This window comes from Camelus ferus, chromosome 9, assembly GCF_009834535.1.
Source record: "Camelus ferus isolate YT-003-E chromosome 9, BCGSAC_Cfer_1.0, whole genome shotgun sequence".
In the NCBI taxonomy this organism is placed as follows: domain Eukaryota; kingdom Metazoa; phylum Chordata; class Mammalia; order Artiodactyla; family Camelidae; genus Camelus; species Camelus ferus.
In genome coordinates this window covers 8,246,438-8,318,526 of record NC_045704.1, presented here as the reverse complement: position 1 = coordinate 8,318,526, position 72,089 = coordinate 8,246,438, and the positions used below count along the sequence as shown (strand labels likewise).

General features: G+C 50.0%; 1 protein-coding gene and 1 long non-coding RNA gene across 2 annotated transcripts; both read right to left on the bottom strand.

The window, feature by feature from the left end:
• Nucleotides 1–30,145: 30,145 nt before the first annotated feature.
• PEG3 (paternally expressed 3) lies at nt 30,146–44,247 on the bottom strand. The gene is given in 8 exon segments (XM_032487484.1): nt 30,146–36,861; nt 36,863–38,139; nt 38,273–38,365; nt 39,131–39,233; nt 40,640–40,749; nt 40,832–40,990; nt 41,721–41,807; nt 42,173–44,247. Coding segments are annotated over 8 exon segments (5,415 nt in total). The 5' UTR covers nt 42,567–44,247; the 3' UTR covers nt 30,146–33,669.
• A 6,465-nt stretch (nt 44,248–50,712) lies between these two features.
• Nucleotides 50,713–56,625, bottom strand: LOC106729691. The gene is made up of 3 exons (XR_004322834.1): nt 56,430–56,625; nt 53,579–53,648; nt 50,713–52,150 (listed from the first exon to the last, which is right to left on the bottom strand). It is a non-coding gene; the product is annotated as an uncharacterized LOC106729691 (long non-coding RNA).
• Between the last annotated feature and the right edge of the window lie 15,464 nt (nt 56,626–72,089).

Genomic DNA, 72,089 nt, shown 5'->3' with positions numbered 1-72,089 from the left:
GCACCAGTAGGAAAGATGATCTTGCAAGCATTCTGAGCCTGTGCCCCCTTGACCTCTCTTGCCGGGTCCCCCTGGTTGCCATCACAGCTTCTTCAGGCTCTGGTCCTGCCTGGTCAGAATCCCAGAGATGGAGCAGAAGCCTTCTCATTGGCCAACGTTGAGTCACGTGCCCAGTCTGGAACCAATCACGGGGACCCTGGGCATTGCCTGCTCTGATTGGTCAGCAGTGTGCCCAGAGCTGGTTTGAGGATGAGCTCAGATCCATCCGAAGTGGAGGGAAGACAGGTGGTCCCCCAAGAAAAATCAAGTATGTTAGCAGAAAAGGGGAAATGCGAGCAGGTGGACACAACCACAGCTGCCTGCCTCAGCGGGACCATCCCTAATTCCTTCCCCATCTATTCAGCCCACGTGTACACAGCGCCTACCGCGCCTTGCATCTGTTCTACACAGTGGGGATGTGCTGTTGAACAAGACACAGAGGGTTCCTGCCCTGAGAGAACTAGTCTAGTAGGGAAGACAGATGATGAACAAATAGATACAAAGTATGCGCTCAGGTAGCAATAATGAAGCTGAAGAAACTCAGCAAGGCAAAGTGGTTAAAATGATATGGCGAGGAAGTGTCCGGGGGAGCTTCCTGGAGGAGGTGACATTGGAGTAGAGGCAAGAACTAGGAAAGAGAAGGAGGCCGGAAAGTGGGCAGCATCTCCTAGGAAAACATTCCCCAGGAGTTGGGACCACATCCTGCGGGAGGGGGAATAAGGGGCACCCAGGAACCCAAGGGTCTCTGATGAGCAGAGAGGGTGGTGCATGTGCTGGCCTCTCAGAACCAGGGTCCTCTGTCAGAGGGAGGACACAAGCAGGCTTACCAGGGGGCAGATCGGCAGGCGTCTCGCTGACATTCTTCTTTTCTTTCTAGAGCGCTTCTTTGGCGGATCATCAGGGTCCTCAGAAGGCAGGGCTGAGGGAGGAGGAAAGAGTCACAAAACCATCTTGCCCTGAGATTTGAGAAATTCGATAATAATAAAACCTTCATCGTGAAGCCATTGACAAGAGCTAACACGTGTGGAGTCCTTGCTCTGTGCCAGGCACTCTTTTAGGTATTTTACACATAGTAGCTTATTTCGTTGTTCATACGGACCCTATGAAATGGCTAGTATCTTCATCTAACGTTACAGATGAGGAAACCGAGGCACAGAGAGGTTAGGACACTCGCTGGATGTTGCACAGCACTGCCCACAGATTTGTATTCAATTGCCTGTGGAAGACCCACAGGGCACAGACAGGGAACGGCAGTGAGTGGAGGGGCTGGAGAGAGACAGCAGGGCTCTGGAGTCCGTGCACACGGGGCGCCCCCGCCCAGGAGGAAGGGACACTGACACGCAGCTGCCTGGGGGGACGCCTACCCAGAACTGTCCCGTTTCCCCAAAGAAGACAGACATCTCCATTTGGAGAGAAATCTCCTGATATTTCAAAGCTGCCTACAAATCCAGATAGTGTCTTGCAAACTCCTGCACCGCTGCTGGCGCTGAGAGTCAGCGTGTCCACGCAGGGCCGTCCGGTCAGACTCTCCACAGCACCGGGCACTCGCCCCGGGACGCAGCCGCGCCTCCTGCTGTAACAGCGTCCTGGATACACCGCCCGGTGCAGTGCGACCCGCTGTAATCCTACTTCTAGTTGCGTTTATTGCCATCCTCAAAGACGGGGATTAGCCCAAACGCCCACCTGCAGTATCGTGCTTAATAAGTTACAGACAGACAGACAGACAGACAGACCACGGAACACCAGGCAGCCAGAATGCACACGGCCTCTAGCGGGAGGTCGCCCTGCAGGACAGGGCTCACCGTGCTCAGGGTCAAAGACCCCGCAGCCAGACTGCCGGGGTCCGCCTCCCAGTGTGAGCTGCTGATTCCCGCTGGTCGCCCCTCAGAGTTCCCACCTGCGGAATGGGGTAATCATTGTCCCTGCTCACAGGGCTGCTGTGAGGCGTGAGTGGCTGGACGGTTGGAAGCCCTACTAAGTGCCAGATCAGAAGTAAAGGAATGAAGACAAAAGGGGGTCTCGAAGGAGCACACGCAGTCTACGTGGTACATCAGTCATAGACACACAGTAACAGACACACGCGCACGGTGCTCGGCACGAGTGAGCACAGAACATTCTGGAAGGCGGGACGAGGAGCTGGGAGTTAGCCAACACTGGTAAAGGAGTCGGTGGCTGAGGAAGAGAGAAGTCTTGATCTTGTTTTGTATCCTGGGTACAGGTAGGTAAAGATGGGATAAAATACACTGAGAACTACACGCGCTTTGTGTCTAGGCCCACGGGACAGCTTGGACGCTGTTCTGTCATCACGTATGAGACAGAACTAGTGGGGAAATGGTATGACGCGCCCATGGAACTTCTCTGCACTATTACGGCAACTTCCTGTGAGTACAAAGTTGTCACCAAGTTAAAAATTTCAAAAAGGAAGCATCATAACTAGCCCAGCAGCCCCCCCTCCTGGGCCAAGCCAGCAGCAGGACCCACAGGCTGGCCTGGAATCACCCCCTCCTGCCGGACCCCTCTGCCCCCTCCTTGGGTCAGGCCTCCCTCATCTCCCACTTGAATGGCCCCAGGTCTCCCTGACCTGGCAACTGGATGGAGGCCCAGTTCAGGTGGGGTGTCCCAGATACAAAGCTGAGCTCAGATTGCTTCCAGCTCCCAAGAGACACCCCTGCAGGATGTGAGCAGGGGACCGATGGACCCACTGACATGATGTGAATGTGGGGGAGGGTCCATCCTGGCTGCCCCTCAGGGCCCTCCCTCCCCAGGGGGAGCCAGTGGCGATGTCAGGGCTGGGACCTGTATTCAGCACCAACCCTTCCCCCTCAGCCATGCCCTAGAGACCCTCCCCACTCCCACCTGCCCGGTGTCCTCCCGTTGCATGTCTCACCTCCTCTCTCGGGTGGCGAGGTCTTCACATCTCCCATATCGTGGATCTTGAAGGTGCTGAGAGGCAGCATCGTGACATTACTGGTCCTCCCTACGGGCAGGAGACAGGAGCAGTTAGCGCCTGGGCTGTGGACCCACGGGGCCCGGGTGTGAAGCCCAGCACGGCTCTCAGGAGCTGGGCAGAATGGGGCAGCTGGGTCCCCTCCCCACGTCTTCAGGTCCCTGACAGCCAAGGGGAAGTGCTGGAAATGCCTCCCTCCATGAGTTGCTTCCAGGGCCCACAATATGATTAGGGGAGAGCATTAGGCACGGTGCCCGGCAAGGACGACAGTGGGGATCATGGGTCTGGGGCTCATGTCCCTTTACAAAACAGAAGAAAAGTTATGATGCAGAATGCTGGGAGCCTGAAGGTGCAGTCACTCAATTAAGTATCAGATCATCCTCTGGTGTCTGGCACACAGCAGGTGCTCATTAAGTGCAGCCCATGACCAGCATTCTCATTGCCGTACCTCAGTGCTGTCCTTCGGCTACAAGGCAGCTGACCAGGTGGCCCAGTCCTGGACCTCACCTCCCTGACCGCGGGGCCCCATGCTGGAGCAGGATGCCCAGTGGCTGCTCCTCAGGGCTGCAGTGAAGACGAGGGGGCCGGTCCGTGGACCCCTCTCCACAGCCCCTGGGAGGGGCCAGCCCTGAATTCATGGTGCTTAGTAGCAGGTTCAACTGTGGGGTCCTGGGACCCCGAGTCCACCCCAGCCTCATCCTGGGCAGGACTTTGGCCAGTGTGTCTGGGGGTGTGGGCTGGGGGATTCCAGCCTGCTGGTCACTAGCTGAGGGACGGCCAGGATCAGGTCCACCAGATTTAAATTAAGAACATTACAGTAAATACACAGTAAACTGAAAATCGAGTTTGAAATACACAAATCATTTTTTAATATAAGTAGGTCCTAAACATTTCTTGGGACATGTCTACCTAAAAAAAATCATTTTTGCTCATTTACTCTATTATGTTGAGGTGTAGGCAAGTCCCATGAAATACCTGGGACGCACTCATGCTAAAACGTAATTATTTCCCTGAAATTCAAATCTAAGTACAAATCCTTCATATTATCTGTCAACCCCTGGTTCAGGGGTTATTTAACCTCTTCTGCTGTCAGCTTCCCCCTGCATGAAAATGAGGACAATGAATGATTAAACAGGAGGATGAAATACGATTAAATACACATCAAGTGATGAAAACAGGGTCTGAGACAGTTTCTGTGTTGGTTCTGATTTTATTGATATTGGTGGGGAGGGCCCTCTTCCTTCCCCTCCTCTCCCAGCTCCATCTTCCCTGCACCACCGTCTCTGCTGGGACCTTCCAACTTGGCCTCTCACCTCGCACCTGTTCCCCCACTGTCCCTAACCCCCGGTCCAGGCCCCTGTCAGGGCCAGGTCTTCCCGGGAAGAGAGATCCTTAGAGAAGACCCCCAGGTCACAGAGCTGCATGCTTCAGAGCAGCTGGGGCACCAGGGCCTGGCTGCCTGTTCAAGGGGGGCTGGAAAATCGGGGCTGGCACCGACACCCAGTGACCCCCCTTGCCTGGAACTTGGGGAGCCCCTCAGAGACTCATACACACACTGCAACTGTCCAAGACACACTTGCAAAATTGAGACACCCTTTCAGCCCTTGAAAAAAACTGAGACAGACAGACAGACAGACACACACACACACACACACACCCCTGCAGATGTACAACCTGAAAACACAAGTCACCCTCTCCAACAGCTTCCCTCTGGCTGACACCCAGGGCCACCCTAGTGTCACCAGGATCCATCCCCTAGAGTCTGTCCGTCTAAGATGTGCAGCCCCGGCGGGTTCCCCGCCCCCCTACACAGGCAGACAGGGCCCCACAGAATCACTGGAGGTGCAGAGCCTTTCCCAACCCCCTCACTCCACAGGGACTCTTCACAGGAGTCGTCAGCGGGCCCCCAGATACAGTGTAAGGGGCTCCTGGCCACCTCTGCCCCCCAGGCCACCCTCTGGATTTCCCCCAAGTCATCTTACTATGTTTTCGTTCACCAGCTCAGTAACTGTCCACCTGATCCAACTGGTCTCGCCAGTGTTCCCCAGCACTCCCATATCCTGCCTCCTCCATCAAACTACAAAGTCCCCACGTCTATCCCTCCTACCACCTAAAGCCTGGGGACCAGGACCCAGACCCCTCCCCCCCCATCCTGGAGGGAGCCCCCGCAACCCCTTCTCAGGACAGCCCCGGGTCCCTGTGTCCCCTCCAGTCTCTCCTCCTCCGAGTGGCCAGAGAAATCCTCGGACCTGGATTCGCCCCATGGCTGAGAGGGTCTGAGGACGCCGGCCGCCCTGAGCGGGACGCGGGTTCCCCAAGGGGCCCCGCTGCGCGCTCCATTGGTCCGTTGCCCCGGACGCACCCGCACATCCCGGCTGGGCCCGCCGCCCTCCCTCTTCAGGCCCTGAGCTGCGCTCCTGCCCGGATGCTGCAGACCCTTCAGAGCTGAGGCCAGGAGACTGACCTCCAGACCCGGGTTCTGTCGGGGTCCCCGGGGAGGACCCCGCGGGGTTGCTAAGTGCCTGTCCTTGGCGCCCGCGCAGGGCTGGCTCCGTAGTTGCCTGAGGACGCTGTGGACAAAGTCGCGTGAATAAACGGGACTGAGTTGCTCAGCGACATGTACAACTCCCCCAACCCACAGCCCCCAGCACACGTCAGGTGCTTAGAACAGCCTCTGAGTCCAGCACAGGCGTCGGAGTGTTGATGCAATTGTGTCATGGGGGGGGGGGGAACCTCTCCCTCTAAGAAAGCCCCCCCCCGCTTCCCCTCACCACTGTGTCTGTCACTAATGTGTCCCTGCTGGACCTCAGATTCCGTCCTGTCCCCCTGTGCCCCTCCCCCACTGTCCAGTCCAGGGCTTCCAGGGAAAGACACAGAGGCTCACACTTCAGAAGCACAGGGAGGGCTGTGGGATGGGGCAGGTCCTGCAGGGTCATCAGACACAGGACACCCAGGTGGAAGGTGACCCCGTGCCCAGGATCACTTTTGCGCACAGTGGGATACTTTCAGAAACTCCGAGACCACCCCCTTGGCCTCAGAGTCCTTATGTACAAATTAAGACCCACTTGTGGATCCTCAAACACACACAAATGGGCAGTAACATTCACAGGGTCAGCAACACCCAGGCAGGTGCACACACACACACCCCTGATGTGCAGATATGCAGAGCTTCAAATACTACGCACACCCAGGCGCGCACACACTCAGGACACAACTGCAGGCTGAAAGCGTGAAGGGCCCCCTATGGGACACTCAGACCACCTCTACCTGCCACCCCAGGGCCTATCTTGTCTCACCTGGGGACCTAGCCACCCAGGGGCTTCCCCTACTCAGAAACCGAGTATGACTCCCTTCTTGGACTCCCCCCTCCCCAGCTCCTAGTCACCACGGCTGACTTTAAACCTCAGAATCAGTTCTGCAGCCTTGTAGGTCTGCTTGAAAACATTGAGACCTACTAGCAGATCAGACAGAAAAACGTGCAGAAATTTATCTGCAAGCTCAGCACCACCCAGGCACGCAGACACCCAGACACACACAGACACACAGACACACATGCACACACACGCACACACAGACACACAGACATGCACACACACACGCACACACTGCAGTCACAGACATTCCTGGAAAATCAGAGACACCCCTCTCAGTTTGGAGGCCTTCCAGAAACAATAAGACCCACTCACAAATACACACACACAAACACAGATTCAGATTCACAGAGCTTGAAGCAGCAGACAACCCAGGCAGACACACAGAAACACACACACATACACACTAACTTGTAGAAACACACATATTTTCAGATAAACACTTGGGACACTGGGCATAAAGACACAAACACATCTGCAGACGTAGCTTTAAAAACTCAAAATCACCCTCCAGACACATGATCGCGTCTGGCTGACACCCAGGCCCACCCTCAGTCTCATCCAGGCCCATCCCCCAGAGGCTGCCCCTCCAAGACGTGCGCACCTGGCAGGCTCCCAGCCCCCACCCACAACCAGGCACAGGCGCGCAATCACTGGAGGCTCGAAAACCCGTTTCCAAGTGCCCTTCGCGGAAGCTTCCTCCAGTGCCCCCAAATCCTCCGGAGGGACACTCCCTGTCCCACCAACTGCCCTCTGAACTCCCCTGAAAATCGTTTTCCTATGTTGTATTTGGCGAGTTCCGTACTGGTCCCCGATCCCCCACTGACCTCTCCAGTGTCCCGCAGCACCCACCCCACACCGCCTGCCTCCCCCATCAAGGAACAAAATCCCCAGGTCTGTCCCTCCTACCTCCTAAAATCTCGGGGCCAGGACCCTGTTCTTCTTCCACTTGACCTGGAAGGAGACCCAGCCATGCCCTAATCCGGAGAGCCCGAGCCTCCTCCTCTGTCCCCTCCAGTCTTCTCGCCTTACAGTGGTCCGAGAGATCCTCGGACCCGGACTCGTCCCGCGGCTCGGAAGGGTCTGAGGACTCTGGCCGCCCTCAGGGGAGACGCGGGCTTCTCAAGGGGCCCTACGGCGCGCGCACCATCGGGTGTCAGGGGCTCTCAGGCAGCAGCTCCTGCGCCCCATTGCCCCGAGCGCACCCGCACATCCCGGCTGGGCGCCTCCTCCCGCCCCGCGCCGACCCCGCAGCGCCATCCCGCCGCCCCCCGCCCCGCACTGCGCACCCGCCCTGATGGCGCAGACCCTTCAGCGCCGCGGCCGCGGGGCCGGCCGCCCCACCCGGGCGCCGACTCGGCGCCGTCGTCCCTGCCTGGGGGGGGGGGGGGAAGGGCGGGGCGGCCGGGCTCAGCGCCCGTCCCTGGCGTCCTGCAGGGGGTCCTGGAAACGTGTCGGGGGGCCGCGCACGACCAAGGCGCGACAGGAGTCGCTCATGGCCACTGCCTCTCCCTTGTCCACACAGACACCCAGGGCCACGGAGTGAAACAGTGCCCGAAACGAAGTACGCAAAGTTGCCGTGCTGGCTGCACGTCAGTGCTATGAGGGGCTGAGGACTGCAGGTCCTGGTCCTCCAGCTTCTCTCGGACCCCGGCTTCCCAGCACCGGTGTCTCTGCAGCAGGGCCTTCCAACTGGGCCTCAGATAGCGATCCTCGCTGCCCCCCACCCCCGCCTCCCCAACGAGCCTAGCCTCTGGGCCTGGACCAGCTCTTCCAGGAGCAGGGAAGAGCCGCAAGTCCTGCTCCTGAGCCGGGAGCCACAAGGGCCCCGGGGCAGGGAGGGGTGGGGTGGGGGGCGGGGTGGGGACGGGCTGGGGGCTGGGCGCCGCAGAACCATCAGGCACACAGTGACCCCCGGGAACCCGGTGACTCCTCTCCCAGACTCCCACAGACTTACTGATACAACGACGTGCTTTCCCAAACCCCAGGAGATCCCCTCAGCCTCCCAAGTCCACTGGTAGCAGTTGAGCCCCACCTGCAGATGCGCGCACACGTGCAGAAACACACCCCCACCTCGGCTCTCTGTTAACGAGGGTCCTTGCCCCTACGACTCAGGGGTGGACCTTAAGCAAATGGGCTCTGCAAGAGTTGAGAAGGGCTGTCTTTAGTTTAGGCAGCAGGATCCCAGCAAGATCTCAGGGTTCTATTGTCCTGGGAGAGGTGGAAATGGATATAGAGAAGTTCTGGTTTCTACAAGAGTGGTGAAAACTCCAGCAGGATAAACATCATACAGAAAAGGGTAGGTCTCCTTCATTCCAGATCTCCTGCCGCCACGTTCCCTACTTAGAGCATCGCCACTGGTGTTAACCAGTACCTTGTCTATGCTTTCAGATATAAATGTTTATTCATTTATTTATAAGCTTCATTTTCTTTTCAATTTATATGTTTAACTATATACATATATGCATGAGTGTATATAAATAAATATACTTTATCTGCCACTCTACACCCATTTTTTTTACATAAATGGTACCTTACTATACACATTCTTTTGTCTTCTTTTTTTTAGCTAAGAAATGAATCTATTTTGGAAATCTTGCCATATGAGTATATCCAGAACTGCCACGTTCTTTTTAACAGCAGTAGACTATTCCTCTGCATGACTTTACCATAATTTGTTTAACTGGTCTCTTAAGGGTGGATATTTAGGTGACTTGTGGTTTTTTCTTTCTACAAACACTACTGGAATGACCTTCCTTGAAAATGTGTGATTGCACACAAGTGGAAGCTTATCAGCACAGTTTTTAGAACTGAAAGGATTGCATCAAAGTATATGTGCATTTCCAGTTTGGGACAGATATTGACCAACTGCCCTGTACAAAGAGTACCAAGAGGGATTCCAACAATGCACTTGGAGAGGCCAAGTTAGTACATGAGCTGCGTGAGAACGTGGTTAGAAACAGTTTTATTTCTTTCCTATATTTATCTCTTCAATTACTGTGGCAGTTTTTGATTGGGTCCTGGGGTCTTTTCCTTATCTATTTGTAGGAGCTCTTTACATATTAAGGATATTGATCTTTTCTCTGTAATGTGTGTTGAAAATACTTTTGATCAGTTTGTTCATACTTTGATTGTGCTTCTGGTGTCAGTAAAAGATTCTGGAATACATGAACGAATAACTTAATTGACCATCAAGTCCCAAACTTGACCTGCAGATCAGAACACACTAGGCAGTGCCACAATCCTGGGCATGGGGGAATGCATGACGATTAAGGCAATTTGGGGAAAAAAAGGCAGACACAAAGGTCAATTAAGCATTTGTAGACTTAATGTACATTCTCAGCTCTTCCCAAATCTACTTGGATATAACCCAACTTAACACATCCAAACTAAATGAACCCTTATCATCCCATTTCTGTCCCTCCCAGGGAAGCAGGGATGAGAGGTGAGCCACGGAGTCCCATTGCATCAGCTTCTCAATTCCAATCTCTAAATTTCAAGAGAACATCATGCAAGGAACCTCCCAGGTGCAGGAGTCAATAAATTCATTTTGCTGCTGTTGGGTTCCCATTACTGCAACCAAACGAAATCTCTTGGAATATGTAGAGACACATTCTTCCTTAAACTAGAGGGAGCCCCTCCACCTGCCCACTCCTCCCCATGCACAGATGTCTCACAGACAAAAACAAGAAGATCTGGCCACATGTGTTGCTCCCCAAACCTCCCGGCCCTACTCCTGAGATAATTTCTAGGAGGATTCAGACACAGAGTGCGAAGATGGCTCCATTTTAAAGCTGCACCAGGTCCTTGGAGATCCTCACCCTGTGCTCGCTACCCTGGCCCCTGGCCTATCTGGGGACGCGCCAGGCCTCCCAGGGATGCGGGAACTACTCTGGAGAGCATGAAAGCCAGCCAGAGGGCCTGGGTCTGTCTGCACTAGAAGCTGCCCCTGCAACAAGTGCAAAGCTCAGGCTCAGCACGGTGGTGACTTCACCTCCTGTCTTCTGGTAAATTCTCCAAGGGAGGTGCCACCCACAGCCCAGCTGGGGGCCTCTGACTCCCAGCCTCTCAGAAAGGAGCCCATCTGCTATGGTGCCTGGCCACCCAGGGAGGGCGGGACAAGGTGGGGATGCACCCCAAGATGATTTGCGAAACCAATTTAAAAGATCATGACCAGCACGTTTTAGCAAAGGAGAATCAGTGTGTGTGTTAAAAGCGTACGCATTGTTTCTTAAACTTTTCCTTAGGTGATGCAGAAACACACACCACACACCTACAAGCACATGTAGGTAGCGTGTGCTCTGGACCCAAACACAGCACATCTTTTACACTGTGAGTCAGTCACATAGTCCAAGGGTTTCCCTTCTTTTGCTAACCGTTCTCACACTTTCACTCATATTTATTTCAGTTTGGCATCTGTTCAAATCGGGCTCAGTCACTTTTTTTGGTCAAGGGTCTCATGGCAAATATCTTAGCCTTTCTAGGCGACCTGGTCTGTGTCGCAGCTACTGGACTTCGCATGAAAGCAGCTCAGACTTTGCCTAAATAGTGGGTGCGGCTGTGCCAACAAACCCTTCTTTACAGCAGCAGCTGTGGGCTGCACCGGCCGCAGTGCGCCCACCCCTGACCTGGAGAGTTTTCTCCTACAGCTCCTGCAGCAGATAAAGCCAAGCCACTTCTGGAAAAAGGGAGGTTTGGACAGAAATGTAAACAGCTATACTTTATTTTTTAAAGATACACTATATGAAAATTTGAATCCCATGATGTTGAAACAATGTAATAGGAAAATAGCAATAGAGTCTTGATTTATATGCAAAAATGAAATAATAATTTTTTTAAAAAAGGTCTCATGAGCCTCCATTTTCTCATCTATAAAATGGGGCTGACATTCATTTCTACTTCATAGGACTTGGTGAAGATAAATGAGATCATCTCTGTAAGGTGCTCAGCACCATGCTGACAGGTGGAAAGTGCCCAGGAAATGTTAGCATTTATCTAACTTTATTAGTGACCAATTGGCTGTGCTGCCCCAGCAGAAGGGATGTGTCCTGTGGGTGGGGCACTGGCCAACCCTGAGACTCCAAGTGCCCAGGGGACCGTGCACGGAGCCCAGAGAGTCTCCAAGAGCCAGTTATCAGGTGGCCCATTTGACGGTGCTCACCCAGACTCTCACAGCCACACCCCCCATTCTAACTTCCCCTGGGCTGTGCTGTGAGAAAATTCTGATAACCTCAGAGATCTAAACCAGTCCTGAGACAGAACCTTCGTGACCATGGGAATGTTCTGTATCTGCGCTGTCCAGTGTGCCAGCCACCGGCCACATTTGGGCACTAAAATGTGGTTGGCAAGGCTGAGAAACTGTTTTGAACTTTATTTACATTTGATTCATTTACATTGAAACGTATTTTTGACAAATACAGATTTCTGATCACTTTTAAATCATACCACTGGACTGAGTAAGAAATTAAAGAATTCTAGTGGAAAATCTGATGGCTTCATAAACTGTTAACAGAAGATGAAGTTCAACAAGGGTTAGTTACACAGGAGTCAGTGAACAGATAAATGTGGTTTTAATTTTTATGACTTTTTGTCTGAAATATTACTGTCTTTTAATCTTTGTTTTTCAAATATAAGGAGACCTTTCCCCTGCAGCTAATTGTGACTTACAGCAACTTGGTAAATTATATTTTTTTGGTAAGCAGCATTGAAACATTTATATTTTCTCTCTACAGAATTTGGAAACTTTTAATGAGTATTCTTATTTTATGGAAGTATAGTTATTTGAATAAGTTCCGTAAGAACCTACTGTCCTTATAACAGGACATAATCTGAAATTTTTGTGATACTACACTGCTTTGGCTGGCAGGTCATATTTGAGCATAGACACAGAATCAGGTATGACCAGAAAGCTCTGAGGGACTGAAGTGAACTTTATGGAGACTTAAATCTCCTTGGGAAAATAACCTGTACCTTGCTTCAGAGTTCCCAGCAACTTTACCAGGTAAATAAGGAATTACACCTCCTGGCATGTGCAGAAATCTCAAGACGTGTTGGAGACGTTGAGGAGGAGGAAACCACCCAAATCTGTGGATATTGCAGGTGTTCGGAATCTGACGGCGAGTCCTTGGCGTGGCTTTTCTGGCCTTGAGAGGCCTTTTTATATTTCAGTTTGATAACATATACACACTACTATATATAGAATAAACAACAAGGGCCTACTGTAGAGCACAGGGAACTAGATTCAGTATCTTGTAATAGCTTCTGATGGAAAAGAATCTGAAAAACAATATATATATACATATATATACACACACATATATATGTGTATTGTGTGTATATATATATATGAATCACTTTACTATAATACAACATTGTAAATTAACTATACTTCAATTTAAAAAGGTTAAAAAAAGAAAAGAATTAAACATTACAAAAAGTTCAGTCTGAATAGCTTCATGAAGAGTTCCAGCAAAGCCAATTCTAAAGATCAAACACGATTGATTACACTTGTGTAAGAATCGGCCAAGCTTATTGGAGGCAGAGTTGTTTTCCAAACACGTTAGTGTTAATTGGGCTATATTTGTTAGAAACAAGGGTAACTTTGGAGAAAAATTACATTTCAGTGGATACTAAGTTCCAGTGTTATTATTGGACTTCGAGGTTTTGTGTTTACTGCCTAAGAGTCACCTCCTGGATGGCTTTGTTACATTGTTGTAAAGTTTAATTGAATTATTAAAGAGACTGTCTCAGTTTGATTCTGAAGCTGCTCACTGTAATCTGTCTTTGGATGCAGATCAGATGCACCGTGACCTGCCCAGGAGATTACGCAAGCTGGAAAAGGCATCGTTTGGACTGTCTCCAGCCTAGATGGAAGGACCCTTATCCGGTACTTGTAACCAGCTCATACGCAGTGCCACTGGAGGGAACTGATTCTTGGACTGATGTTTACCCCTTAGAAAGGGCCCCTGCACCTGACTGGCCTATGGAGAGGACTGCTGACCTCAAACTCACCTCAAAACAATGCTCAAACCAAGGAAAAACCACACTCAGACCCAAAAAGATGATGATGTTAAGTCCACAGTGATCCCAACATGCCAGACCTGACCCGTGTGATCATTCATACTGTTTTCTTGACTGTGAGGACTTTGGCACGTAAATGAAATGGTTTTCTGTCATAAGCATGATCCTAGGCAGAGGTTAAAAACAATTCCAGTCGTTGGGTTTATGATGTTCAGTGCAGCTGCTTTACCAGGGTGGACCTCCCTCCAAAGCTCTCATTGGCTGAGGCTTAAGAAATTTATTCTAGAGAAAGCAGTTACACTTCTCACACTTGTATTGGGGCCACTTTTTTTTTTTTTAGTGAAGTGTAATTGATTTACAACATTATATTAGTTTCAGGTGAACATTATTCTCCAGTGAAATTTGTTACAAAGTAACGGCTCTGTCTCCCTGCACTGTACAGTACGTCCTTGTTGCTTGTTCAGTAACCCGTACTAGTTTGTATCTACTAATCTCCTACCCCTCTCTTGCTCCCCACCCGCCGCTGCAAAACCACGAGTTTATTCTCCATGAGTCTGTTTCTGTTTTGTTCTATTCATTTGTTTGTTTTAAAGTTTAGATCCTACATATAAGCAGTAGTGTGCAGTAATTGTGTCTCTCTGTCTGACTTATTTCACTAAGCTTAACACCCTCCAGATCCATCTATACTGTTGCGAATGGCAGAATTTCCTTCTTTTTATGGCTGAGTAGAATTCCAGTGTGTGTGTGCGTGTGCGCGTGTTTGTATCACATCTTCTTTATCCATTCATCTGGGATAGACACTTAGGTTGCTTCCATATCTTGGCTATTGTAAATAATGCTGCAATGAACATTGGGGTATTTGAATCTTTTCTTAACAGTGTTTCTGTTTTCAACGAATGAATACCCAGGAGTGGGATTGCTGGATCCTATGGCAGTTCTATTTTTAGCTTTTGAGGAATCTTCCTACTGTTTTCCATAGTGGCTGCATCAATTCATATTCCACCAACAGTGTACAGGTGGTCCCTTTTCTCCACATTCTCTCCAACATTTGTTCCTAGTGGTCTTTCTGATGATAGCCATTGTGACAGGCGTGGGGTGACATCTCACTGTGGCTTCATTTCCATTTCTCTGCTGTTGAGTGACGTTGGGCACTTTCACACATGCCTGTTGGCCATGAACATTGGAAGAGACTCCTTCACTCATGGATGTAGGACCATCCGAGAATCTCCCAGTGTCCACATGATGGGCAAGGACACAGACTCTGGAGCCAGACTGCCTGTGTCTGAGTCTCGGCTTGGCTACTTCTGAACTGTGTGACCTGAAGCAAGTGACATGCCCTCTCTGTGCCTCTGCTCTCTTATCTCAGAAACAGAGAAAATAACGGAACCCATCACATGGTTGTGAGGGTGACATGAATCAAAAAGTGTAAAGAAATAAGCTAGGTGCCTACCGCATGGTCAGTGCCCAAGAAATGTTTGTTATTCTAATAATTTGTTTAAAAATGGAGGGGCTCCTAGTCAGTGGGTGGGAGATGCAGTGTTGAAGAGTAAACACATTCACTCATGTACCCATCACAGCCTGGCGCTGGGGGTAAAGTTCCGTAATGGACCAGGTCGGTGGTGGAGAGAACATCCACCCTCCTTCGGGATAATGATGGAAGTTTGGGTGAGCACATGGTTGTTCAGCCAGGACTACACCTCCCGGCATCTCTTGGCGCTAGATGTGGTCATGTGACTCTGATCTGACCAATGAGGTTCGAGGAAAAGTGATATAGCCGTCCTGTAGGAGTTGCCCTTTGAAGGACCAAAGTGTGTCTCCCCTTCCCTCATCCCCCTTCTCATAAGCAAGAATGTGGACTGAATGTGGGGGTGAGCCCACGTCACCATGTGCACAGAGCACCAGGATCGGAGAACCCCAGCTCCCAACGCCACCTCTGCCCTGCAAGGTTTACAAACAGACCATCACCAGGAGAGAGAGATCAATTCTGGCTTATTTAAGCAGCTGTATTTTGGAATTTTGCATCACAGCAGGCCAGCATGCATGATTGGGGGCCTGCAGTGTGGAGCAGGAAGCAGAGGGTCAGGAATTAGGAAAGGCAGAGAACGCTGAGGCAGCACAGGGGACACTCCCAGGTCTGGATCTCCTCATACTCAGCACCCGGCTTGGAAGGGGAGGTGCAATCAGAATCAGGTTTCAGAGGTTCAGGAAGAGACTGAGAATCAGAGTCAGAGTCATCCGTTTCCAAGTAATAGGCGAAGCAAACAGTTGGCTTAAAGGAGAGAGAACAGAGAAGAAAGAGGAGGACATTAGTGCCCTGGGGACAGTCCACTCCCCTCAGTGTGGGCGCTGAGCACGTGGGCTCATGGGCCAGCCCACCTGGCCACGTACAGCTGGGGATCCTTGGGCAAGAGACCTGACCTTCCCCTGCCTCAGTCTACACTTCTGTATAATGGAATATTAATAACTGCCCCCTCAGGATCAGTTCTCTTTGGCCAAAGCTGAGGCCCATGACCAGTCTGGAACCAATCCCAGGGACTCCGGCATTGCCTGCTCTGACTGGTCAACAGTGTACCCAGAGCTGGTTTGAGGATGAGCTCAGATCCATCCGAAGTGCAGGGAAGACAGGTGGTCCCCCAGGAAAAATCAAGTATGTTAGCAGAAAAGGGGGAATGGGAACAGGTGGACACACCACAGCTGCCTGCCTCAGCAGGACCATCCCTAATTCCTTCCCCCATCTATTCAGCTCGTGTGTATACAGTGTCTACCGTGCCTTACACAGGGCGGATGTGTTGTTGAACAAGACACAGAGGGTTCCTGCCCTGAGAGAACTAGTCTAGTAGGGAAGACAGATGATGAACGAATAGTTACGAAGTATGCGCGCAGGTAGCAATAATTACTCTGAAGAAAATTCAGCAAGGGAAAGGGTTAGAAAGGGATGGATATGAAGTGTTCAGGGGAAGCTTCCTGGAGGAGGTGACACAAGAGCAGAGGCAGGAATTCGGAAAGAGGAGGCAGGAGGACCAGGAAGCATCCCCAAGGAAAACCATCCCCCAGGAGATGGGACCATAGCCTCAACAGTACAAGGAGCACTCAGCCAACAAAGGGTCTCCGCTGGGCAGAGAGGGTGGTGCATGTGCTGGCCTCTGGGAGCCCAGGGTCCTCTGCCAAAGGGAGAAAACACGCAGGCTTACCAGGGGGCAGATCGGCAGGAGTTTGGCTGACATCTTTCCCTCCTTGTTGGAGGTATTGTTTGCAGGCTCATCAGAGTTGTCAAGAGGCAGGGCTGAGGGAGGAGCAAAGAGACATGAGGCCATCTTGCTGTCTGAGGCTTGAGAAACTCAATAATAATAAAATCTTCACCATGAAACCATTGACAAGAGGTAACATGTGTTGAGTCCTTGCTCTGTGCCAGGCGCTTTTTTAAGTATTTTATACAAAGTAGCTTATTTGGTTGTTCATAATGACTCTCGGAGATGGTTACTACCTTCATCCAACTTTAAAGATGAAAAAAAACAAGGCTCAGAGAGGTTAGGACACTTGCTGGAGGTTGCACAGCACTGCCCACAGACATGTGTTAATTATGTCCCGTACACCCACAGTGAACATTCAAGGAATGTCAGTCAGTGAGAGAAGGAGCTGGATTAAGACAACAAGGGTGTCAAGGCCACAGAAAGGATCCCAGATTGCTTCCAGCTCCCAGGAGACACTCCTGCAGGGTGTGAGAAGGGGAGTGACAGGACTCACTGACATGACATGAAATGTGGGGGATGTTCTACTCTAGGTGCCCCTCAGGGCCCTCCCTCCCCAGGGGGAGCCAGTGGGAGATATACAGGGCTGGGATCAGCTGTGCCTTGGAGTCCCTCCCAACTCCCACCGACACAGTTTTTCACCCCATGTGTGTCTCACCTCCTTTCTCCGGTGGTGTGGTCTTCACCTGATCAGTGTCCTCGCCCTGGATGGTGCTCAGAGGCAGCATCGTGACAGCACTGGTCCTCCCTATGGGCAGGAGACAGGAAAAGTTAGCACCTGTCTGTGGACCCACGGGGCCCGGGTGTGAATCCCACTACCGTTCTCAGGAGCTGGGCGGAATGGGTCAGCTGGGTCCCCTCCCCACGTCTTCAGGTCCCCGACAGCCAAGGGGAAGTGCTGGAAATGCCTCCCTCCATGAGTTGCTTCCAGGGCCCACAGTGTGATTAGGGGAGAGTGTTAGGCATGGCGCCCGGCAAGGACGACAGTGGGGATCATGGGTCTGGGGCTCATGTCCCTTTAAGAAAAGAATAGAAAAATTATGACACAAAGTGCTGGGAGCCTGAAGGTGCAGTCACTCAATTAAGTATCAGATCATCCTCTGGTGTCTGGCACACAGCAGGTGCTCATTAAGTGCAGCCCATGACCAGCATTCTCATTGCCGTACCTCAGTGCTGTCCTTCGGCTACAAGGCAGCCTGACCAGGTGGCCCAGTCCTGGACCTCACCTCCCTGACCGCAGGGCCCCATGCTGGAGCAGGATGCCCAGTGGCTGCTTCTCAGGGCTGCTGTGAAGACGAGGGGGCCGGTCCGTGGACCCCTCTCCACAGCCCCTGGGAGGGGCCAGCTCTGAATTCATGGTGCTTAGTAGCAGGTTCAACTGTGGGGTCCTGGGACCCCGAGTCCACCCCAGCCTCATCCTGGGCAGGACTTTGGCCAGTGTGTCTGGGGGTGTGGGCTGGGGGATTCCAGCCTGCTGGTCACTAGCTGAGGGACGGCCAGGATCAGGTCCACCAGATTTAAATTAAGAACATTACAGTAAATACACAGTAAACTGAAAATCGAGTTTGAAATACACAAATCATTTTTTAATATAAGTAGGTCCTAAACATTTCTTGGGACATGTCTACCTAAAAAAAATCATTTTTGCTCATTTACTCTATTATGTTGAGGTGTAGGCAAGTCCCATGAAATACCTGGGACGCACTCATGCTAAAATGTAATTATTTCCCTGAAATTCAAATCTAAGTACAAATCCTTCATATTATCTGTCAACCCCTGGTTCAGGGGTTATTTAACCTCTTCTGCTGTCAGCTTCCCCCTGCATGAAAATGAGGACAATGAATGATTAAACAGGAGGATGAAATACGATTAAATACACATCAAGTGATGAAAACAGGGTCTGAGACAGTTTCTGTGTTGGTTCTGATTTTATTGATATTGGTGGGGAGGGCCCTCTTCCTTCCCCTCCTCTCCCAGCTCCATCTTCCCTGCACCACCGTCTCTGCTGGGACCTTCCAACTTGGCCTCTCACCTCGCACCTGTTCCCCCACTGTCCCTAACCCCCGGTCCAGGCCCCTGTCAGGGCCAGGTCTTCCCGGGAAGAGAGATCCTTAGAGAAGACCCCCAGGTCACAGAGCTGCATGCTTCAGAGCAGCTGGGGCACCAGGGCCTGGCTGCCTGTTCAAGGGGGGCTGGAAAATCGGGGCTGGCACCGACACCCAGTGACCCCCCTTGCCTGGAACTTGGTGAGCCCCTCAGAGACTCACACACACACTGCAACTGTCCAAGACACACTTCTAAAATTGAGACACCCTTTCAGCCCTTGAAAAAAACTGAGACAGACAGACAGACAGACACAGACACACACACACACACACACACCCCTGCAGATGTACAACCTGAAAACACAAGTCACCCTCTCCAACAGCTTCCCTCTGGCTGACACCCAGGGCCATCCTGGTGTCACCAGGATCCATCCCCCAGAGTCTGTCCGTCTAAGATGTGCAGCCCCGGCGGGTTCCCCGCCCCCCCACAACCACGCACAGGTGCGCACCAACCCGGCAGGCTCCATAGCCCTCTGCCAAGTCTCCTCTTAAGCAAATCTTAAGCTTCCTTTGAGCCTGCAAAAGCCTGGGAGAGACTCCCCACCCTCCAAACGTCGTGGCTGGCCCCCGGGTCCCCAGAGGAGCCCTCCAGTGTCCCGCAGCTCCCCTCCCTTCACCTCCTGCTTTATCCATCAAACTACAAGGTCCCCAGGTCTGCCCCTCCTACCTCCTAAAACCTGGGGACCAGACTCAGAGCCGTGGAGGGAGTCCCCGCAGTCCCTTCTCAGGACAGCCCCAGCCCCCTGCGTCCCCTCCAGTCTCCGCTCCTCCCACCGGCCCGAGAAATCCTCGGACCCGGACCCGGCCCCTCGGACGCCGGCCGCCCTCGGGGGGGGGGGGGGGGGGGGGACGCGGCTTCCCCGAGGGGCCCCGCCGCGCGCCCCGTCGGCCCCAGGGCTCCCGCGCCCCGCCGCCCCGGACGCGCCCGCACAGCCCGGCGGGCCCCGCCGCCCCGCGCCCGCCCCGGGCCCCCGGGCAGGCGCCGCCTTACTCGGTGCTCGGCCGCGGCGCCGCGCAGGACCGGCTCCCGACACGCCCGGGGACGCTGTGCACACACTCGCGGGGCCCGACGCGGCGGGGCCGCTCCGAGCCGCGCGCCCCCGCCCCCGCCCCCGCCTCCGAACGCGAGTCAGGTGGCGGAGACGGCCTGTGCCACCACCGGCGCGCGTCACGGCGCTGATGCAGCTGTGTTATTAGGGAGGGGGAGCCAGGGGGGTTTCTTCCTGCAGGAAAGCCCCCGGCCTCCGCTTACCACTGTCCCTGCCACTGATGTGCGCCTACCTGGTCTCAGACTCCGTCCCGTCCCCCATGACACCTCCCCACTGTCCAGTCCAGCGCTTCCAGGGAAAGGCACAGAGGCTCACGCTTCAGAAGCACAGGGGCCTGGGGACCCGTCAGGGGTGGCTGGGGGGTGGGGCGTGTCAGACACAATGACTCTCTCCCACGAAGTGACCCCCTACTCCCACGCACAATGGGATACTCTCAGAAACTCAGAGCCACCCCCTTGGCCTCAGAATCCTTATGTACAAATTAAGACCCACTTGTTGACCCTCAAACACACACAAACGGGCAGTAACACATTCACAGGGTCAGCAAAGCATACACACACACACACACACACACACACAAATGTGCAGATACGCAGAGCTTCAAATACTACACACACCCAGGTGCACACACACTCAGGACACAAACACCTGCAGACTTAAAGCGCAAATGGCCCGCTATGGGACACTCAGACCACCTCCACCTGACACCCCAGGGCCCATCCTGTCTCACCTGGGGACCCATCCCTGCTGAGGCTTCCCCCACCCAGGTGTGAACTGTGACTCCCCTCTTGGACTCCCCCCAAATTTCTACTCATGATGGCTTACTTTCAATCTCAGAATCAGTCCTTCGGCCCTGTGGGCCTCCCTGAAAACATTGAGACCTACCAGCAGATCAGACACATTAACATGTGGAAATCTGTCTACAAGCTCAGCATCACACACACACACAGACACACACACAGACACACTCACACACACACACATTGACACACACATTGACACACACACAGACACACATAGACACACCCAGACACACACCCAGACATGCACACCGACACACACACACACCCAGACACACACACACACACACACACACACACACACACACACACACACACACACCTGGAAAGTCAGAGACACCCCCTCAGCCTTGCAGGCCTTTCTGAAACAATAAAACCCTCTTGCCCCCGCACACGTGCAAATGTGCAGATTCAGATTCACACAACTTCAAACTACAGGTAACCTACACAGACACACACACACACTCACAGACACACACACACCCACAACCTTGTAGAAAGATAGATATTTTCAGATAAACACTTGGGACACTGGGCAGAAAGACACAAACACATCTGCAGATGTAGCTTTAAAAACTCAAAATCACCCCCCAGACACATGATCGCATCTGGTTGACACCAAGGCCCACCCTCAGTCTCACCCAGGGACCGTCCCCCAGAGGTTGCCCCCTTTCCGGTGTGGGCACCAGTCAGGCTCCCAGTCCCCACCCACAGCTGAGCACTTGCCCCTAGAATCACTGGAGGCTCAAAAACCATTTTCCAAATACCTTCTCATTTGGGAAACTTCATATGTGTCCCCTGTGAACACTCAAATGCCTTCCAAGGAGCTCCCCCAGCTCCAAAGCGCCTCAAATTGCTTCAGATGTTCCTTCCAAATCATTCATCCATGCCCCAGCCCGCCAAGTGCATAACTGGCCCTCCTAACTCCCAGGTGGCCTCTCCAGTGTCCGGGGGTCCCCCTCATTCCACCTGCCACCCCATCAGATTAGCATGCCCCTCTCATAGTTAAGACGTGAGCTGCCCAGATTCAGACACACAAGCGGACTCTGCAGCAATCACACACCCACAGACACACACACCTAGGGACCCGCGAACTCCACCTGTCAGACCTGCCACACTCAGGCCGTCTGACAGAAGTCTGGATGTGCGGGATCCCGCAGAATCTCCCGCCCTGGGACGTACAAGGCCACGCACTTCCACTGCCACACTCCCTCCTGCCGAGCCCATCACCCACTCACACCCACCCCCAGACCCCTGACCCTCGCAGACACAAGACAGGCGGGGGGCTGGGGGCGAGGACCTGCGGCTGTCATCGCCTTTAGCGCACAGCCGGGCCGCCCCCGCTCCCTCCGCGCCTCTCCCCACTCGCGACGGGCAGGTGCAGACCCCCTCCCCCCCAACCCCCACTCTTCCCCGCGCCCCGCGGCCCCCAGCCGGCCGCCCGTCCCCTCCCGCGGCAAACTCACCGCGGGGCGCGCTGCCTGCCTTCCCGAGGAGCCGAATGAGGGTGGGCGGGATTCAAACCCGGACCAAAGCGCTCCGAGCGCCGCCCACCGAACTACCAGTCCCCGAAGGCCTCGCGCCGGCCGCCCCGTGTCCGCTAAGGAGCTGCAGCCCCGGGGGCGCGCGAGCGCCGCTGGGAAATGTAGTCCCGAGACCGAAGGGGCGGTCCAGGGACACCGGAGCGGCAGAGGTGAGGGGAGTAGGTGGTAAGCCCCGCTCCTTTCTCCCCAGCACTGGGGCTCCTGCAGAGGGAGGGACCGTTAGACCAGGGGCGGACTTCAAATTCTGCACCTCATCCCCTTGCCAGGGGGCAGAGTCGCAGAGGAGTCCCCTAGTGACCACCGCCCCAAAACTTCCAGCATTCCTCCACAGCCTTTGGCAACCAAGAGCAAGCAGCACCCAATGAAAAGCGAAAAAGAGAAAAACGCATCCAACACGATCACAAGTTTATGCTGCTTCTATTATTTCGGGGGGGAGGGGGCAGGGGGGAGGTAATTGGGTTTATTTATTTATTTTTAGAGGAGGTACTGGGGATTGAACCCAGGACTTCATGCATGCTAAGCATGCGCTCTGCCACTTGAGTTATACCCTTAGGTATAACTTAGGATGGCTATTATCGAAAAGACAAAAGATAACTAGTGTTGGTGGGGATGTGGAGAAAAGGGTTCAAATTCTTATACTGTTGGTGGGAATGCAAATTAATACAGCTATTATGGAAAACAACGCGGGGATAATACTACGTGATCTCACTTATCCGTGGAATCTAAGGAAGTCAAACTCTTAGAAACAGAGAGTAGAATGATGGTTGCCAGTGGCTGGTAGGTGTGGGAAGTGAGAGGATGTTGGCCAAAGTGTAAAAAGTTCTGTGCAATGAGGTATCACCTCACACTAGTCAGCATGGCCATCATTAAAAAGTCTATAAATGATAAATGCTGGAGAGAGTGTGGAGAAAAAGGAACCCTCCTACACTGTGTTAGTGGAAATGTAATTTGGTGCAGCCATTGCGGATAACAGTATGGAGACTCCTCAAAAAACTAAAAATAGACTTACTATATGATCCAGCAACCCCACTCCTGGGCATACACCCAGAGAAAAATGTAATTCAAAAAGACACATGCACCCTAATGTTCATAGCAGCACTATTCACAATAGCCAAGACATGGAAACAAACTAAATGCTCATCAACACATGACAGGATAAAGAAGATGTGGCACATATATATAATGGAAGACTACTCAGCCATAAAAAAGAATAAAATAATTCCATTTGCAGCAACATGGATGGACCTGGAGATTGTCATTTTAAGTGAAGTAAGCCAGAAAGGGAAAGAAAAATGCCATATGATATCACTTATATGTGGAATCTAAAAAAAAAAAAAAAAGGACTCAAATGAACTTATCTACAAAACAGAAAACAGACTCACAGACATAGAGAACAAACTTAATGATTATCAGGTGGTAAGGGGGTGAGAAGGGATAAATTGGAAATTCAAATATTGCACCTCTTGGGGATTGATGGAAATAGCTGTCTTGATAGTGGTGGTGGTTTCATGGGTGTAGACATCTATCAAAATTCATCAAGTTGTACATTTGAAATATGTGTAGTTTACTGTACAGGAACCAGACCACAATAAAGGTGTTAAAAATTTTTTTAAAAACACAAGAGGTATGCAGTTTCAGTTGTGCAGGATGGGTAAGTCCTGGAGTTCTAATGCACAGCTTGGTGGCTTTAGTGAATAATACTCTATTGTATACTTGAAATTTGTGAAAGAGTAGATCTCTTGCAAAAAAAAAAAAGGTAACCATATGAGGCGATGGGTATGTTGTTTATCTTGAGTGTGATAATCATTTCACAATGCACATGGATATCAAAACATCACGTTGTACACCTTAAATATATATATTTTAATTTGTCGATTCTCTCTCTATAAAGCTGGAAAAAATAAAGAGAAACTCACACAGGTGGTGTCTAGGGGTGTAGCTGCGGTAATAACAGTGAAAATGACTCCCCATTTGTGGAGGATCAGCCAGGGTAACTCATGCTTCCGTGAATCACAAAAACAGTCCCATTTTACTACTGAGGACACTGAGGTCGGGAGATTTAAAATACGTGCCGGAGGCAACAGTTGGCCAGTGGGCAACGCTGGGGTCCGATCCCAGGAACTCTGGATTCAGAGCCGAAGTAGCTGACTGCTCTTTTAACTGACACTTACTGAGTACCTACTATGTATGCCAGGCACCAATCTAGGTGCAGAGGATATAGTACAAAATCAAATAGACACAAATCCCTGACCTGGTGGCACTTCCTTCCTAATGGAAAAGACAGACAATAAAAAATAGGTAGGGTAAGTGGTGAATCAAATAATGGGAAGTAGTGCTGTGGAGAAATACCAAACAGCTGGGGGTATGTAGTAGGTGGGGTGTATCTGGGAAGCGCTGCAACTTCGGGATGGCCAAGGAAAGTATCTCCAAAAGTTATTTGAGCAAAGCTCTGAAGGAGTCCAAGACACAAGATTTATTGCTATCCGGAGGAGACGTGTTCCAGGCAGAGGGAACAGCCAGTGCAAAGGCCCAGAGATGAGGACGTGTGTGATGTGTGATGGCCGGAACCCAGGGCAGAAACAGGTGACCCTAGGAAGGCTTCTGGGCGTTCAGTCTGGGAGGGCTCCCCTACCCTTCCCCGGATCTGGCCACTCCCTAGAAAGGTCTGCTCCTCTCACCCAGGAGGACTGTGCCCAGAGGTGCGGTGGGGAGTGACTCCCATTTCCTCTCTTGTGGGTCAGTTGGATGGTAGCTGCAGACCACTGGGACTCCCTGCCCCTGCTTGTTTGAGAGGGTGAGAGGAAAGGAAAGCCTGGGCTCAGTGACAGCAGCCTCATCCCCGGCAAAGCCCAAGACCCAGAACACCCCACCCCCAGGAGTGGGGGATGAGGTTGGAGATATGTCCTCAGGTAAATTTAATGCTCTGCTGTGCATGTCTGAAATTCTTAATTTCTGAACACGGGACTCCACATTTTAATTTTGTAGTGGGCCCCCCAGATTATGCAGCTGGTCCTGGATAGATATTATTATTTCTTTTTTTATTTCTGTTTTGCAGGAAATGCAAGCACAGAGCTGGTAAGAGGCGTCTAGAACATGGGAAGCTGGGATTCGGACTCAGATTCAGTTTGGCTCGAGGGTGGGTGCTCTTAACCAGGAGTCTGGGTGATGTTTGCCCTTAGGAAGCCCATTCAGAAGGACAGCTCCTCCTTTACTTACTCCAGGAAACAAAGCTGGCAGCATCCTTCCCCTTACCAGGGGGCGGGAGTGATTAGGTAGAATAACAGTTCCCCAAAGATGTCCACATCCTAATCCCCAAAACCTGTGGATGTCACCTTCCACGGCAATGACACTCTCTCTCTAGGTCCTTCCATGTTGTTACAAATGACAGAATCTCATTCTTTTTTTACTGGCAGAGTAATAGTCCATTGTTTATATATGCCACATCTTCTTTATCCATTTATATGAAGGGTGCTCACGGTCACTTCCACGTCTTGGCAACTGTAAATAATGCTGCTATGAACATTGGGGTGCATGTATCTTTTCAAATTAGTGGGGGTTTTTTCTAGATATATACCCAGGAATGGAATTGCTAGATCATATTGTAGTTCTCTATTTTTAGCTTTTTGAGGAGCCCCTATATTGTTTTCCACAGAGGCTACACCAGTTTACAATCCCACCAACAGTGTACCAGGAGTCCCTTTTCTCCACATCCTCACCAGCATTTGTTATTTGGGGCTTTTTGATGATGGCCATTCTGGCAGGTGTGAGGTGGTAGCTATTGTGATTTTGATTTACATCTCCCTGAAGGTAAGTGATGTTGAGCAGCTTTTCGTGTGCCTGTTGGCCATCTGTGTGTGTCTTCTTTGGGAAAATGTCTACTCAGGTCTTCTGCCCACTTTTATATTAGGTTCTTTGGGCTTTTTTTTTTTTTTTTCCTTTTTTCTTTTTTTGATGTTGAGTTGTATGAGCTGTTTATATATTTTGGGTATTAACCCCTTATCAGTCATAATGTTTGCAAATATTTCCTCCCATTCAGTAGGTTGTCTTTTCATTTTGTTGATGATTTCCTTTGCTGTGCAAAAGCTTTGAAGTGCAATTAGGTCCCACTTGTTTATTTTTGCATTTGTTTCCTCTGCCTTAGGAGACAGATCCAAAGGAATAGTGCTATGATTTATATCAGAGGGTTCTTGCCTACGCTTTCTTTGAGGAGTTTTATGGTTTCTAATCTTACATTTAGGTCTTTAATCCATTTTTAGGTTACTTTTGTACGGGGGTGTTTGGGAATGTTCTAATCTCATTCTTTGGCATGTAGCTGCCCAGCTGCCCCTGCACCACTTACTGAAGAGATTGCCTTTCTCCACTGCACACTCCCGCCTCCTTTGTCATGTGCTAATTGACCAGAAGTGTGTGGGTTTATTTCTAGGCTCTCTATTCTGTTCCATTGATCTTTTTGTCTGTTTTCAGGCCAGTGTCATGCTGTTTTGATTAATGTAGCTTTGTTGACCAAATAATTTTGAATCACTTGCCTTCAGGTTTGCTGATTCTTTCCTCGGCTTCATCAAGTCTGCTTTTGAACCCCATGAAGGAATTTTTCAGTTCAGTTAGTGTGACTTTAGAATTCCTCTCCTAAAGGTGGAGTATATTCTCCACCCCAAGTGACTTGTTTTGGCCAACAGAACGAGGTGAAAGAGACAGCAAATTAGTTCTAAGTCTAGGCTCCAAGAGGCCTTGTGTATGTCCACTTGTCCTCTTGCACTTCTGCCACCACCACTCGGAGGTAGTCCACTAGTCTCAGGAGGATGGGCGTCTCCCACCCTCAGCTGTAACTAGCCTACGTAGCTGGCGGCAGGCTGGCCCCAGGCATGTGAACAGGCCAAGATAAGCAGAGCCACCTAGCCAATCCTGAGATGATCTGAGACTTTGGGGAAATAAACACTTACTGTGCATCACTGAGGTCTTGTGGCTGCTTGTTACACAGCATTATTCTGATGGATGACTGTTACATATGGTACCTAAGTAGTGTATGAAGCACACAGTAAGCCCAAACATGTTGAGAAGAGACTGGTGGGGAGGGAAGGAAAAAAATCTAAATCCAGAACACGTTACGATTCCACGGAGGATAAGACACTGCCCTCTTTATGATGAAAGCGGCTTGGTGTGACCCACTTGTCCCCAGATATCTGGCTGGTTGGAGGATGGATCTAGCACCAGTCCTGGCTTCCTTCTCACTCATGCCTTCCCGGGGAGGAGTGACTTAATCCAGGTGAAGACTTTGGAAGTTAGAACATGCAGAGCCCAGTTCTCAGGAGCTGGCTTGTCTGCAGACAGCACATTGTATCTTAATGTCTCTTCACCCTGCTGTGTTCTCCACTGAATCCCCAAGGATTAGTGTCTGTTTGGGTGAAACATCCCCTGGTTCTTGGAGGGTTTGTTTCTTTATCAACAGGTGGATTATCTGTGTAAAACAGAAGTGTTCTGTGTAATGGAGTCCTTCCTCAAGGTCCCTGACGTCGTCTGTCTATGAGACAGACTCAAGGAGGTTGTGACTCCAGAATGGTGGCCCTAGGCCACCTCTTTCAGACCTAAACTTTGGCTTATTTTGTTATATAAATCCTTTCGTGGGGGCATCACACCTACGAATCTGTGTCAGGACTCCTCTCCCAGGCACACTTCCTTTCAAGAAGTGATCCCTTGTCAATACTTAGGTTTTACCCATTGCTGTGGACAGACATCAGAGAGCATTTCAAGCAGCTGCCCCTCCCACAGGTAGCTCCCCTACCCTCACCCCAACTTACTCTTGGGAGGGAAGTGGTGACATGAGGAGTGTTTTAGAGGGTCTAGAGCTTCAGAATGGCTTCAAAATTTCCAAGTCTCTCAGACACCACCATTCCAATAGTTGGAATCCTGTTTCCCTAGGTTGCCAAATATGTTTTTTCTTTTTTTTGCATTCTTTTTAATTGAAGTATAGTCAGTTTACAATGTTGTGTCAGTTCCTGGTGTCCAGCATCATGTTTCAGTCATCCATATACACACATACATTCCTTTTCATATTTTTTTCATTATAGGTTACAAGATACTGAATATAGTTCCCTGTGCTGTACAGAAGAAACTTGTTTACCTATTTTATATACAATAGTTTGTATCTGCAAATCTCGAACTCCCAATTTATCCCTCCTACCCCCTTTGCCCCCCCAGGAACCGTAAGTTTGTTCTCTATGCCTGTGAGTCTGTTTCTGCCCAAGCTTTTCATATTGGGAACAGGGCAGGAGTACAGATTTAGCCGACTGTAGCCAGTGACCTGCAGGATCAGGGTGTCTGTGGAAGCCCTCCTGTACCTCTGACCTTGACACTCTTCATGGTCTTCGGATTTGTCTGTGACCGCGGCTATGAAGCTCTTCATGCGGGGAAGCAGGTGACTCCGGACCGGGCGTTTTACTGCCATGCGCCCTGGTCTCCTTGTGTCCTGTCCCAAGGCCCAGTGCTGAATCCGAAGCATCCCAATTTCCCTAAGGGTTTAGTATCCAACCCACTCTCTGGTCTTCACTTCTGTATCTGTTAGGGCTCTTCAGGGTCATAACTAACCAACTGTGGCCAGGTAAAGCAGGTGAGGAAGAGCCTGGAAGGGTAAGGGGGGCTCAGAGAATCAAAGGAAGAACCAGACAGCCAGGCCTCAGGAAGAACAGTTCCCAGAGCGGTGCTGGGGGTCTGGGCAGCAGGAGGGAGGCCGCGGGAACGACTTCGGCTCAGGGCCCCTGCCGGGCACCAGGGAAGGGCCGGGCACCGCGGCATTCCCTCCAGACTCAGTGGCTCCCAGAAAGGAGACAGGATTCGGGGCTGGTGGAAACAGTGAAACCCACACCAAGAACACAGCCAGCTCGTGTGAGAGGAGGGTTATTTTGAGGACGCCGGAGTTCTTAGGGAGCCCAGAGAGGGGCAGTTCAGCCAGAATCCACTGGGCACTGGGGTGGGTGAAGCACCAGGAACCAAGCTCCCCTCTGGCACAAGGCTCTTCCGGGCTGTTTGTTCAGCGGCACACCCAGCCCCAGCCTATGTGACCACCTGGCAGCCCTGGTCTGGGTCTGGGTCTGGTCTGACTGGAACTGGGAACCACGAGCACCAAACCTCAGAGAACCCCCGTGGCGGCAGGGGTGCACACAGTCCCCACTCCTAGCTGAGGTGCGGGTGGAGAGAAGCACTCCCCAAGAGGGTAGGTGCTGGTCGGGCCACCCCATGACCCTCACTCCACTCCCTTCTCTGCTTCCTTTCACACTAAAGTCTTCAAAGAGCGCTGACCCTCTCACCCTGACCTAGGCAGACGCCCCTTATCACAGAAGGACCCTCGAAGCTGTGACCGCAGGCAGATGCCACAAGGGACAACCATTTTAACCTCAGGGAAGAGTTAGGGGCCGACACCTTAAACAGATTCCAAACCATAATATTAACATTTTTTATGTTAAGGGGTCATTCTTGTTTGTCTTTGAGAGAATCTCTCATTTGAATGAAATAAAAAAATAAAATGGAGACTTAAGTAACTGAAATATACTTGTGGTTAACTAGTTTAAAATATGTGTAGTTTATTGTACAGGAATCATATCACAATAAAGGTGTTAAAAAATTTTTTTAAAAAGAATACCAACAACAAAAAAGTTTAAAAACACTATTGGAATGTACGTTTTAATTTTTTTAGTGCAGTTAAAAATGCAGAATCATGTAGTACTAAAAGATCCCTTAGAAGAAACTGTCGAAGGGGGAGGGTATAGCTCAGTGGCAGAGTGCATGCTTAGCACGCATGAGGTCCTGGGTTCAATCCCCAGTGCCTCCATTAAAGAACAAACAAACAAACAAGGAGATACAAAAAGAAAGAAAAAATATTCAAAAAAGAAGTAATTGTTGAAATATGCAATAATTAAACATGGAGGAAGATTTCTAAGCCAAACTTAAAGGCCTAAGGAGAGACTAAGCTTTTGGATTTTTTAACAACCCCAAACACTTAAAATGCACAAAAGAAGAGGCTGAAGATTATTTATTTTTAACTTTATTTTTATTGTTGACACTATTACAGATAGAACGACCACAACCATATTGACAAACCAAAAACCTGTGCACAGAAACAAGATGAAGTATGTCACGATGTTAACCACAGCCTTTGGATGATGAAAATACGGGTGAGTTTCTCTCCTACACTTCTGTAATGTCCACGTTTCTATAATGAACACATGCTGTGTTTATAACGGAGACACACATAATGAAGGCAGGTTACTGAAACACTATGATAAAGACCGTTCAGGAAACCGAGACAGAATACTTAACCGCCACCCCACCATGGCCACACAACCATTTCTCAACTGTTCCCCGTATTTCTCCCCGTCTTTCCCCCATGCACACTCATCACCAGCACCCCAATAATCTGACTGGTGCACAGGTCAAGGTGTTAACAGGAGTGACTGCTGGGGGTCGGGAATATGGGTGAATTTCTTTCCTCTGCTTTTACTGAACCTTCCCAGAGAGTTTGCCATGAGCATGTACTGTACTTGTAATGGAAAAACACATACAGAAGACTTAATACCGAAACACGAAAGATCATTCAAGGAATTTGAGACAAAATATTTAACCATAATCCCACAATGACACACTCTTAATTACTTCCTCATTTTTCTCATTTTAGACTTTATGCGCACACATCTAACACTGTCGCAATCACAAGCTTGTGCTCTGAAACAAGACGGAGGAAGCAGGCCAGGATGTTAACCGCGGTCGTTGGGTGTCGGAAATATCGGTGACTTGCTTTTTCTTTTTAACTTTATTTTGTATTTTCCAATTTTTCCTCTGGGTACGTATTATGCTTGTCATGAAAACAAACATAATAAACTCTGTTACCAGGGCACTACTGTAAGGGTCTGAAGACACTAAGATGGAAGTGCTGAGCCACAGTTCCGCAAAGGCAACAGCCGTTCCGAAGACACGTTCTGACACAGTTATAAGCCTGGGCGCAGAAACGGGAATAAACAAGGGCTCGAAGAGTGTATCTCTTTGGATGGTGGGAATATGGATTCTTCTTTCCTCCACTTTTCTGTGTTTTCCAAGTGTCTGATAATGAGTTCAAATTATGTTCACAATGGAAACGTGACTATAAGCTTTTAGTAACACTACCATAAAGAACATTGAAGAAGTTTAAGAAAATAATGCTCACCTAGAAGCCTACAACAGCAGCAGCACAACAGCCTTTGACTATAAGCATTTTTAACAGTTATAACTGTAGTATAAATATAATTCTGTGTCCTGTTTTCTCCACTTCGTATTCCGTAAATATATTTCCATGCTGCTACATCACTCTTCATGATTATCACTTTTAAACAGCTGCGGAAGAGTCCACGGATGCCTTCACTTAATTGTTCTCCTATTTTTGGCATTTACAAGTTGTTCCTAATTCCCACGGACCTAAGGTTGGAACGGACACCCTGACATCTGGCAAGTCGCCTTCTGAAGAGGTTCCACCCACGAATACCAGTGCCCACAGCGAGGAACCCACGTTCACCCTAACGACGCCCAGACTGGCTCCCACCTCAAGGGTCCTCCTCGCCTCCGACGAAGCCCCTCACGGCCCCTCCGTTTTCAGGGGTGTCGATTCCAACCTCGGGTCTGTTTATGCAGCTGGCCTCGCCTACACCACGCCACGAAAAAGGCCCCTTCTTCCAAACTGCCCAGTCATTCTCCCACCCGGCCTTCGGGTCCCTTCTGTCCACTTCCTCACCCTCCTGTCTGGCGCCGCAGGAGGACTCCCTTCTTTGGCGTACTGCCTCCCCCTCCTGCTCTCACCTCCCCGCTCCTTCGAGTTTGGCCCGCCTTCCCTCCCTCCCTCCAGCTCAGACCCGCTCCACCTGAGCCCTAACCTTGCGGGTCCAGGAGAGTGAGATTCAGACACATTACCCCAGCAGGCGTTTTAATTTTGCTCGCCCAAATGATCTGCTCGTAAATTTTTGCTCACTTAATTTACAAGATAAGATCCTCTTTTAAGTTTTTTTTTTTTAATTAAATTTTTTTTTTTTCCCAGCCAACTCAAAGCCAAAAAATTTCTTAATCGCCACTTACGCGAGGGGAGGGGAAGCGAACGGCGAGGACGGTCCAGCGCAGGACACGCGAAGCCACGAGCCGTGAGGGCAACCTGGATCACAGGGGAGGCGGGGGCAGACACGCAGCCCCGCCGGGCCGCTGAGACACGCGCGTTAGGAAGGGGCGGACGGCACGAGACGGATTAAGGCTGCTGGGGAACCTGAGTCCACGTTAAGCTTGAGTTGACTGTAAAGAAAGTTTTTTTTTTTTTTTAATGCAAGTTAGGCAGGGGTTGAGGGTCAGACAGGTGAAGACGAGAGTTCAGTTCAACGCTAGAGAGCTCTAAGGGTGCCAGCCCCGGGGCACGCGGGGCGCGGACGGACTCGCGGCAGGACACGCGGACGAAGCCGCGTTCTACGGCCACTTAAGGCAGGAAGCGCGCGGAGGAAGTGATGAGAGCGGCAGCCTGCATCCTCACTTACAACGCCGAGCTTCTCCCTGCGGTTCTCAACCCTCATTAGGCACGATCGTGATCTAGTGATGGTTGCAACCCACTCTTTAAAGGCAAAGACGTAAGATTTACAGGGAAAAGCGTCAGCTTTTGTGAATTCACTACTGAACACACGTCAAGTTGGTTAAAAAAAAGAAGTAACAAAACTTGTAATATTTTTGCACGAGAACCACTCACTGCAAAGTACAAGGTGGCAACCGATCGGTTTGGGGTTAAAAAAGGCCAATCCACAAACAGTAAAGGCTTACACAGCGTTAAGTTCCAAAGCGTCGGTGTAGACGGAGTGGCTGAAAAGGGCGATGCAAGTATTTCCCTTTTCAAACAGCAAAGTGTCAAAGACACCTTCTCTCTCATGCCTGCACCTCTACAGGAACAACAGTCAATTACTCACAGATACTGATGCGGTTCAAATAATGCACAGTAAATCTTTCTAAGAATCTAAGATGCTTACAAATGTATTCTAATTTGGTGCTCTCTTCCTCTTCCAGAAAAAAAAAAAAAAACCTTAAACAAACAAAAAAAAAAAACAAACCTCAGAGAGTACCAGGTCAGGTACCTCTTCAAGTAAACTGTCACTGTGTGTCACAGCGAATCCAAGTACACGTGATTACTGTTTTGCTATGATTTGCTATTTTATATACATCTCAGGAAACACTACACATAGGTTAGAGGAGTGTCATTTACAAATGGGGCAATTTCCGTAGCCTTGAAAAGCCCTCGGGTCTTCCCTCAATGTGATCACTCAAATGAAAGGTAAGGTGTGTGGGACGGCTTCCCCACACGCGTACGCCAGGCTGGATGGGGAAGAGCTGAGACCGAACGGTCTCCACCTTCAGTTTCTTTTCGGGCTGAGTTGTCTCATGTTCAGTCAGGTGTGTACACGCCAAGGGAAGCTCCCCACTGACATCACCGTGGGTTGGTTCCAGTGCTCTGTGGTTTAGTAAGGTCCAGTCCTAGGTGAAGGTTTCTGCCCTGGCCCGTGGCCTCAGCCAGTGTGGGTATTCTGGTGCCTGGCCAGGGACAAGCGGTCGCCAAAGACCTGCCCGCAGACGTCACACGTGAAGTGCTTGTCATCGGCCCTGCCGCTGTCACCGGTGCTGGTGCTGGCATGTTCGGTGTAGTGTGAGCTTTCCCCGCAGACGTTCCCGGCCTCAAATATGATCACCCTGGCGTGGGTTTTCAGGTGCTCCCCATAGGCCACGCTAGAAGTGAAGGTCTCCCCGCACTCCCTGCAGTCATAGTAGGGCTCTTCCACCTGAATCTCTGGGTCCTCGACTTCCTCTTCCGGGTCCTCGACCCCGGCCCCGTCGGGCTCATCCGCGTCTCCCTCTGGCTCTTCTGCCCTCTCCTCCGGGTCTTCAATCCCCGCACCATCTGGTTCGTCAGCGTCCCCATTGGGCTGCTCGGCCTCCCCATTGGGCTGCTCGGCCTCCCCGTTCGGCTCTGCGGCCTCCCCGTCTGGCCCCTCAGCCTCCCCGTTGGGTTCAGCGGCCTCCACATTGGGCTCAGCAGCTTCCACCTCCGGCTCTGCGGCCTCCACCTCAGGCTCGGCAGCCTCCACATTTGAGCCCTGGATCCGCAGAACCTCCCGGGGCACGAGCACATTGGCCTCAACTTCCTGGGCTGCTGCAGCTGCTTCTTCTTCCTCCGCATGGAGCTTCTGATGCTTCGTGAGGACTGTGCTGTGCAGAAAGGACTTCCCGCAGTCCTTGCACTCGTAGAAGGGAGAGTCTCCCTTGGGAGGCTCGGTGAGGAAGGAGGTGTGGACGAAGGCGGCACCGTAGTCATAGGGCTCCTCGCTCTCGTGAGCCTTCACGTGCTCCCGCAGGTCGGACGGGCTGGGGAAGGACTCCCCACAGGTCTCACACTGGTAGCGCCTCTCCTCGGCCGGGTCTCTCTGCAGCTCAGCGAGGGCTGAGCCTGCACCGACGGCGCCCCTGCTGCGCTGGCCGCGCTCCGGCAGGCCCTCCGCGGTGTGCACGCTCACGTGCTGGCTCAGGACGGAGCCGTGGATGAAGTCTCGCCCGCACACCTGGCACTGCAGGGACAGCCCGGCAGGAGGACTCTTCTGTGGGACCCGAGGCCTCGGGGGGCTGATCACCAAGGGCTGCACAAAGGGCTCATCATACCTCTGGCGTCCGTAAAACTGATCTTGCTCGTGGACCCTCTGATGCTCGAAAAGGAACGAGCTGTGAACGAAAGACTCCCCACAGGCCGGGCACTCATACAGCTGCTCCCCAAGGTAGTCCTTCTGGAGCTCGCCGAAGGGGTGGGCGTGGCTCACGGAGCGCGTGTGCTCACGACTGTCGACCACATACTCTCGACCGTGGACTCTCTGGTGGTCCCTGAGGTCTGCGCGGTCCGCGAAGCCCAGCCCACAGTCCTTGCAGCCATAGATGGAGTCTTCAGCCTCCTCCTGCTCATCATCTGGTTCCTCTGGCTCCTCTGGCTCGTCCTGCCGAGGCTCCTCCTGCTGAGGCCCATCGAGGCTGACACCCTGAATGACAGAGTCTCCAAACAGCTTCCCGCTGTGGAATTTCTCTTGGGCGTAGATTTTCTGATGCGCGCCAAGGTCTTCAGTGGTGGCAAAGCACTCCCCACAGTCCTTACATTCATTGCGCATGGGCTGGTCCACATAACTGGTCTGAGCTGGCTGGTCAGCGTAACTGGTCTGAGCCAGCTGGTCTGTGTAACTGGTCTGAGCTGGTGGTTCAGCGTAACTGGTCTGAGCCGGCTGGTCAGCGTAACTGGCTTGAGCCGGCTGGTCTGCGTAACTGGCTTGAGCCGGCTGGTCAGTGTAACTGGCTTGAGCCGGCTGGTCTGCGTAACTGGCTTGAGCCGGCTGGTCTGCGTAACTGGTCTGAGCCGGCTGGTCTGCATAACTAGCTTGAGCCGGCTGGTCAGCACAACTGGTCTGAGCCGGCTGGTCAGTGTAACTGGTCTGAGCCGGCTGGTCAGCGTAACTGGCTTGAGCTGGTGGTTCAGCGTAACTGGTCTGAGCCAGCTGGTCAGCGTAACTGGTCTGAGCCGGCGGTTCAGCGTAACTGGTCTGAGCCGGCTGGTCAGCGTAACTGGTCTGAGCTGGCTGGTCAGCGTAACTGGCTTGAGCCGGCTGGTCTGCGTAACTGGTCTGAGCCGGCTGGTCAGCGTAACTGGTCTGAGCCGGCTGGTCAGCATAACTGGCTTGAGCCGGCTGGTCAGCGTAACTGGTCTGAGCTGGTGGTTCAGCGTAACTGGTCTGAGCCGGCTGGTCAGCACAACTGGTCTGAGCTGGCTGGTCAGCGTAACTGGTCTGAGCTGGCTGGTCAGCGTAACTGGTCTGAGGGTCAGTGGAGGCTAAGGTGCGGATGACAGACCGCATGTAGCTTTTACTTCCAGAGGGCTTTTTTCTGTCATGTATCTTCTGATGCTCAGTGAGGTCGGAGCTACGAACAAAGGACTCTCCACACTCTGGACATTCATAAAATTTCTCTCTAGGGCGAAACGTTTGAGGGTCACCAAAACGCAGGGAGTGGATTACAGAGGTCTCATAATTCCTCTGCTCAATGTTTTTCTTCTTAGCACGAGCCTTCTGATGTTCACGGACACCTGAGCTGGGACCAGACGGTTCGCCATCCTTCTTAAATCCACTGGATCCCTCTCCAGCCAGACTCGTCCGCGGTTCACTATGGGACACGCTGTGGATGACGGACTCCGTGAAGCTGGGCGTCTTGCTCCCTCTGTAAGGGTTCTCTCTGGCAGGAGTCTTCTGCTGCTGACCACGGAGGTCTGGAAGGTAAGCGGAGGACTCCCCCCTCTCGTCACGTCCAGTGACTTCGCTGCCACTGCAGCTTCTGGGAGGCCTGAAGGTGGCTAAGCTGTGGATAACGGACGTCTCGTGTCTCTTTCTTTCAGTGATGCCCTCTCTAGCCAGGACCTTTGGACGCCGGATGACACCTGAGCCTTGCAGGGGGGACTCTGGGACCACTTCCGGCGTGGCGGGCCCCGCCGCGCTGTGGCTCTTCTGAGCTCCCGCAAAGGATAAGCTGTGAATGACAGACCTCTCATACGGCTTTCTCGCACGGCACAGGGCTTCCTGCCTGTCCGCAGGGCTGGCGCTGACGGCGAACGCACTCCCGGCCTCCTCGTCCTCGGGCGGCCTCGTTATGGTGTGACTCTTCTGCGGCTCCGGGAAGGGACGCACTGTGAATGGCAGACTTCGGGCACCCCCTGCCTTCGTAGAGGTTCTTTCGAGAATGGATTTTCTGAAGCTCAGTGAGGCCTGGGCTTTGCCTTTTAAAGGCCTCCCCGGGATCTTTAAAGTCGTAGGGCTTCTCTCTTGAGTAGGTTTTCTGACGTTTCTTCAGGGACGGACCAGGGGTGAAGGCCTCCTCGCGCCCCCTGCCCTGACTTGAGAGCGGGCTGTGCGCGTGGGCCCTCTGGTGCCCCCTCAGGGCTGCGCCATGGAGGAAGGCCTCCCCGCACACCCTGCACTCATACCGCCTCTCCGAGCCGCGTGTCTTCGGGAGCTCGCCGAGCGCCGGGACGGGCCGACGGGCCTCACGGCGCCCATCCTCTCTGCCCCCGCGGCCGTGGACCTGCTGGTGCTCCACCAGGGCCGAGCTGTGGAGGAAGGTCTCCCCGCACACCCTGCACTCGTAGAACTTGTCCTTGCCATAGATCTTCTGCAGCTCGCGGAAGGTCGGGCTGGCCATGAAGGGCTCCTCGCACTCCTCGTCCGCGCCCCCCGCCAGGCGCCCCCGCGAGTGGCCCTGCCGATGCTCGGCCAGGGCGGCGCTCTTGTTGAAGGTCTCCCCGCACTCCTTACACTCAAAGCGCTTCCCTCCCACCTGCCTCCTGCGAACCTCGCTGACGGCCACGCTATGCAGAAAGGACTCGCCATACTCATACAGACTCTCTCTGGTGTGCATGATCTGATGCTCGACAAACTCGGAAATCACGCTGAAAGGCCTCCCGCACTCATCACACACGTAGGGCATCGCCCCGAGGTCAAAGGGCTGCGAGTCGGGGAGCGGGGGCGCGCTCAGGCTGCTCATGCTCACAGCTCTCCTCACCTCACTGCACTCAAAGGGCCTCTTCCTCGCACAGCCTTTCTGGTTGTGAACTGAGCCCTTCCCGTCTGTGTCAAAATGATAGCGCCTTTTTCTTTCAAGAACCCTCTTTCTGGAAACAAGGTTTGAGTTAAAATTAAAGCCTCCTCCCCCAAAGGCACTCCCTTCATAGCCCCTCTCCTGGATCACCGACTCCCTCTTGCTGAATGGAACGTCCTTCCAACCACTGTCTGCCCTTCTGGAGAACCTCTGCACCCGATCACCAGGCCCCCTTGCCCTGCCCGACTTGGGGCTGCGCGGAACGTCCCTGATGAACTTCTCCATGATCACCCCGTGGGAAGACTCATCTTCACAGATCCCCCGCCGGTGGGTGGACTTTTTGGTTTCAGGCATAGTTTTCAGACCTGAAAAGAAACCCAATGTAAGTGCAAAGCAACAGTGAGGCTCCACGATGGTGTGACTGCAGTGTGAAGTGTCTGGGTGTCTGCTCACCGGTGTGCGGCACCGTGTGTCGCACGCACACACACACGGGCTCACCTCGGCTGCTGCTTGGGTAGGCACTTCTCTTTGACCTCGAGGAATGGCCCTGGGTCATGTGTGAGTGGCCATCGTCTTCGGCAAGCTGAACCCCTGTTCACAGGGAGAACACAACATCTCACACTGGGGCCACAATTCATCAACGTAACTGAGGCAGGTCTGCCTTCTCTTAGCCCGAAGTGTGAGGCGGCCCACGTCCAATGCTCCAGATGTCCTCTGTCTGCAGTCTCGCTTCCTAACCACCCAGGCCGCAGGCTCTCCTGACATCACTGAGAAACCTGCATGCAGCCCTCCTCCGAGCGTCCCTGAATGCAGTGCACCCCTTTCAGTCCTCCCCTTCCCGTGACTATCTCGTAGATCTAGATCCTCTTTCTCACTGGCCTTCATGGTTCTCTTGCCTCCTGACCGTCTTCCCTACCTGCTCTCCAAACATGGGAGCTCCTCAAGGCTCCGCTGCCTGACACGACTCTCTTGCACAGCTCGCTCTCCTGCAGAGCCAGCTGCCTCCTAGGACCTGAGCCAGATGTCCCCTGGGGAATCCAAACAGGAACTCAAGACCCTGTTCTCAATGCGTAATTAAAGTCTCCATGGTCACCACTCTGGAAAGAGCAATTCTTGGGGCCAGAAGTGTGACCAAGCCTCCTTCCCCACCCGCTGTGTCCTGTGTCCACCTCCACTGTGTCTCCCTGTGTCCCCCCACCCTGTACAATGCATTCTTCATCCAAAGCCAGACTGGTTTGTGAAAACACAGATCTTAGTGTCTGTGCCTGGCCTGGCTGGAATCGGCCCAAGGCTCCCACCGCCCTCCACGCCCGAAAGCGCTCACACAGACTGAGAGGACAGCTGGCAGCGGCTCACCCAGCGAGAGCAGCTTCCTGTAGTTCTCCATGTTGTCCTGGACCGGGTTCTGCGGCTGCCGGTCCTCGGCGAGGTCCACCACATCCTGGTACGACACTGCATCCTGTAACAGCAGATGCAGACCTCTCAGCAGAGCTGCTCCCTTGGGGCCCGCGGGTAGCACAGGAGCTACACACACATCGGGCGCAGGAAGCGCTCACAGCGCTGGGGGCTCCGAGTGACCCAGGCCAGGGTCTACCTGGGACCTGCTTCGCATCCACCTTGGGGAAACAACCAGAGGACGGTGAACGGTAAACTGGGTGCAGAGAACCAGCGCTACGTGGGTTTGGCCGAGGGACAGCTCAGGGTGGGCGGGGCCGCTGGCTGGGCCTCGAGAGCTGGGAGGGCTCTGGCCTGCAGAGGCATCAGCCTCGCACGGCGTATGTGGCACAGACGCTGGCCAGGAGTGCAACAAGGCCTCCCCCAGCCCCAGCCCGCGGTGTCCTGTGTCCACTGCCGCTGTCCAACGCGGGGCTGCCGTGGGCTCAAGTCCCAGACAACCAAGAGTAACGTAAGGCCCTCCGTCACCTGACCCCCCTTAAAAGCCCCACCCCAGGAGCCACCATCAACACATCTCGGGGCCAGGGCTCTCCCGAAGGCCAGGGATGCCCTGACCTGCAGGCTTCGCCTGGCCAACTGCTCCTCTCCCTCAGATGTCATGCGTCACTGCCTTCAAGGCATTTCCCTTCAAGCTCAAGTCAAGCCTCTGTAACACTCCGCTCACCCGACTCCTCCCTCAGGCTGGGCTGAACGGCCAGGCGTGCGCACCTCCTCTATGGAGACCACCCGTGTGCCTGCTACAAGACTGGCAGCCCTGGGACCTACAGACTCAGTGCCCTGGCTCCTCCTTCCCTGGCCCCCCTCCCCACTGCCATGTCACAGGTGACCCTGCTCCTGGAGTCAGCTCAAACCCCATGTCCTTCCCTGCACCCACCTCCGGGGCACACTGCCTTGAACGCACCTGCACAGCTGCGGCACCGACCGTGTGCCCAACGGGCACCATGCTAGGCGCTTTGTACCTACACAGGAGAATCACTTTCTCCTCACTACAGCCCTGGGGAGGCGACCACCAAACCCATTTCACAGATGAGGAAACTGAGGCTGCACAGCCATCAGGTAGCAGAGCTGGGCTTCAAAGCTCACTCCTCTCAGCTCTCTCCTGCCAGTCTGCTCTGCGGTCTCCCCAGTGAGGCCAGAAAGACCTCCAGGATCCTGGTGCTTCCCTGCCCAGCAGGAAACAGCCCACGTGGCCGACCGACCACGTGACACAAACGCCGAGTGGGAAAGCGGTCCTCTGACCCCGGCCGCTGGCCACCCCTGGGGAGGCCTGGGCTCCTCTCAGGGAGCAGCTGGGGCTGCCTCCCCAGCCCGGTGGGGTTCTAGGGGCAGACGGCCGCATCCCCCTGAGAAAGAAGGAAACATCGCTGCGTGACAAGCACGGCCCCCGGACGAGAGGAAGCCCAAGCGTACCTGGGGCCCGGCTTCGCAGTCCAGCAGGGAGTCCCTGCGCCTGTGCTCTCCCTCCTCGGCAAGCGTGCTCTGCTCCGTCAGGGGCAGGGAGAGATCCCGCTGAGGAAACCCTGGGCAGAGAAAGGGTGTCGTGAAGCGGCGAGGCCGGGCCGACCTGGCACACGTTGGGAGCAGTCAGGGTGGCTGACGTACTGCTTCTGGGGTTCCTGGCGTACGGCCAGCGGCCTCGAGACTCCAGGTCCCTGCTTCTGCCCCTGCGGTGCTCCCGGTCCCGCACCCGGTCCTGCTCCAGGTCCCAGTCCTGGTCTCGGTCTCGGTCCCAGTCCTGGTCCCAGTCCCGGTCTCGGTCACCTGAGAAAGCCAAACAAGTGCTTTAACACACATGTCCCCACCTCATGCGAACACAGGCCCCTTTGGGAGGGAAGGCTGCCCATGCCCTTCCCCCAAGAATGGACCCCGCGCTGAGGTCTCAAGGGCAGCTTGGTACCCTGGAGCTGGAGCGCTGCCTCTGAGGCCTTGCCCAAGCGGGCCTTGCTTCAAGGTGGGTTCTGAAGCTTAGCTGAGGAGCGAGGTCCCCCCAGAAACTTCCGGTTTCCAGCTCCTTCATGGCCAAGTCCGCGCTCAGGAGAACGGACTTCAGACCCTCTACCGTCTGGCTTAGCCCAACCAATCTCAATGTGCACGTTACTCCAAAGAAACAAAACACATGCCCGCCCCGAAAGCAGTGCTCCTGCAGAAAGCTCACTTTAACAAAACGTTAGCGAGTACAGACACTTTAGTGGCAAAGAGGTGATGAACTCTGTCCCTCCTGGGGAGGCTGTGGGCACAGCCTGAGACAGCTGACTGCAGATTTCAAGTGGCTTTAAATATTTTCTCTCATCATTAAAAATAAGACGTATTCCACTCCGTACACGTGTCTGCTCTGACGTCAAATGTCTCATTACATCATCCCTTAATGCACATCACCCTCAGGTCTGTGCCAGGGAAGGCGGAACAGTGTCCGCACGCATGCATCTCTGCAGGAGGCAGCCCCGCAGGGAGAGCGGGCACCAGCCAGGCCCGGCCCAAGCGGGCTACTCACCGCGGAAGGAGTAGGCAGCGCGGGGCGGAGACTCTGCTGCGTTCCGGCTCATGCTGCTGTCACTGTGGACATCACTGCTGCTGTCATCTGAGAGGACACGGACACCGACTGAACAACTGTGTCCCCTCAACGGGCTCGAGTGGGGTCCACCCACTCACCCCCGCCGGTCCCGCAGCTGCATCCCACCTCCACTCCACGCTGGGAGTCCAACGCTCGTCCCTCCCTCCCAGCCACTGCTGGGCGGGGACACGCTGCGACCACCCCTCCCACCCCACCTCTGGATGCAGGTCCCATGAAAGGCACAGCTCTGGTCCACTGTCCCGGCTAGTGGGAAGGGGCACCTGGCGTCCCGCGGCGGGGGCCGGCACACTCACAAGCTGTTCCAGGATGCCCCGACAGAAGAAGAGTCGGGCCCAGCCCACCAGTGGCTGCGACTTCCATCTCACCCTCACCTTCCGGCTCGTACATCTCCTTGTAATTTTCCAGCAGAGAGACGAGCTTCTCGCAGTTCTCCGGCTTTTTTGCCCGCACCCAAGGCTTGATCTTTTCTGGAAGGATGGTCAGGTACTGCTCAAGGACCAGGAGCTCGATAATCTCCTCCTTGGTGCGAGTCTCCGGCTGCAACCAATCGAGGCAGAGGTTTCGGAGTTTGAGCAGGGTCTTCCGAGGCCCAGCAAACTCCACGTAGAGGAAGTTCCGAAACCTCTGATGAAAGAACTCAGAGTCAGCGGCGCCTTCTCCTAGGGCGGCGTCCGGCTCCCCAGACAAGGCGCCGTCCAGCCCACGCAGGTCTGGGGCCCAGGACCTCCTGGGCTTGGTGGCGGACAAGTATTTTGGAGGCAGCATTTTTCTAAGGAAAATTCTCCCTGGAGGAACCAAATATGAGTCAACAGGAAAGATGCGGCAGTCTGGGACAGCCAGTACTCAAGGACCTGTGGATCGTAAGGAGATGTACACATGTCCCAGAAGTCAAGGACCAGGCAGCAGTGTGGGGCTGCTCCACACGGGGCAGCAACAGCGCTCTGCGAGCAGGCCAAGGGCGGGGGAGACGCGTGAACCCCACCACCACAGACACATGCACGGGGGTTACAAGCACCACACAGACCCGCGTGAGGAGTGCGCTCTGCCGCTAACTGGGTTTATGACCCCGGGCAACAGTCAACGTCCTGCAGTCTGTCCCTACCACCGCAAAATGGAAACAACACCCCCTCTAGAACCGTGAGACTTAAATAAGCTGATATACCTAAAAGGCCTAACTACCCAGTGCATGGCACAGGGGAAGAGCCCAGGGCACTGGCCATTACTAGAACGGGATGTCCATTTTTAACTTGGCAAAAATGGAAAGAGGGCAGAGGGGTGCCGGGCCAACCCTGCCATTTCTGAGCATTTCTTCCCCTAACACAACTGTTAAAATAGTATACAGCATGTGGAAGATAGAGGCCACACAGAAGTGTTAAAAGTGCTCAGCTCTGGGTAATGTGATTCTAAGCGCCCGCATTAATTTCTCTGCACCTGCATTGCTGTATGAACTGTGGCTGGTTAAGTTAAAAACAATGAAACTGAAGTTCAGCACCTCAGCGGCACCAGTCACATTCCAAGGGCCAGGGGCTACCCTCCTGGACAGCACAGAACATCCCCCTCATCAGGAAAGTTCTACGGGCCAGAGTGGCTGGACAGCTAACACCATGCCCTCAGGTACCTTTGCTGACGCTCACTCCCTCTGTCGGTGAGCGAGCACTTAGTGCATTTAGGTTCAAACAGTGAACCTGCCTGAGCCCCCACGTAAAAGCTGGTGAAGGGCAGAGATTGACCTTGCCATCACCAACCCCCAGGGCCTGACACAAAGTCACACAGCAACACCGACAGAGCGTGTGGAAAACGACAAGCGCAAACCCACTTCAGAGCTGGTTTTAGGCACGGCTGTGCACTCTTACCACCCGAATGCAGGAGCACAGTGTCGTCTCTGGGGAGGGGGCCACCAGGCTCCCTCGACCCTGTGCCCTGGCGCGCACCCTGGCGTGCAGCGGCCCTCGCCTGCCCCTGCCCGCTGTTCCCCGCCACCACCCCCCCACCGCCGTGCCCTGACAACCACGCTGGTGGGGGCACGGGAAGCTCCTACAACGGGGCTAAATCCACAGAAGCCTGCACAGGTGGCGAACACCTGCTACTCCCAGAGAGAAGGGGCCTCCTGACACCGCCCCCCCCCCCCACAGCCTTCCGCCTTAATCAGTCTTGTCAGGGATCCAGGGCGTCTCTAAAGAACCAGCTTTCTACTCGGACAGTCCTTGTATTGCTTCCTTAGCTGTCCTTATTAGCTGCCCCCTCTCTTTTTAAGAAAACTTTTTAGACTGAGTATAAAACCTGATTTTCCACCTTTTTCTCTTTAACGTAACCAATTAAGGCCACCCGTTTCCCTTCACCTAAACCATCTTACTTGCATGTAGGTTTTATAATGCAGGCTTTTTACTAGCGGTCAGCCACAGCTGGTGCAAGAAAGTAGGCAAACGTGGGAAAGAAATCTAGGTTTGGGTGAATGAACTTACCTGACAGTTTTGTACTTCTGGCTTTACTTCCAGAGAAGAACAAAACCACATGCAGCAAAAATTCTTTTTTGTTTTAAAAGGAAAACCAGTAAGTTTAAAAAAAATTTTTGTTTAACGTCTAAAGAGAAAACAAAAGGTGTTTCATTATTCAGTCTTAAAGCAGCCGTCATCATTTGGGCATAAATGTGGAAAACTCCCTCCTCAGTGATGGGTTTCCACTCCGCTCCCTGCAAATAGCCCTCCCCTGCCTCCCCCATGGGCCTCCAGGGCTTCAGCATTAACCAACTCAAACACACCTCCATCACCTTGACCTTGGCACCTCTGCGACTCCCCACTCCTGGCCTGCCCTGCCCTCCCAGACAACAGAGAGGACACGTAACACCCTGCCAGGCACAAGGGTTCCAAAGCAGGGGAAGGAAAATGGCAAGCGTCCGAGCTCTGGAGAACTGGTGTGACATTCTGGACAAGAGAACAGTCAATTTTACCAAGGACCTGGTGAGGAGGGACTGCCCTGACACAAGCATGGTCCTCCAAGGCCAGCATGCCCGCACGGTAAGGGGCACAGAGTGCCAAGCCTGCCCTGTGGCATCAGACTCAAGAGGAGACTTCGGCCCCTACCCCTGTCTGACAGCAGCCCCACCTCTCAGTGGCCACAGGACACCCTTTGATAGCAAATCACCTGTTTGGGAATGGGGTCCTTTCTGGAACTTCAGAACAGGCAGCTATCCACAGGAAAAGAGTCCAAATGCAGGCACCTGCAGATATTTTAAAGAAAGAAATACAAGGACAAATAAACAGAACTGCAGAAATGTAAAGAGTGTCAGGAAACATTCTCCAAATGGCTGTAGACTGAGACAGCATCAGGGGTGAGGCCTTATATATCACCTTCAAGAAAAGGCCAATCGCATGTCATATGAACCAGCCAGAGACAGAAAATAGAAAGCTTTCAAATTTTCTTGATGAAACCAGAGTAATTCAGAAAACCAAGAAAGCACTAACAAACTGCAGACCACACTCATCTATGAGAGCAGACGCAAACGTCTTTACACTGTTACTACCGCACATCAACCTACAGAGTGCCCGCCAGCTCCGGGGGTGGGGGGGCCAACGGGAGGCACAAGGAGAGGTACAGAACGATCACTCTGTTGTAAGACTGTCCACTCAGACACTGCAAATCAAAGAAAACAGACCTTATAATAATTTAATAAGAAACCCACTGATAACAGACTATCTAATCTAAGTATGTGTCAATAACAAGCTTGAAAAAAACAGGAAAAACTCCATTATAAAAATAAAAAAAGATTTAATGAGAGAAAATGGCACCCACAGGAATAAAATTATACACTACACTGCAACAGAAAAGGCAGAACCTGGAGAGACACAGGGTAGTCACAGGAGATGCACGGCTCTAGCATATTAAGGCTCTAAACACTGCCCCAAGTTAACCTATACCATTCTAATAGAATTTCAAAGAGTATTAATGTTGGGGAAGTTGACATGGTTCTAAGTTGACCTAGAAGAATTTCATTTGGATCAACATTTTGAAAGTTCATACACCAAAAGGTCAACAAACCATACACAAAAAGAAATATTTTAATATAATCTCAGGGTTAAAGAAGTTCTTTTCTAGTGTGGTGCCTAAAGGCAGAAAGACGACATGAAAGTAACAAGTGATGCTCTTGTCTAGATCATCAAAGCCAGAGCAATAAAGCAACAATCAGAAAACACCTGCACCTTATGACAAAAGACTGACACTTCCAAGGTCACAGTACGTTTCCTACATGTACATAATTAAGTACTCAGCAGTCTACAAAAAGCAGCTCTTAAAAAGCAGGGAATGTGTGGATTACTTCAATGCATAACACCAGCAACGGGAAAACCAGCCAATCATTTCACTTGGGGGAAAAAGGGGCGTACCGTGCACGAAAATGCTAAAACTAAAATCAAAATAAAATAAACAAAAGATTAATTCTGATGACTCTGGAGCAGGGATAGGGTCTTCTAACCTGATAATAAAATTAGGAGATATTAGGGGCAACTTTGACTTTTGTATACATACTTCTCTACCACATTGATTTTTCTTCCCAATAGGCATGTATTTGAAGCATAAAGGAGAAGACTCTACATAAGAACTGTAGGCTTCAAAAAATCTGTTAGGGAATCAACAATTTTTCTAAGAAAATATAAATATTTGGCAAGCCTATCTCAGGAAGCAGAGGATAATCCAGGGAAGAAATTTAAAAAGATGAAATGATTGAAGGAGTTAACGTCTCATAAAATTTCAACGAGCAAAGTATTTACCATGCTATAAAAACCCTTTCAGAGCGCAGGAAGGAGATGGAGGACTTCCTGCTCCTCAATCACGTGACCATTTGAACAACCACGAGTACCCTGCCACAAGGCTGAAGCTGGCTTCTATGCCAGGAAACTCACTCACTCTTCTCAAGAAATTCAGGACTACACAAATATGATCTTTGTTAAACATGCTCAGGATTTTCTGACCAGGCCAAGAAAACAGCCCTTGGTCACCAAGGGCGTTGAAAAAGGAAAGACTTTTAACAGGAAACCCTTAAAAAGAAAAGAAAAGAAAAAATCAGGCCCTACCTACTCCTTTCCCGCAATGGCAGAGAAAACTCATTTGAGAGTAAGAAAGAATAGAACAATCATAAAGACAGACAACACATATGTCCGTGTGAAGAGAACACTGACATACGCATAGACTGCTTGTGGCAATGCGAATTTTATGAAGGGCAATTTGGCTCCTTATCAAAATAAAAAATGTATATACCCTGTCCTATTAGTTCTACTTCTACGACTCTGTCTCAGAGATACATGATGACATGCGTACAAGAACACACACATAATGGACAGAATGTGGTATGTTCACGTTAGGATTCTGAAACCCTTTAAGATAACGAGGCAACTGTAAATAAATGGACATGAGATGCTCTCCAGGGTAGTTAAGCACAGAATGGGACACGTGTATAGTACTGTTCTTTTTTTACTGAAGTGCAGTCATTTACAACGTAGTGCTAATTTCTGGTGTGTAGCAGAGTTATCCAGCTTTTTGCATACACTCCTTTTCGTGTTCTCATTACAGGCTATCACAAGGTACTGAATATAGTTCCCTGTGCTATGTGTACAGCATTCTAAGCAACCGTAAAAACAGGTGCATTTACTTAAACAGGTGGTTTCTGGAAGGCTATATGAGAAGAGGCTATTGATAGTGACGAACCGTGACTGCCTCTGGAGAAGGGAGCTGGAGGCCAGCTAAGGGAAACTTACTTTTTCCCTGCATAGTCTCCTTCCGCCTTTTGTGTTTATTTACTTATTTTTACCATGAGTATGTATCACCTAGTCAAAAAAGCAAATTCAAAGGTAAAACAAAACACGAGGCAAAGGCATGAGCGGGGGCCTTCAGAGACTGCGCTACCCAGCCGTGACCCAGAGGCTGGGCGGGCGCAGGCACGCTAATTCCCAACGCTGAGGGCTCCTCCCTGCCCCGCCCGCCCGCCCCTGACTCGGCCCAAGGCCACACCCTAAACTGGCCATCTGCAGATATGACAAACAATTTGAAAACCCCAAAGAATCAAGCTGAAACTTCTCGAACCCAAGAGATACTCAGAGAAATTGCAGCTGCAAGTTGAAATACCCCAGAACTCCAGCAACTATTAGCAGAGAAATGCAATGCCATTCCTTGTCCCAGCAACTCCACTCTGAACTCTAACTGATAAGACCCATCTGCCCATGAGCACAAGACACAGTTCACAGGTGCATTCACAGAAGCACTGTCTACAGCAGCAAAGAACAAAAGAACAAGGACAGTCAGGAGAGTGCTTGAGCAGAATTCCGACGGTAGAGACCACTGACACACCACCACGCAGCAGATGTGAAAATAAAGATGGGTACAAGTTTTGTGTGCTATAAACACCAGCCAAAATAAAAACAAACCAGAAAAAGAGGGGGAAAATATCTTGCAACACAGATGACAACATTTGAAATGTAAAAGGCTCTTAGAAAGCAGTAAGAAAAAAGTGGCTCAACATGAATATAAAGAACATGAATACACAGTTCATAAAATCAGTGGTAAGAGCCAATATCCACATCAGAAATCAAAAAAATGTACAATATTACAGTGAATACTTTTTTGGCCTACCAAGTGGGCAGCTACTTCAAAAATAAAAATCAGTGGTGGTGAGAGGCTGGCTGGTACAAGTGTGAACCCTATTTCTGGATGTTAATTCGGCATATATTTTTAAAACATTAAAAATGCCTATTCCTTTTGAACCAGCAAGTCTCCACTTACAGGCAAAGGTAGTCAAGCATGTAAAGTATGAGGCAAAATAAAAAGCTAAAAAGTCAGCTGCCCACCACAACTGAGTCCTTGAATGCACCTCTAATTTCCGGTTTGTAAAAGCTAAAATGAAAATGAAAAAGCTGCAGCAGTAAGCGATGGCAGGTGACACCACTTCACCGCGGAGTACACGCCTGCTGATGTGCTGTTATGTCATGGCCGTCCTAGAGGCAAACTCAGGGACACTGGTCACCCTTCCATGGGGTGACCTGACTGGTTACCAGGTGGGCCCCCTGAGAGGAGCTTAGGTGCCCTCCTGGCCAAGTGACCCAACCCTCACCCCTGACTCACTCTGTCCTCTGCCCGCTGCCAGAAGGGCAACCAAGAGTCAGGCCAGGTGCTGAGTCAGTACCTGCCAGGGCCCCATACTCACCTCACCCTTGGGAAGACCCAGCTCCCAGGTGAACTCCTCCAGTGACAGTGCCTCCGGCCAATCAAAAGCGGAACTGCTCTACCCACTTCGCCCCCCACTCCCCCAGGCCAGTGGCTGCCTCCATGGCAACAGCCACACCCACCACTGAAGGAAACAGAAGATCCCTGTTTGGGGGTGGCTGGAGTTGAGGGGAGCAGCAGGAAGGCATCCTCTGTGGGCTCAGGCTCGCCTGACGCCCAAAGGAGGCGTGGAGGCCAGCCCACCACAGCACCCACCCATCACTGGGACGTGCCAGCCCAAGAGAGTGGGCGCCCTTCTCACCAGTCTGTTTATCTTCACAGGACTGGCACATAGAGGTGCTCAATAAACACTGAGATGCAAAAACAGCTAAATCCAGTCTACAGAAGTCTAAACAATAGCCCCTGACCACGAGAGCTATTCCAGGAACACAAGGATAATGTCCCATTAGGGCAGACAGCTCTGTGTGACGGATTGGGGGGGAAGGGGGCTCCAGGAGCCCTGCTACAAATTAAAAAGAGCGAGACAGGAGACCATCTAAGCACAGCAGTGATTTATCTCAAGGCAAGCAAGCATATTAAACACTAAAGAAAGGTTTTCCAAATAAAGAGGAGGAAGGGAAGGCAAGCCCTCCACGGTGACCACACACCCTTCCCCACAACTAAATATTGCCTAACACCCTGCATACTTCACTCTTGTAGCCTGAGTTTGAGGTGCTGATGAATTGGGCATAATCTCATTTACGCTAAAACAGAAAAGAAAAAGAAAAAAACCACACAGGTACTCAATACTTTAATGTGTGGAAACACATACAAACCAAACCAGAAGATAACTTCCATGTAAACTTCTATGAAGACTATTCATAAAGTGTGGAAAATCAGAAAAAAATAATTAACAAAAGATACTTCATTCTGCATTTCTATTCAGTGTTATCTTAAGTTCACAATCAGAAAAAGAAAACTGAACATGAGGTTCGGTAGCTGTTTGTCTTTCCTTTCTGCCGTCACTGCTCATCAGCACCCCTCCCCTGCCGTCCCCTCCCAGAGGGCCCCAGTCCCTCCACACCATCGCAGACCAGTGCACCCGTGCTGGGCTCCACGCCCAGCCCCTGACCTCCCCGCCTGCTATCCTCTCTGTCCCACAGCTCCAACTCAACTCTGGCTAGGCAGCAAACCTGTCACTTTTGACTCCAGGCTTGGAGGTGGGTTCTCACACACCCTAGTTCCTAAAGCTTCCCCATCTCCCTCTGTGCTCTCTCTGGAGCAGGAATCCTAGCATGAGTCAAGCAGTAGCCAAGGGCAGGATTTTAAAACGTCTGACTACACTCGGACAACAGGGGTGAAGGTGGGGACGTGCAGGGACCCAGCCTGACTCTGGTCCTAGGGGCCAAGGGAGGCCACCAATTCCAAGCGGGGGAGGGGAGGAGAGGAGACAGGCAATTGACGGGAGCCAGTTAAGTAAAATGCCTCCACCTCCACACTGGGCAGAGGGGCTGACAGGGTGCCAGCTCTTCCTCACCCTCTCAAGGTCTGCCCTTCAGTACGCTGCACATCTATGTACAAGAGGCGCGCGCTGTAAGCCCCGGATGCAGGGTAAGCTTCGCACGTGAGCTGGGGCCGCCTGCTGGTCAAGAGTCGCCAGCATGCTCTGTGTAGAGGTGTTCATGCCATTCTTCGAACGTTTTACAGCACTCTACTCCTATTTCATAAAAACACATAGAAAACAAAAGCATGACCTCACAATTAATTTATTTGAAACAAAGAAGGAATTCATCAGGCATCCCTGCCGTAAGTAGGGGATCTGTGGTGTCAAAAGGTCAACGGGCCAAGCGTTCAACAGGGAAGAACCCATCTAAGAACACAGGCGGCTGGAAATGCGGTGGGGACGTGTGCGGAGAAGCCAAGGAGGCGCGCGGCCTCAGGCTCCCACAGCCCCTCAGGGGAGAGCAGCTCGTGGGGAGGAGAGAAAGCTCTTCAGTCCGGCTTCCGCTTACTTCCTTCGGCCCCACCTCACGGTGCCCCTAGACTCAGCCCCTCACTCGTTCTACCTACCTCATTACAGGGGCTGGAATTGAGAACTTTAAGGTCAGGAACCGAGGAAGTTAGTTTCTCCATTTCTCAGGGACAGCAGGGTGCGCGGGCTCCTCTCTTCTGGTTTGCGCCGTTCCCCTGCCTCTTTCTGCAGACCGACATTCTCCACGGCAGCACGCGCGGGGAGTAAGACGCTGGCCTAGCCCAGTCCGGCCTCGCCGCCCAGGGTAAGCGTCCAACACCGCCCGACTGCACTGTCTGTGCCTAACTCACCTGAACTCTGAGACCGTGAGTGCAACCATGGCTCGACTCCTAGGACAGTGCTTCTCAAGCTTGAAAAATGCACCCTCCTTTCCAGGGGCTGATGTAGGAGGCCTGTGGTTCACCAGGAAAGAGGGATTCCAGCAAGCCCTCCAGGAGCTGCACTTTGAGAACCTCTGCCCTAGGCTGAGGTGTCCGGCCTGGCCCAATCAACTATGAACAGGTACACCGTTACGGACAACAGGGGCTGTCTGGGTGAGAATTTTGTACAGGAACGGGAGCATGGAGGACATGACCACTCCCCTGCCACACCAGCCACGACTTCCACCCTCGGTCTGTTAGTGGCTCCTCTCAGATAATTGCCACATCGCCCTGGGCTTCCCTCCATCACATAAACTTAGCACTTACCACTCTGCAGCAAGATTTCCTTATCGTTGTCCATTCTCAAAGGATTTCCCCCCAAATTTTGAAAGACAGGTAAGTTAAACAGACAAAATGTCTTCTGAGCCAGTATGACATATCTGACCATATTTTCATATCAATAATTGACTGATCAGATTTTTTTAAAGGGGGGAGGGCATGAAAAGGGAAGTCCATCTATAACCATGTAGAGGAGGGAGCATGACACTTTGGTCAGACCTAACCTGAATGGAGCCTGGGGAGGGCGGGCGCTGCAGACGGGGGGCTGCTGGTGTCCTGGTAACCCCAGCAAGAGCCTCCCTGCAGCCAGGCAGTATCACCAGGCTGCCATACAGGCCAGTGTTATCAACGCTTGTCCATATCCTCTCATTTTAAATCCGTACTCACCAAGCAACCTTCTTACTATGGTCTCGTTTCCCATGTAGGTCTGCCTACAGGGAGAGAATTTGCTGATCACACACCCTTTTGAGTATCTGGGTCCCTGCTGCAGTGATCTCCCACCATGAATCAATATATCCAAACTGAGAAAACAGTAACGACATAGTTCAGTCACACTATTTTTCGACATAAACCAGTAAGTCGTTACGGCCTATACAAACCTCCTGAGCTTTGTTAACGTGGATCTCCAACACAGGAGGGTTCTTTAGGTGAAGCAGGGTTTCTGAGCACCAGACACTGGATCCCTGGAGCATTCACTGAGGCCAGGGATAAACCAACCCATCCCCAGGGCCACTGGGACAGCAAGTTAGTCTTTCCCTGGGTGGTAATACACCATCAGCAGAGCCACATCTTTTGATAAGCATGCTTTCTTACCCTCCATTTAACTGGAGTTCTCAATCAATAGACACTGGGGCCAGGGATTACATCACTCACTTCCAGAGACCCAAAGTCTAGTGTGATCCTGTCCCAGATCAGGCATAATATCAATGCTTGCTGATGGAATGAGCAATATTTGGCTATTTTGCTCACTTCCCTGCATAATATGATTCACTGAGTCTGGTCTGAAATAGTCGGCAAACCAAAAACAAAGAAGAAAAGCCCTTTTTAGTCCCTGTCTTCAGTACCTCTCTCAAATCCATCCAATTCACTTATCCCCCTTCTGTGACCCTAATCCGCATCACCCTCTCTCACCCAGACCCAAGGTGGTCTTCCACCCTCCCCTTCTGAACCCTACAGATGACATTTTAAAAACACAAATCTGGTTAGTATGTTACTTCCGCTGTTAAATACCTTGATGGCTTCCCGTAAGACTTCAGATTAAGCGCAAATACTTACCACTGATTGCAAAGCCTTTCACAGTGCAGCCCTGCTCTCCTTTCATCCCACCTCAAACACCACTCTTTCTTTCCTTTGTTCTAGGCACCTGGACCTCCTGCCCCCTTAGGGCTACTTTTCTCACAACACACTACCATCCACCACCCTTTAGGGCTCAGCCTCGATGCCCCTCACTTTCTCAGGGAGACCCCAGATAGCTTCTCTCAGAGTAAGTTAACTGTAGTGAATGTACTCTTTTAAGGCATGAATCACACAATTATTTTTCCAATGTCTCACTTGGAGCCATGCTTGATAGATGAATTGATGAATCTCTCGTGCTTCTTGGATCACCCGTTAAGAAAGAAAAGACAAGCCTGAAGCAGTGAGTGTTGGGAAGAGCTAGGACACTGAAAAGGACAGCATGAGGTCAAGGGGGATTTCTGGCGAACATGCAGTCCACCAGAAGAGCCCAAGGGGTTTCAGAGAGCACAAACCGTGCTTGTGTGGCCACGTGGCACATATGTGCAGCAGGAAGCGTCAGGGTGAGGAAGGATGTGTTCACTCCAAGCATGGGCATGGCGCTGTGAGAACTGAACACAGCTCACCTGGGCTCAGCCACCCAGCGTCCACACTTGTCACTCTTCCTCTTGCCAGTCGTCTCAGGGAAGAGTAGAGCTGAGGAAGGAAAAGAAAATGTGAGACACTCAATTTACTTTCCAATGACTGGATTCTCAGGCTGGAAGGGAACCCACAACAGTTGCATTTTTACCTCCTACAGTGGCAGAGGTCAAGTGGGACCAGGAAAAAACAGCTTCCCCTCCCAGGATGGAAGGGCCACAGACACTGCTCCCTGAAGCATATGTTGGACCCAGGGCTGTAATCACAGCCTTTTCCCAATGAAGTTTTATCAATGGGTGCGCAAATCAAGACACTGAAAAAACAGGTAGCATGACAGGACCTTAATGCTGTTATCATTACCATTAGATAATGGTATCCTCACGGAACCTTACACAGCATGTCAGAGGTTACCAACATGCCCCCCCACGGATTCCCTCCCTGTTTCACGTCCCACTGTGCCTCAGAGAGTGCATGCAGTCTGTCAGAGGCCCTGGGAAGGTACCTTCACGATGTGGTGCTGGTTTATGCTAATACTATCAATCATTGAGGGTGTATAATTAGGTTTCTCCCACCACATACTCGGAAGGGAGAAATCCAGTTGAATCACTTAAAAAAAAAAAAAAAACAGCGTGGGGGCTTTTCAGTGGGCAGCCGGAGCAGGCCAGGGGGGCGAGGGGACGGTGAGAGCAGCCCACCCCACCCACCCCTCCGCCGCCCCTCAGTTCCCACGCCACGCCCCTCACAGCGCAAACTGCTACCCGCTTTCCCCAAATCTACTGCCATTCCCAGTTTCCTCCTACATGACCTGGTTGTGCGCGGCCGGACCTCGGCCCCACGGTCCCGGGAGTAGGCTCTGCGCCCATCAGAGGAAATCACGGCATCGGCCGCCACCTCACGCGGCAGCCGAGACGTGCCGCGGAGGCAAGCCCACCAATGCCACCCTGGCGCCTGCGCAGTGACCAGCAGAGACGGCTGGGGCGGGCTGCGTCTCCCAGGATACCACAGCCCCTCGGCCCACCCAACAGCCCTGCTGTCACTCACGATGGCGCATGTGCAGCAGGCAAAGGTGGGCGGGACTCTGCGACCCGCCCTCAGACCCACCCCCTGCAGCTCCACTGGGGTTGATGACGGCGCCAGCGCAGTACACCTCGGCTGCCACCTACTGGCCCACAAATGTAGCACTAGGGTCTGCAGCGCTGCCAGTCACTCAGGACACGCAGTCCCCACCCTTGGGCCCGCCCCCCGCTGCCAGCCCCTCTGTCATTCAATATGGAGCCTTGGCAGACACCTGGCAGACAACGCACAAAGCGCTATATGGGCAACAGTCTGCAATCCCCGTTTAATCATTCAAAACACAAAGCCCACCCTCAGGCCCGCCCCCTGCAGCCTGCCCCACTGGCATTCAACATGGAGCCTGCGCAGTTTGCAGCGGACGCCCCCTGTCAGTCAACAGAGCGCTAGAGTGGGCAAGGTCTGCAGCCCCTCCCTCGGCCCGCCCCTTGCAGCCCCACCCTCTTTCGAGACTACGCCTGCGCAGTACGCCTCAGAGCCACCTGTCAAGCTGAGCACTGGAGAAGGCAGGGCTCCACAGCTCCTACCTCGGTCCGCCCCCTGCAGCCCTGCCGTCATTCATGACGGCTCCACCTGTCGGCCAACACAGTGTCAGAATGGGCAGAGTCTGCAGCACTGTCGTCCCCAAAGTGGGTCCGTGGCCCCACCTCCTCAGCCTCTAGACAGGGCACCTGCGCAGCACAGCTTGGCTGCACCTCTGCCCAAAAGATGGAGCCAGACACACCCCAGGGTGAAAGCAGCCCAGGAAGACAACAGGGGAAGGGCTGCCCCTCTGCAGCCCCCAGACCCAGCCAAGGAGAAACAGCCTGTAGCCTTGACCCTCAGGACAAACAGCTCCACAACGACAGCAGGCAAACTCTAGGCCACATGGACCCAGCCGACAAAACAGCCCCCCAACCACCGCCGTGGCCCAGTCTCACAAGTCTGAGTTCAGAACCCACACTAGTCAGGGTGGCCAGAACCTTCAGCCTTCAATCACTGCAAAGAACACAGCGCACCACAGCTCTCGGCCGCACCCCTGCGGCCCGCCAGCCAAGCTTCAGCTGCCCGCATCAAAGATGGCGCAGAGGTGGGCGGAGCTCTATCAGACCATCACAGCCCAAAGTGCCCGGCAGTCACGACTGCCCTTGGCCCCGCCCCAACCCACATGGCGCCTGCGCGGCCAATCTTAGCTGCCCACATCGAAGATGGCGCCAGGGTGGGCGGGGCCCACAGCACATCAATGCCCAGAGAAAATACGCGGCAGGCACGACAGCCCTCAGCCCCGCCCCTCAAGGCCCATAGCTCCTCCCACCGCCACTGCGGCAAATAAGTGCCGCCCCCAAAGACTGGCGAGGATGCAATGGGAGGCCGGAGGGGGGCTGTACAGTAAGGGACCCGGTGGGATAGGGTGTCCTCTGCAGCCCCTAGACCGAGCCAAAGAAAGCGGGGGGGCGCCCAGAGCCCACCCACACCCATCAGGGTGGGCCCGCCACTTCTCCGGCACCCACCCCAGCGGATTTCATTGACAGGAGCCCGTGGCCGGCCCGCCCCCTGCCCAGGTCCAGCGCCGCAGCCGGCTGTCCAGTCCCTCACTACCATAGGGGAGGTGGCGCGGCAGCCCCCACCCCAGACCCCGGCCGGCCACTCAAGATGGCGCGGCTGCGGCAAGCGCGGCTGCGGCAAGAGCGGCAGCCCCCGCCAGCTGACCAGGGTCCCAGACCTGCGGCGATCCGGCCCACGCAGCGTCCAGACGCGGAGGTGCGAGGCTGGGGCGGCAGGACTCACCTCACCACACCTCACAGCACCACCCCGCCCCAGGCCAACAGCTCGGCAGCGGCGGCGCAGCCCACGCGCACTGTCTAGTGCACGGCCCCGGGCGCCCGGCGGCGCCACCAGCCCAGGGTGGACATGTCCCCTCCTCCGCTCCGACCTCGTCCTTCCGCGGCTCCCAGCGTCTGCAAAGAGCCCCGGCCCGCGACTCCTTGTCAGGCTCTCCGCAGAGGCGGGACCCAGCGCGGGCCAATGAGCGGCCGCACTGCGCGCCGCGGGGCCTTCGCCCCGCCCCCGAGCCCTGCCAATCAGGCTGCAGTTGCCGGGGCGACGGCTTGGCGCGAAGGCAGGAGGTTGACGTCAACTGAGCCAACGCGAGGGGCCCTGAGGAGGGGTCTGGAAAAGGGGGGGAGGGTGTGTGACCCCCAAACAAAGAAGGCCCACTAACGACTCCCAAACGCAAAACCGCTGAAGAAAAAGAAAAGAAAACCCATACATTTGTCAAAAATGAAAATTCGGCAGGCAAAAACATGTACATCGAAGTCTACAGACAAACGAGGAGACGAGACTTTTCGCCCGGGACACACGAAAGGCGCGGGGTAACTTCCCTAATAAACGGAGAGCTCCTGGAGGCCGAAACGGTAAAGACCTGGCCAAGGCAGGAAGGTGGGCAAAGAGGGAGAAAACCGGCAACTCACAGGAAGGTACAAACGGCTGACAGACCTCCGGGACCAAAATCACGACCCGACTCTCGCAGGAGCGCCACAGCGAGAGCGCGGACACGCGCGATCGGCCGGCGCTCTCCTCAGGCCGGGCCGTGGGGCGCGGATGCGGGAGGAGACCGCGCGGCAGGACGCGGCCGGCGACCCCGCGGAGCCAGCGAGACGCGCGGGCTGGAGCCCGCGGGGCGGCCCGGTAAGTGCCCGCGGTCGTTCGTGAGGGACGCGCACACACGCAGGGGACACCTCCGGGCCCGGCAACCCGGGACCCTAGGGGAGGGACTTGCCCCTTCCCCAGACCACACTGCCTGGATCTCCCTGTCAGACACGCATTTCTTTCTCAGCAGTAAAATCAATGAATTAGGAAAATGTACCCTTTGATCCAAGCATTCCACTCTCTAAAGAACTAAAGCAAAGAAAATAAGCAGAGATGCGGAAAAGCTTCTATGCAAGCATATTCACAGAGCATCATTTATGATTAGAAAAATGTGCTCTGCAGAAGAATTAGACTGTATTCCGGGAAAGCCATACAGTTTTATGTGTCCAATAAAAACGTTAGATTTTAATTTTAAAGGAAAAGAGTCATAAGAAACAGCTAATTTCAAAAAGCAGGTTACTTCAGAACACATAGACTATGATACCCAAAATTAATTTTTATATTTATACTTAGAAAGTATAAATATTTATAAATCAGTGGTTGCTTGGTACATTAAGAAGCTATTGGTTTGGGGTGGGGTGGGAGGTGTTTTAAACTCCCCAAGTCTTCAACAGTCTCTTCTCACCCAGGAGTGCCACATAAACATAAAACCAAAATGAAAACATTGTATTCGCTATGCACCTTTGAACCGCATTTCCCAGGAGCCTCTATAGAAATTCTAGAGGCACCACTGAAAGTGAATGTGGTTTATGTACTACCCTTAGGTCAGAGATTTTCACGTCTGGCCATACATTAGGATCCCCTGGGGAGCTGGTACACCCTGTAGGTGCCCAGGGTCCCACAGAGGTGTTTGGGAGCTCACCAACTGGTTAAGGACTGGAAGCTGATTTCAACACATTCTATGGGCCTCATCCCCTTGCCTTCTCACGGGCCTCTATCTGCAATACAGGTTTTTCTCTGGATCCCAGGTCATTCATTCCCATCGGATACCAAACACTCTCAGAGCTCCTCCAGCTACTACCCCAATTCTCAGCACTCCCTTCTGCTACCCTCTTGATAGAGTGGTCTTCAGTCACTGACTCCACAGCCTTACCGCATTCTCTCCCCTCACCATGCCCCACGGGCCTTCATCCTTTCCACAACCCTGAAACTGCTCAGCAATTTCAGCAGTTCCTTTATGGCCGCGAGACTTGTTGTTCTTAGTCTCACTCCATCTTTCAATAACATTCAACATCCTCATTAAAACAAACCCCCACACTCTCAGATTTACAGTGACAATACACTACCCTGGTTCCCTCCCACGTCAATGGCTCTTCTCCATCCTCTTAGCTGGCTTCTGCTCTGTTCAACCTCTCAATGCTCAGAACTTGGTCACTAGACTTCCCCATCAATACCCACTCCCTAGGTAGCAGTCTCAACTAGATGCATGGTTTAAGTACCACCTGCATGCCAATAGATCCCAAATTTAAATCCTCTGCCACAAAATGCTCTACAAAAGCCCAGTCTCATATATCCAACCGTCTGCTTAATAGCTGACTACTCCAACGGGATGTCTAATAGGCAACTCAAAACATTTAAACAAATAGTAATTTCCCTTCTCCCTGTTTCTATAAACAGCACCAGTCATGGCAGCCAAAAATCTTGCAATTGTTCTTAATTCCCCTTTTCCTTACCACCAACATTCAATTCATTAACAAGTCCTGCTGACTCTACATCCAAGACACATCCCAAATTTGTCCCATGTTTTCCTCTACATGATAGTCCTAATTACCATGATTTCCCCTAGCTATTAACCTACTCACTTGACTACCTGCTTCCACTCCAAACCCTCCACCTCCACTGTTCCCCAGACAGCATCCAGGGTGATGATCTTCTTTAACCGCAAGTAAGACATCAAGTTGCAGCTTGAATTACCTCCTATTCACAACCCCAAACACACTTCAGTTTAAGTCTAAAATCCATACACCATGAACAAGGTTAAAAGGCATCAATATCTTTTGTCATGAAGAATGTTAAATATCTGTGATGTAAAATTTAATAAACTTTTCCTTCAGATTTCTGTTTTTTATACCTTAAGAAATCCCTCCCCACACTCAAGTCATAGATCTTCTAATAGCCTTAAGTTTTAGTTTTTTTATGTTTATTTTTGCATATGTTCTACAGTAGTGATCTAATTTTTCTCCTGATATATATCATGTTTCTGTATACGAGTGAACCTTTTCCTAAACTCTCTAGTCGGCCCCACTGGCCCATCTATTTGTGTGCATTAATATATAATATTATTTATTACAGCTTTGCAATGCCTTGATTATCTGAAAGGACAACTGCTTTACCTTGTTTTGCAAAAGTGTCTTTGGCTATTCTTAGCCCTTGACTGACATTTTACTGAATCTATAGAGAAATTTAAAGAAAAATGAAAACATTTTATCAAGACCTCCCATCTTTGCGTATGGTCTATACCACTCATTTATTCATGTCTTCTATGGCCATCTACAATATAATGTAATTTTTTTCCCATAAATGTCTTATTTGACTTTAGGAGGTCTTTTTCCCTATTACTTATCTAACTGATTATTTTTTGAGTTACCACAGTGTATAGCTCCTTTTTTTAAAAATAAATTCATACTTACAGAAAATTTGCAAAGATAGGGTAAACATTCCTTCCGTAGTTTCCCCTGATGTTCACATCTTATCTAATTTTGGTACATTGTCAAATGAAGAAATTAACATTAGTACAAAACTATTAATTAAACTACAGACTTTACATAAATATTTTCCTTCTGTCCCAGGATCCCATCCAGAACACCACATTACATGTAGTTTTTATGTCTCCTTAGACAATTCCAGGCTATGGAATTGTCTCAGTATTTCTCAGTATTTCCTTGTTTATCATGACTTAGGCAGTTTTGAGGAGTGCTAGTCTATTTTTTAGAATAGCTCTTATTTTGAGTCTGTCTGATATTTTCTCATGATTTGCCTTGGGTTATGAGTTTTTGAGAATTGTCTGCTATTGCTTTTTATATGTTGATTTGTCTTATCCAGTGAGTGTGCTGCACTCTTCTTGTTGGTTCTAATAGTTTCTCTACAGATCTTCCTGTTTTTTGAAATATTAACATCTTTATTAATGACGATTTTTAAATTTTGATTGACAATTATATCTCATTTCATGATCATAATGCATTCGATAGGACCTCTGGGGTGACTGGAGTAAGTCTTTATTCTGCACTTGAAAGGGGATGCTTACCTTTCACCATGAAGTGAAAATGTCCACAACAATCTTTTTTGTAGAGCCTCTTTACTGGGGGTTAAGGAAATTCCCTCAAGTTCTAGTTTCCTAAAAACTTCATCATGGGTAAGTTTAATTTTTATACAATGACTTTTTAATATCTATTGGGAAGATTATACTTTATTATTTTACTAATCTGTTAACGTGGAGAATTACGGCAAATTTTGATGTTGAAACATGTTGCATTCCTAATCCCTATTCGATCATGATTGAGGGTTTGATTTGTATACACATGCAGCGGGATACTTCGGGGTTATATTTTACTTTTGGTTTTTGCATCTAATTTCTTTATTATACTTTGTTTTCGATATCAAGGTTATACTAGCCATATAAAATGATTTGGATTGTTATCTTGTTGTTTATAGTCTCTAAGACAGTTCACAAAAAATAAAGATTCTCTGATTTTTTTAAGTTTAATATGTCACTGTAATATTACCTAAATCTGATGTCTTTTTGCATGGAATAGTTTGGACTTAGTTTCCTTAGTTTTGTACTTATACTTCTGCTGTCTTGAGTCAATTTTGGTCATTTACATTTTACAAGAAAATTGTCCAATTCACTTAAATTAATTAGCATATAACAATTCACAGTATTCTTTTGATTTTCAATCTCTTCCTCGCTGTTAATTATGCCTTTTCCATTACTAATATCATTTATTCTTGTTTTCATCAGATTCATTAAAGATTTGACAATTTTACGTATTTTAAAGCGCTTCTGACCATATTCTCTTCTTTTCCATTTAACTAATCTCTGTTCTTTATTATTTCCTTCCTTATTTGGGTTTCTTTTTCCTAGCATCCTGACTTGCATATTTAATTCCTTTACCTTCAATCTTTCCTAATTTTTAACAGATACATTTAAGGCTATAACATTGTTGTTTGGTACTGTATTCCATTGTTTCAGTTAGATTTCCTCTTAGTCACATGAAGGAATGTGTTTAGGTTTCCAAGGTCTTTAAAAATCTTTTGATTATAGATATCTAATTTAACTGCATTATAGCCAAATGATATGTCCTATATATTATTATTTGAGATTTGTTAAAACTTCGATTGTGATCTTAGGATATAATCAATTTTAATTTTTCGATGTGTCAGAGAAGAATGAGCATCTCTAATTATCAGGGACCAATTTCTATTTGTGTTTATTGGATCAGGCTTATTGTGTGTTTTTTTCATTTTCAGTATTCTTACTAATTTTCTGTCTGCTTGATATATCAGTTCTAAATCATTATAATAAAACCTCCCATTATGCCTTTGATTTTATACATTGCTCTTGGTAATTCTTTTAGTTTTTGCTTTATATATCCAAGGCCATGTTTTTAGGTAGAAACAAGTCCATGATTTCCTCCAAATCAGATATCAAGGAAATTAACCTAGCTATCTGCCTTTAACAGGGGAGCTAATCTGTTCACATCTTAAATTTCTGATATATTTGTTACATGTGCCTTTTCCTTTGCCTCTTATTTTCTCCTTTCCTGCCTTCTACTAAGTTGATCAAGTTTTCTTTACTTCTCTTTTTTCCCTTTGCTAATTTGAAAGCTTTCAATTATATTTCAGTTACTTCACTGTCTTTAAATTCCCAATTAATATACAAGTACATATTTCTTAGCAGAGTATAAAATAATGAAGGGTCTTCTCATACCTTAGCAATTCACTGAATTTCCTATTTCCACTTTCCTGGTTCTTGTCTAGAATTAGCTATACCTTTTTTAAACAAACCCAAAACACAATTTTTACAGTCAATGATTAATTATATTTACTGATATTTTGAGAATTTATTCACTCATTCTTGTTCCTTAATTTTACTCCATCTAGGTTCATTTTTTTCTCACTGTAATAAATCCTTAAATAAGCCTTTCAGTGTACAAGGTAGTCTACCTAGCCATTTGTATTTCTAAAAATGGCTTTAAAAGGTATTTTGAATGACAGTTTATCTAGATATGGAATTCTAAGATGACCCTTATCGTCTCTCTATATTCTGCAGATATGATCCCACTGTCTCCTGACATCTAACACTGCTGATGACGAGGTCTGCTATCATCTAAATGTTCCTAATAACATTGGTTTTTCCCTCTGTAGCTTTTCAGTGATGTTATGTGTGAATTTATTTTTGTTTATCCTGCTCAGGGCTTGTGTGAAAATCTTTATTCCATTCTGGAGAATTCTTGGCTGGTATATCTTGGCCAATATAGCCTTTCTGCCATTCCAGCTCTCTTTTCTTCTCTGCGTATTAGAGATTATTGGCCTTTCTTAATCTACCTTCCATTTATCTTCTTTATTTTTCTTATTTTTGGGGGTTGCTTTCTGAGTAATTCCTCTAACTGCATCCAGTATAGTGTTTCCCTTTCTGTGGTTTACAATGGCTATGTATTTTTTTATGTCTAAGATTTTTAATCAGTACTTTTTTATATCCACCTTTCTCAAATGGGTGAACATTTATGAATACTATTCTTTATCTCTCAGGAATCTTAAAGTCACATTGAAACTGTTAGAATTGCATTTTTGTCAGTAATGAATTCTTATCCTGACTGTTGATTTTGTTATCTTGCTTACTGTAAGTTTTCCTAAGTTTAACTCAGTGCTTTTTAATTTTAGTTTCTGAGCATTTCTCTTATGGGATATCTCCCTGTCCCCCACCACATCTAGCTTTTTTTTTGGGGGGGGGGGTCTCTCCCTTGCCCCTGAGAAACTTATTCCTGAGATAAGTCTTATATTGTTAGCTGGGGGCTCTGTGTCATCTGATAAAGGTGTATATTAGTCAATGAGAAAAATTTAAGCTTAAGTTGGGTCCACTCTGCATGGCTGTGTTTTTACCTCCTGCCACTGCTCACAATATATGCTGGGTCCTGTGTAACCATTACTGGTTTTATTCAGTCTCAGTTCATGTCAGGAGAATCTCGCCCCAGCCCGTCTGACAAATGAGCCTGGCACGGCAGTATGCATAGGGTGCTTCTGGACCTCTTTACTCCACAGCAGTCAAACTGTTAGCTACCTCTGCCTATTTAAAGATCAGAAATGTAGCAGGTTTATGTCTTCAAGGCCCACAAATCCTTGTTTCTCTGTTCAGTTTTTGATCCATACAGATTTCCGATGTATCTCTATCACTGCCAGTTTATATTAAAGAAGAGGATGGTCTTAAGTGTGAACACAAAAACACGTAACACCATCTCATTCAAAAGTACTATCTTCTAAATTATCTACAGCAGTAGCTCTCACTTCTTTCCCATGTGTACAATGGTGTTTTCCTGAGGCTACATGACATGTGGTATCATGACAGACTGAATGCAAAGCAGCGAGGACTGTAGCTGTTTTCATTTAAGCCAGATGTTAAAGAGATCTGCAAAGATGGAAAACAATGCCACTCTTCTCGGTAATCTTTTGTTCTGGGAATTAAGTTATTTTTTAATTTAAACAATGTTGCTTATATTAACATGTAATGGACTTACTACCTATTTTTAAATTAATTAATATGCATTTAAAATTTTGTTTTAATTTCTAAAACTACATATATTGATAGGTATAATCCATATAAACAAAAGTTATTTGGAGTTCTCAATCATTTTCAAGAGTGTCAGTGGGTCTTGAGACCAAAAAGTTTGAGGTTACAATAAGTATATAACAGACTGGGCTAGCTGAGTGTTATGATCCCATGGATTAGCACAGAGCTTAATACACAGAAGTCTCTCAATAAATGTTTATTCATCTGTTCTTTCAACAAATACTTGAGTGCCTACTACATATAAGGTCCAATGCTAGGCCAGGTTTATGGTTCATTGCAAATAAAACTGAAATAGCCCCTGTCCTAATTCATTTATTTGATAAATATGTCTTGAGCTTCAGTGTAGCTGGGAAGATATATACATTAAGTTGACAAAATAAATCTTTAAAAATTGTGGTGAGGGTTTTGAAGAAAAAAACTAGGATGCTGAAATGAGGGGGTAGAAGGGGTGTTTGCATGGTAGTTAAATAGAGGAGTCAGCGAAGGCTTCTCTGAGGAAAAGAAGCTAAAACTAAATTAGTGAGAAAGAGCCAGCCCTGAGAAGAGCAAGGGAAGAACATTCTGGACAGACAAAATAGCAGCAAAGACCATCAAGGAAAAAAAGGAGAAAAGACACCAGAATGGCCGGAGGATAGCAAGAATGGGGTAGAGGGGCACGAAGTGAGGTTGTACAGGTGTGCAAGAGCCAGCTCTTTAGGAACTGTAGGCCAAGACATCTTGAATTTAATCCTAAATGTGACTGGGAGCCACTGAAGACTTTTACATGAGGTCTGACCTGATCCACTGCCAGGTGACTGACGGTGCTGTGTGGGGAACTGGCAACTAGCGATAGGGAGGAGAGGAAGCAGGAAGACCAGTTAGGAGGCAGCTGTCTAGGCAGGATGACCGTGCTCTGAACTAGCATGGCAGCAGCGGAAATGGGGAGACGGGAACAAATACAAGAGGTATTTACAAGACAAAAGGGAGAAACCTTGCTGATAATCTATGTATGTGTGGCAAAGAAAAAGGTATCATAAAGGATTCCTACATTTCTGGTTTGAGCAACTGAGTAGGTGGAAGTGTTATTTAGTGAGTCTTTGAGTCACAGGTTTGGGCAGGGGAAAAGCAGAAAATCGAGAGCTGTCTCTTGGATATGTTACATTTGAAATGCTTATATTCAAGCAAGTGGAGATGCTGAGTAGGTGTTCTGGGGAGGTCTGCTAGAGCTCTGACTCTGGAACTTTTCCCCACAGAGGTGGTCTGCTGCATGAATCGTCAGTTTAAAATAAATACCACTTCACAAAATAAATCAGTTCTTCAGTATTTAGTACTCTTGCATATACATTCAGTGCTGGAAAGGTTAATTATCTTAGTTACATATTTGTATACAGTTCCTCAGTAATGCAAATCTAACCAATTTTCTTTAAGGGTAAACTTACTTTATTTTTTTGACCCTCTCAAGGAATTTCAAGACAACAGAAAGCCATATTAAAGGCAACCAACTCTATCACAAAAACTGCTTCTAAATTCAACTATTAAAAAAAAAAGTTAATTACATGTGAGATTAAAGATAGGCCAAGGACAACTCTGTCACAAATCTGATGTTATAAAAGAAAAACACTGTCAAGTCTGGCAGATGGAGTTAAGGTTCAGAGTTCCCGTATGCCAGGAAGGCTCACCTATCCAATGTTCTGCTCACATGTCCCTGTCCAAGAGGGCACTGAGCACCTTCTCTCATAGAAAGCAGGACTCAGAAATCAAGTTATCACATGCTAATCAAAATACTTGCTTAAAAAATACAGGGTTATTCACATACTTTTTTCTCAAATTGGTTTGCCAACCATGAAGCTCTAACCCTGGCAAAACGAGACCTTTACAGGTATTATCCAATACATCCAGACACTAGGGACATAGGGATAAATAGAGGAGATGTCGTCTCTGCCATCGTGGGGTATACACCAAACAACTGTGAAATAGCCACACAAGTAATATGAGTGACAAACACTAAATGTGATGAAGATACACTGTGCTATAATCACGTATAATAAGAGTCTGACCTGGACCAGATGCCAAGGAAGGACATTCCATGCCTAATTAACAGTACATACCAAGGTTAGGAGGCAGAGGGAGCACAGAGAACCATGGAACTAGAATATAGACTGGCGAAAGACAATGGACGGAGAGAGAAGTCAGACCTTGCAAGGCCCTGTAGGCCATATGACTGACTGGAGATCCCTGACAGTCACAACCTCTAGCATGGTACACCAATTCCCCCGAGGAGTGACCAGCCAGCACTCCAATCTCACACAAGTCTTCTGAAAAATGGCATGATTTCCACATGTACTCACATGTCAACAGCTCCAGATGTGGCTGGAATGTTATGGAGAGGTGATGTGGCTTCCACGGTGCAGATCATCAGGCCAGGAGAGAACATGCACTCTTATCTGGTTGGTTCTGCCAAAGGCCCACAAACAATAGATCTAAAGAGAACAGGAAAAAGACAATCATTGAGATAAAAGTAAAACATGAATCATGAAGCAGAAAAACAGCAGGAGACAACAGATACAAATTTTTACAAATTCTCCCTATTACATATAATAAAAAATTCCATACCCGTAACACAGAATGAGGTCTATCTTATGGAATGATCTCCAAGACACATTAAGTGAAAGCCAAGGTGATTGAACACTGGCACTACCATAGCAACCAGAAAACGGAAACAACCCAGATGCCTATCATTTGAGGGACCCATTCCTTGATGAATGGATAAATCAAATGTGGTATATCCATACAGCAGAACATTTAGAAATAAAAAAGGGTGAAGTACTGATACACATACCACATGGATGAACTCTGAAAACATGGTGCTAAGTGAAAGAAGCCAGTCACAAAAGCCCACATACTGCATGATTCCATTTATGTGAAATGTCCAGAGTAGGCCAAGGGAGACAGAAAGTAGATCAATGGCTACCTAGCACTGGGGAAGAGGGGAATGGAGACTGAGGGTCTCTTTTTATAGGGTGATGAAAATGTTCTAAAACTGACTGTGCTGAAGGTTGCAGAACTCTGTGACTATATAAGACACCAATGAATTGCACACTTCAAGGGGGTGAATTATATGGTGTATGAATTACGTCTACGTTTTTAAAAATATGTATCTGTGTGAATTCTCCCGCAATAATCTTACGAAACTGGAAGTAACATACTTGCTTTATAAGTGAGAAATCCGTAGCTCAGAGAGGATGTCATTTACTCAAGCTCATAATGTAACTGGCTGACAAAGCCAGGATTCAAACCTAGGTCTTTATGTCTCCACTGCTTACCACCTCCCAACACAGTCCTACGCAAATACAGTGAAAATCTCGAAGAAGTTCAAGAAATCTTCAGAAGATCTTCCCCCTTTTTTGAGAAAACAGAAGCTGAGAGCTAACAGGTTCACAAGGGCAAACTCCTAAGAACAGAAAATTCCTATATTAAGCATTTCAAACCTAGAGTAAGAGAGAAGGCTGTCCACTTAAAAACCTAGCAAATGGTTTTCCATCTCAAACGGGTCTAATTTTAAGAGTGCCCTGGAGGACAATAAAAGTAATAGCTATCATTTATTAAACTTTTTACAGTGGCCAAGGCCTGGCACCAAGCACTTCATGTGCATTAGTATGTTTAATCTTTGTAACAACTCTATGAGGTAGATACTATTATTACCCGAGTTTCAGAGATCAGAAGCAAGCTTTGAGAGGTATCTTGTCCCAGGTTACATGCTAGTAGATGACAGAGTCAGGAATCAAACCCAGATCTGTCAGACGCCTGAGCTCTCAACCACCACTGGGTACATTTCTAGGCTATTAAATTTGAAAGCCATAATGAAATGGATCATTCTTGAAAGGAAGACAGATAATAAAAACTTGGCAAATGTCGAGGGAGTACTTTCTTCAAAAAGTGCTCTAAGCCCCTGCCATTTACCAGCAACTTTAGTCTCACTTCCAAGGAACAAATCCTGTGCCTTGTAAAGTGTACCACTTTAGGGAAAAGAGACAAAAGTCCTTCGTTTTAATAAAACAGCATAGGAGTTTTTAACCCCCAAATTTACCTTATTGTGAAATAACAGCTAACATTAATTGAGAACTTACATGTGCCAGGAATTTTCCTAAGCACTTTATAAAGTGTTAGCCTCCTGATCTTCAAGACAACTGTCTGAAGTAGGTACTATTATAATCCCTATTTCAGGAATGAGGAAAGGAAGGCATACAGAGGTTGGATCATCAGCCCAAAGTCACATGGCTAATAAGTAGCCAGGATTTAGACCCAGGTCATCTAGTTCCACCCTCTAGAGCTTGTTCTATTTGACTAGTTCTCAAAAAAGAATGTAAGATAACTAACATATGATTCACTAGACTCCCAACATTATGCAAGACCGTTCACATGTGTTGTCTCAACCTAAGCACCTGAGCAGGTAGGTATGCTAGTGTAATACCTGTTTGCAAGATGAAGAACATGAGGCTCAGCGTGCTGGGTAACTTGCCCAAATACATCCAGTTAGTACATATCAGAACCAAGTCCTTCTGACTCCATATCACACTACGAGTCACTGTGTCATCAAACTCAGTAGTAGGGGTCAGCGAACTACAGCCTTCAGGCCAGATCTGGCCTGCTGGTTCTGTACAGTACACAAACAAAATACTTGAATTAAGAAGTGGTTAGTGGTTGGGAAAAAAATCAAATTAATACTTCATGACACATGAGAAGTATCTGAAATCCAAATTTCAACATCCATAAAGTTTTATCGGACACAGCCACATCCACGTGTACATACTATCTGTGGCTGCTCTCATGCTACAGTGGCTCACCTGAGTAATTCTGAAAGACACCACGTGGCCCACAAAACCTGAAGTATTTACTACTTGGCCCTTTACGGAAAAGGTTTACAGACCCCCATTCTTTAGTATTAAATTTAAAACTCTTAGTGAAGTGGAGAGGGGGTATATAAAAGTACTCCCCAAAAGGAAGAAAAAGCATGTCTTTAAAGGGCAACTGGAATAGGAATGGAAACTTCCTTCCAACTTTCAAGGAACAAATTTCTCTGTTCCACAGTGTGTTCCAAGGCCTAGAAAACAGTGGAGGGCTTCCCAGTTCCTTTTAATTGACTGGTTCACAGAGGTTTACAATCTCTAAATTGTTTTAATTGGAAAGAACTCCGCATGATGAAAATAATGACAGCTGACAGTTATAGGACTTTCCCTATGATTCCAGGTGCTGTGCTAAATAAAAGATTTCCATTTAATCCTCCTGACAACCAGGAAAAGTAGGGTGCCATTGTTATTCAATTCTGTGGATGAAATGGGGCCTCGGGAGGTTAAACACATTGCCCAAGGCACCAAAGCTGGTAAGAGCTTAGGTCTCTAATGCTAGCTTCTGCCTTCAGAGACTACACTCTTAATACCACATCATTTAATTTTAAGCTAATAAATCTGCAAATACTGAGGAAATTCACAGTTTCCTGAGATTATAAATATAAAGTACCAAAACTATCAAAATAATCTTGGAGGGGAGGGTATGAAATTCCTACCAACTCCCAGGGAGCAAATAATTATGTGCCACAAATTGATCTAAGTCAAAAAACAGGCTTCTCAACAAATTTTATACCCTAGCCCAGGAGGTTGCAACAGCATCCATCTCTTGACCACCATCTCTCCTCCCAAAAAGAATCCCTGCAAGATAAGGATAGCTGACATTTTCAGCTGGACTGTGTACCAGGGCAATCACTATTCATCTGACCTAGGAATGATTGTTCCCTGCAAACTGAGACAGAGAGGTTGAATGGTTATTCAGAGTCTCACGACTAACAAGTTAGAAGACCTTGCTCCAAAGCCAAGGCAGGCAGTAAACTATGGTAGCATCCTTAATGGACACCCTATGATTCCATGGTAGTAAATCTGAAAATCCTAACTAAACATGCTCGACCTGGGGAAAACAGATACAGACAAAACCGAGCCAAACTTATGGTGGTGGTTATGGGGGCAGCGGCATTCCTCCTGTGCCCGACCACAGCCAGCAGTCTTCACAATTCACCTAAAATCACAGCACAGCAGTTTTGAACCCAAACCATCCTCCTTCTAAAGGGACGAGACCGAACTCCTGCTAAACGCCATACCGTGGATGAACCTCAAAAGCCTTATGCTTAGTATAAGAAGCCAGCCGCAAAATATCACGTATTGTACAACTGAATTTTCACGAAAAGTCCAGAAAAGGGAAATCTAAAGAGACATAAAGTAGACTCGTGGATGGCTGCTTCGTGCTGGGAGCCACCACCAACTGCAAACGGATCTGAAGGAACTCTGGAGGCATTGTGGTGAGGACTGCACAACTCCACAAAAGTGCTTTAAAAAAAAAAAAAAAAGCCAAAACCCCATCGAATTGTACATTTACAATGGGTAAGCTTTAACGTACGTAAATTCACACCTCAGTAAAGCTGTTTAAAAGACAAGAGCCTGGATAGTCCAACAACCGATTCTTATGGAAAGCCATTTCCTAGACTCCGTGCTGCGGTCTCACGAGCGTCCTCTTACTCAAGCCGGTGGGAATCACTGGAAATCCCAAATGCAGAGAAAACACTAGAGCGGAAGGGGCGGAGACAGCGGGCCGCGGTCTTCAGCAGCTGTTCCTGGAAGGCTCCTGGCTTTTCAGAAGACCCCGGCGGCGAGGCTGGGGAGGCTGGAGGGCCCGGCCGAGAAACAGCCCGGCGGGGCGCACAGCGCCAGGCAACCGGGGTTGTGTGGTCACCGGGGACGCCGGTAAAGTCGCCGCAAGGGAGGGAAAGCTCGCGTCCCGCGCGGCCCCTTGACGCCAACCTGCCGACCTCGCAGGCCCCAACGCCAACGGTGAGAGCGGCTCGCGACGGCCCAAGATGGCGCCGGGGCCGAGCTATCTGCGCATGCGCCCCGGCACCGGCCTGCCCGTTAGGCCCAAGCCGGACCGTCGCCGTTTCCGTTATTCCTCCGTGGCTGTGGAGTAGTCGCCAGGCCCCTCAGCCGAGAACAGTCAGTAGAACCATGACCTCTATGTACTACGGCCTTAGGGTCGCAGGTCTCTAAGGCTCACGGAGAAAGATAGGGACAGCGCCGGAAGACGCATTTTCCTGGTCAATGAGTGCGTACTTAGTGCGCAGGCGCGCCGTGCGGGCCCCCTGCGCAAGGGCGCCTGGGAAACCATCGGTAGATGGAGACCAGCCTTGCCTTCAGGAGCTCGCGGGGAACCGGAAGCAGATGAGGGGCAACGGCAGATGTGAGACATCCGCCAGGTGTACCCAACCGTCTGCTGCAGAGCTTGGTGAAGTGTGTTTTCGGACTTGTTACTTTTACGTCATGATCTAAGCAATGGGTTGATCCTTTAAAAATAAATTTCAGTTTTAGGATTCAATTAGATCATGTTTTGGATAGATTTCATAATGTCATGGGAAAAGACTCCATGACTAGAGTGAAAAGTCTGAGGGCAGGCGTTTGTGCGTATAAGTATCCATTGCATCTAAACCGTGCCTGGCACAGAATAGGGGCTCAAAGAATATTTCTCAAATGGCTGAAGTTATTTAGAGGGCACATAAAAGGGCACGCGTGCTGCACGAAGAGTAAGTAAACTACATAGGCTGATAAAACCAGCTATTCATCTTCACAGCATAGCCTAGAGTGAGAAGTAGGGTTTCCTGAGTTAGCAAATAAAGTACAGGATAGTCCAGTTAAATCCGAATTTCACGTAAGCAACAAATACTTTTTTAGCATGAACTTGTCGCATAACGAGTTTCCTATGTTTTATCAGTCCACCTTAGTGAGAAGGGGATGTGTTAAGGTGCGGAGGGAAGATGATCTCATTCCTCTTAAAAAGAAGGCAAGGGAAGGTATAAATAAGTACCTCCAAACAATTATAAAGCAGGACTGAAGACTATGCTTGAGATACTTTGATTTATAGAGCCTAGTCCTGTGCTGAGGATTGTATTCCCATTATCTTAATTGAAACGTCTTACGCAGTAGGATTATAATTTTTCTTTT